Source organism: Pseudophryne corroboree, chromosome 6, assembly GCF_028390025.1.
Source record: "Pseudophryne corroboree isolate aPseCor3 chromosome 6, aPseCor3.hap2, whole genome shotgun sequence".
Taxonomy (NCBI): domain Eukaryota; kingdom Metazoa; phylum Chordata; class Amphibia; order Anura; family Myobatrachidae; genus Pseudophryne; species Pseudophryne corroboree.
The window spans coordinates 565,497,566-565,569,654 of NC_086449.1; positions in this window are offsets into that span (position 1 = coordinate 565,497,566).

Below are 72,089 nucleotides of genomic sequence, written 5' to 3' on the forward strand. Positions count from 1 at the left end.
GGTCGACAATGTTTAGGTCGACCACTATAGGTCGACAGTCACTAGGTCAACATGGATGGAAGGTCGACAGGGTTTCTAGGTCGACATGTGCTAGGTCGACAGGTGTAAAGGTCGACATGAGGAAAACATTTTTTTGTGTCGTTTTCTTCGTAGAGTGACCGGGATCCCAAATTAGTGCACCGCGTCCCCTCGCATAGCTCGCCATGCTTCGGGCATGGTGCCTTCGCTCCGCTACCGCTTCGTTCGGCACACTTTACCGTTCCAATCGTAGTCCACGTGGATCGTTAAGTATGAAAAAATCCCCCCCCCAAAATTTTTTTTTGAAAAACTCATGTTGACCTTTAGACCTGTCGACCTAGCACATGTCGACCTAGGAACCCTGTCGACCTTCCATCCATGTCGACCTAGTGACTGTCGACCTAAAGTGGTCGACCTAAACATTGTCGACCTAGACACTGTCGATCTTCAGACCGGATCCCGGAACTTCCACCGGTGCACCCGCTGCATAGCACAGAGGACCACAGCAAATAAGGGACTTGAAGCCGGCACCATTACAATGAGTCATCATTATAAGCTGCCGTTGCCGCATCACGCTTCCTGTCCATCCCGGTCCTAGTATAAATTGAGCCTGCTGCTGTGGAAAGATGAGGTCCGCAGTCCGGCCAGAGGAGGAGGGGTGTCAATCCCCTCTCTTCCCCACTCCTCCCTTTTCCTCCTGACCAGAGGCTTGCTGACACAGGGGAGGAAGGAGCCCTAAGAGTGAAGCGCGTGCTGAGGTCTTTGGAGGTAATGAGCGACAGAGCCGAGAAGAGGTGGAGCAGCCACCTGCTGTAGACAGCCCTGAGCCTGTCAGGCATCTGGCGCAGTGGCTTCCCTGTGAGTAGCAGAAGCCTAAAGAGCAGCTGAAGCTGCCTCCACCTACACCCCCCCCCCCCCCCTTACCCACTACCGAGAGCATCCGGCCACACATAGAGCATAGAATAGGGTCAGGCTGTGACAGTAACGTTTTCACTGCCCACCAATGACATCAACGGAGTGCGGAACTGTAGAGGACAACTGTCAGGAGCTGGTTGCTGAAGCCATCACAGGTGTGTAATTTACCTGTCACCTTCTCCCTATCTCCCATTGCCTATAACTGTCACCAACTACCATGTACTGTACCTGTCACCCTCTTCCTGTCACCCACTGTCTATACCTGTCACCCTCTCCCTGTCTCCCATTGTCTATACCTGTCACCCTCTTCCTGTCCCCCGTTGTCTATACTTGTAACCCTCTCCGTCTCCCATTGTCTATACCTGTCACCCTCTTCCTGTCCCCCGTTGTCTATACTTGTAACCCTCTCCCTGTCACCCGCACCCTCTCCCTGTTTCCTACTGCCTATGTCACTCTCTCCATGATCCACTGCCTCTCTCTGTCACCCACTTTCTCACATTGGGTACGGCTGACCGGCGGCTGGTATCCCGGCAGCCAACATACTGACGCCGGGATCCCGGCCACCTGAATGCCGGCAGGGAGGTGAGTGCAACAAAGCCCCTTGCAGGCTCGATGGCTCGCTGCGCTTGCGACAGGTTCTATTCCCACTCTATCGGTGTCGTGAACACCCACGAGTAGGAATAGCCCTCGGCCCCCTCTCTGCATTCTGGTGGTCTGGATCCTGGTGTCGGTATGCTGACTGCCAGGATGGTAACTACATCCCTCTTCCTCTCACCCTCTACCTGTCACCCACTGCTTGTCACCCACTGCCTATACCTGTCACCCCCTCCCCATCATCCTCTGCCTATCCCTGTCACCCGCTGCCAGTCCTTGTCACCCTCTCCCTATTTCCTACTGCCTATGTCACTCTTTCCATCATCCACTGCCATTCCTTGTCACCCTCTCCCTATATCTCTCACCCCCTCCCCATCATTTTCTTCCTGGTCCTGTCACAGTCTGCCTGTTCCCGTCACCTTATCCTCCTTTTCATCTCATCACTCACTCTCTCTCCTGTCACAGATTGCCATGTGGCATATTGTGAACTTGGGATAGGATGGAAGAGGGGGGCCCAAAGCTAATTTTTGCACCTGGGCCCACCATTCACAAGTTCCGCCACTGGTGTATATATGTGTGTGTGTATCTGTGTGTGTATGTATGTGTGTGGGGGCATAATGTGTATGTGACACTTCTGTGGGCATTATATGTAACCAGCACTACTACTGGGGACATTATATGGATAAGCGGCGCTACTACAGGGGGTATTATGTGTATAAGCAGCACCACTACCGGGGACATTGGGGCAGATGTATTAACCTGGAGAAGGCATAAGGAAGTGATAAACCAGTGATATGTGCAAGGTGATAAAGGCACCAGCCAATCAGATCCTAACTGTTAATTTACATATTGGAGCTGATTGGCTGGTGCCTTTATCACCTTGCACATATCACTGGTTTATCACTTCTTTATGCCTTCTCCAGGTTAATACATCTGCCCCATTATGTATATAAACAGCACTACTATGTGCGGGGTGAAGTGAATAAGATTGTGCAACTGTGTGGCATAATTTGAAATGGGTGTACTATTGTGTGGCCATGCCCCTTCCTTGTGGACCACACCCCTTTTTTGACATGTGCTGTCCCTTTGTAAAATATGGGAGGGCGCAAATTTATAGTTTGCAGGAGGGCACCAAACACTCTAGCAGCAGCCCTGCCTGTAGCAAATATACAGTACTACTAGAAAACGAATACATCAAGTCACTGATGTTCTTCGGTTGCTTGTCTATTTGGAAACTCTTGCTCATTGAAATACATAGCAGTTAGCAAGTACTGTATATAAAAGGTAATTTACATACAACATCTTCAATTCTGTAACATGATATAAATTAAAATATAAATATATTGCTACCTACATATTCTTCTTATTGGGCTCATTAACTGGTAGTTAATTATGAAAAATCTAAGTTGAGTCATTATTTATAACATAAAAAATGATATTCATTAATTAAAAGAACAATGTTTCCCTTTTCTCTGAGGTGAATATTGACACTGTGGACTGAATTAAGGATACATTTGTTCTCTGTAATTTATACTGAATGTTGTGACACTATTGTTACACAACAAGCTACAGTACAAATGTAACAATACACTATATAAGGGAAAAGTAACCAATGTTGCAGTATGTAAGGATACTGTAGCCAGTTCATTGTATCTGTAAAGGTATACTCTCCAATACATTGTAGTATGTAAGAGTACTGTACTGTAAATAAATAGTGCATTGTAGTATGTAAGGGACTAAAAAGAAGAGGTAAATATAATACTTTACCACTAGGAGTACAAATTTATTGTAAAAGCATATATATCAACCAGGATATGCATACATGGTCATAATTCACATTTATTCACAAATACTGTAAATTAAAATAGAGTCCAAATAAAATTAACCATATATAAGCATATATTAATTAATGGCCCTTTTTGAGTACTTCACTGCAATCAATCTTAAAAGTGTCCCAGAGCCATAATACAATATTTTTACAATGAATTTACACTCCTAGTGGTGAAGTATTATATATACCTCTTCTTTCTAGTTAGTTACATTGTTGGCAATCCAGTATTACCTTGTGGAGCAGCAAGTAATTATTAATATCTCTCAGGATTGGGTTTAAACAACATTGCACCTAGTACTTTTATTATTATTATTATTATTATTATTATTATTATCTGCATGTAAGGGTACCGTACTGTAAATAGTGCATTGTAGTATGTAAGGCTACTGTAACCAGTGCATTGTAGTATGTAAGGATAATGTACTGTAAATAGTGCTTGTAGTATGTAAGGGTACTGTGACCAGTGCCATTGTAGTATGTAAGGTTACTGTACTGTAAATAGTGCTTGTAGTATGTAAGGCTACTGTAACCAGTGCCATTGTAGTATGTAAGGTTACTGTACTGTAAATAGTGCTTGTAGTATGTAAGGCTACTGTAACCAGTGCCATTGTAGTATGTAAGGTTACTGTACTGTAAATAGTGCTTGTAGTATGTAAGGGTACTGTGACCAGTGCCATTGTAGTATGTAAGGTTACTGTACTGTAAATAGTGCTTGTAGTATGTAAGGCTACTGTAACCAGTGCCATTGTAGTATGTAAGGTTACTGTACTGTAAATAGTGCACTGTAGTGTAGTATGTAAGGGTGCTGTAACTAGTGCATTGTAATATGTAAGGGTACTATAACCAGTGCAATGTAGTATATAAGGTTACTGTACAGTATATAGTGCATTGTAGTATGTAAGGGTACTGTAACTAGTGCATTATAGGATGTATGTATACAGTACTGTGAATAGTGCATTGTAGTATACAAGGTTACTGCATACTTACCGACTTTGTGGCTGCTCTCTCCGGGAGAGAGCAGCTGTGTCGGCTCGACAGGGGGCGGGGCAGGGCAATGATGGGCGGAGGCAGTACGGGGGCATGGTTGGTGAGGCGCGCCATTTAAGTCACCCCCCCCGCTCTGTAATGCCGATATTACAGGCATTATACTGCAGGGGGCGTGGTTATGATGACGCAATTCAACAACTGCCCGGACCGCCCACTTTACTCACTAAGTGGGCGGCCAGGCAGGCAGGGCCGGCGCTACCATTAGGCAGTTTTAGGCAGCTGCCTATGAGCGCCGGCCACTAGAGGTCGGCATGCCCCTCCTGAATTAGTTTAACCTAAAAATTATGTTGCACAGGGCTGGCTAGCGGCGGCCCCAGTGCGGGTCTAACCAGCCGCAGCCATCACTATCAGTCACCCTCGGCCAGGGTGAACTGTGGCTGCCGCGCCCCCTCTGCTGACGGACCCGGCAACAAGCAGGAGCAGCAGCGCGATGCTGCTGTGTCCTAAATCCAGGCAGGCAGCAGCATCGTCCTCTCCCTCCGACCCCTGCAGCCATAGGCAGGGAGGTTCGATCGCTGCCCCCAGCCTTCCATGCTCCCACAGCTGTCGCCATTTGCCACAAGCTGCTGGCCACCCTCCTGCTTCTGGGCTGGCTCCCTTGTATTTGCTTGACCACGGCCGGCTCCACCTCCTGGAACCGCACATATATGACAGTCCCAGCCACAGTCAGAAAAAATATATGTGAAATCATGTATTGTCATCTTACTCTAAGGGTTAATAGGTATAATTTATCTAGAGGAGGGAGGTCTGTACAACGGATGTTAGGGGTGGGGATGATTAACTGAAAACATATAACGGGGTCCACAAACTTATCTTATGCTATAAATTGCTATAAATTGACATGTAATGGGAATACCAGATTCTGAACTTGAGAATATACAGTATATATATATATATATATATATATATATATTGGTCATTCCGAGTTGTTCGCTTGCTAGCAGTTTTTAGCAGCCGTGCAAACGCTATGCCGCTGCCCTCTGGGAGTGTATATTAGCTTAGCAGAAGTGCGAACGAAAGGATCGCAGAGCGGCTACAAAGTTTTTTTGTGCAGTTTTAGAGTAGCTCCAGACCTACTCAGCGCTTGCGATGATTTCAGACTGTTCAGTTCCTGTTTTGACATCACAAACACGCCCTGCGTTCACCCAGCCATGCCTGCGTTTTTCCTGGCATGCCTGCATTTTTTCGAAAACTCCCTGAAAACGGTCAGTTGACACTTAGAAACACCCACTTCATGTCAATTACTCTGCGGCCATCAGTGCGACTGAAAAGCTTCGCTAGACCCTGTGTGAAACTACATCGTTTGTTGTAAAAGTACGTTCCGCGTGCGCATTGCGCCACATACGCATGCACAGAAGTGCCTTTTTTTGCCTCATCGCTGCACAGCGAACGAATGCAGCTAGCGAACAACTCGGAACTGCACAAAAAAACTTTGTAGCCGCTCTGCGACCCTTTCATTCGCACTTCTGCTAAGCTAAAATACACTCCCAGTGGGAGGCGGCATAGCGTTTGCACGGCTGCTAAAAACTGCTAGCAAGCGAACAACTCAGAATGATCACCATTGTGTTATAAGGGGCACTATCACTGTGTGGCATAATGTGTATGAGGAGTACTACTGTGTGGCAGGATGTGAATGGACTCTACTGTGTGGTTTAACGGAAATGGGCTCTACTGTGGTGTAACGTGAATAGGAGGCACTACTGTGTGACACAACATCAGTAAGAGGCACTACTGTAAAAGTAACGTGAATAAGGAGGAGGGGGGGTTGGGTTCAGTATTGGCTAGGGTGCCGAGAAACCTTGCACCGGCCCTGCGGGCAGGGGGGACCGCAAAAAATGGGAGACTTGCCTTCTCTTCCGGGTGGGCGGGAGGATCACCCAATTTTTCGGGAGCCTCCCGGTCATTCTGGGAGAGTAGGCAAGCATGGGTTAATGTGCTATAACTATTGCATTATAGTATGCAAGAGTAATGTGCTGTAAATAGTGTACTGAAGTATGAAAGGGTACAATAATCAGTGCACGGTAGTGTCTAAGGTACTGTAACTAGTGCATTAATGGATGTATGGGTACAGTACTATAAATAGTGCACTGTAGTATGAAAGAGTACAATAATTTGAGTGTTATACTGTAGTATGTAAGAGTGTAAACACTCTGTAAGGATGATACAACGTTTAAAGGTACAATGACCAGTGCATTGTAGTATGTATGGCTACTGTAACCAGGGCTATGTAATAGGTAAGATTACTGTAAACAGTGCATTGTAGTATGTATGGCTACTGTAACCAGGTCTATGTAATAGGTAAGGTTACTGTAAACAGTGCAGTGTAGTATGTAAGGAATAAGGATTGTAGTACTGTATGTAAGTATTCTGTACTGTAACCACTGCAATTTAATATGAAAGGGTACTGCAACCAGTTCACTGTAGCGTTTAAATGGTACAGTGACCAGTGCATTTTAGTATGTAAGGCTACTGTAACCAGTGCATTGTAGTATGTAAGGGTTCTGTAACCAGTACATGGTAGTATATAAAGGTACTGTACTGTAACAGAATTGAAAGTTTCAAACAGAAACATAAGTGACTAGTACTCGCATAAAAGTTACCAACAAAGAAATTTGGATGCCAATTACATGGTCACAGTGGAGATTATGGCCAGGTATTTCATCACTGGGAAGCAATGTAGCTCTGACAAAAGTGTTTTCCATTCAACATTTCCTACAAAAAAAATGTAGGGATACATTTGTAAAATGGGTCAACACCCAGCATGTCTGTGTCAGTGGCAAGGTGCTCATGTTGCTTTGTCCTAATAAAAGCATAACATGACAGGAGGATGGCAAAACAATAAATGCACACGATAGTAAAATGAAAAATAAAAAAGGTATACCATACACACTGTCATAGAACTACAGGAGGGTATCTGAGAAAAAGAATAAGAAAATAAGAAATCAGTGTAGTTCATCACATGTGATAATACCATATTTGCCAACTTTCCAGTAGGGCGCAGCCATATTGGCTATGCAGAAGGCCTGTGGGGGCATTGCAGGGGTATGATGGCCCCACCCCTGCTACACAATGATATAATTACTGACAATGTGAAGTGGGGGGCACGGCTATGTTAGTGCACGTTGTGTCATCAGCCGCTCAAACCTCTGACTTCACTCTGGAAGTGGACAGGTGGCGGATGGCTTCCGGGAGACTTTCCCACTCTGGAGCCTCCTGGGCATTCTGGGTGAGCAGACCGGTATCATTATATGCTCCATTTCTCCATTTGGAATAGATATTTTAATCCCTTGAGAGGGTGAGTAGATGTCACCAGAAGGGGTACAGCATATATTATTACTATAGCAACATTTTATAGAGGTCCCCTGCACCTCCATTATGCTTCCCAGTTCTGCTTCTTCACTAACATCGGCAATCAGCGCAATATTAAGGGCACATAGACCTGGTGCTCATGAAAATTAGGAAGGTCCTACTTTGAGAAATGGTGGGGGACAGTTTTACAATATTTACCTACATCAGGAGAATTCAACATGTAGCTCTCCAGCTGCTGTGGAACTAAACAACCCAGCATGTCCTGCCACAGTTTTGCTATTACGGCATGGTAAAACTGTCCCATGACATGCAGGGATGTGTAGTTCCATAGCAGGTAGAATAACACATGTTGAATACCCCTGACCTACTGTACAGAAACACCATTATTAATTTGACCCAACAGCAAAAATAATTCAATTTCAATTATAGACATTAACCCCCTAATACCTTCCACAGTGTCATAAAAAACCTATTTAATCACCCCCATTAAGGCAGTAACCCCTTACCCCCTTATTCTTGGTATTACTACCATAATCTATACCCCCCACCCTAACGTTCATGTTAAAGATCTCATCTGTTGCAGCCATGCAGCATTCTTCCTGAATGAAGCAGTTGTCAGTCAGACCGTTCCTGCAGAGGCTGCTGCTGTCAGTGAGGAGGAGGAGGGTCATGCAGACAGGCTTGGACTGGCCCACAGGGGTACAGGGGAAACCACCAGTGGGCCCCACTGCCTGGGGGCCCACCTCCTACTCTAAGGATCAGGTTCCAGACTGTGCACTTGAATTATACTTTATACATATGTTACCTTATACAGGACTATGGTTAATTGTCTACAGTGCATTGCTGTTATTAATCTGGTACATTATCATGCATGCAGCAGCTGAATTTACTGTATATATTTATGAAGGGGCACAAAAGTTGCACTCTCTAATGGTTAGTCAAACCAATGAGGTGGCAGGCCACACCCCCTCTGCAGCCTGGCCACACCCCTAACATGGGCCCCTACCACTGCATTTCCCCGCTGGGCCCTACACACCCAAGTCCGACACTGCATTCAGAGACAGGCAGGGGAGACCTGGACAGTGCAGCCTTTTACTGTAGAGCACGGCCCCTGGGAGAAAAAAATTGCATGCATGTTGCCCTCCCTCCTTTCTCACTCTCTGTGGTTGCAGCTGCTGAGGCAAGTCTCACTACACTGCTTGTACATGTTCCATCCATCCTCTGGGGCAGGGAGATGGGCTGGACTTCAGCCAGGCCCCCACTTAGTGGCATCTTTCAGGCAGAAGAGAGAAGGTGGAGCCAAACAAATTGAATGTCAGGAACAACTCCTCCTCATGTGACAGGTATACCCACCTACTCCTGTAATCTCCAGATAAGCAGTTTTTTTTTAGGTTTTTGACAATTAGCTTTATTTAGTAATGTACCTGGCTCATATAAAATCTATTCACCAGGACTAAAATCTTGGTCTCTGTGGCAACATGAAGGCTGGGATATGCGGAGGCCTGTGTTAATGCTTTATTCGAGTTAATTAAGATTAAGACTGTTATTTAAAATGGGACTAGGGAAGGTAATTAGGGAGCTAATTTACATGAATGGCAATGATTATTAAGAAGCAAATTATACTAATTATACTGAATGTTTTTTTATTCCCGATGATGCACGTGTAGTTAATGGTTTTTGAGGATGGGCAATAAAAATGTTCTTTATATTTTATGGTGGACACTGATGCTCTCTGTATTATGTGGTTGTCACTGATACTCTACACTGTATATTATATGGTGGTCACTAATGCTCTCTCTATTGTATATTGGTCACAACTACTCTGGATAATATGTTGGTCATTGATGCTCTCTGTATTGTATGGCAGTCATTGATGCTCTCTGTAGTATATGGAGATCACTGTGATGCTCTGTGCATTATATGGCAGTCACTATGATGTTCTCTGCATCATATCATAATTACTATGATGTCCCTGCATTATATGGTGGTCACTGTCATGTTTTCTGCATTATATTATGGTTACTATGATGTTTTTCTGCATCATATGGTGGTCACTGAAACGTTCTCTGCAATATATAGTGGTCACTGTGATGTTCTTTGCTTTATATGGCAGTCACTGCAGGCGTGGATTTAGGGGTCTGGCCGCCTCTAGGCACAACATTATCCCCCCACCAAATAAAATAAATAAAAAATAAAATGTAGATAGTGAGTGAGTGACTGTGGTGGCATGGGTGACAGGTATATAGTGGGTGAATGTGGAGGCTGGGGAGACAGTGGGTGACAGGGAAATAGTGGCTGACTGTGGAGGCAGAGGTGACATCCTGGTCATCTGTCCCTGACACTTCTCCGGTTCCTGAACCCAGATTCTCTGTTTCCCGCAGCCGCTTCCCCCGCTGTGCATCGGTGCTTCTATCTTGTACCCGCCAAGAGGCGGAACTGGGAGGCACTGCTGATTGGTGTGTGGGCGGGACGTCGAATACTGACGAGTCACCCGCAGCTGCTGCTTACTGCCCCTGCCTCCTGCTTGTTAGCGTCTCCCACTGCGGGAGACACTAACAGACAGGAGGCAGGGGCAGTCAGCAGCAGCCGCGGGTGCCTCATCAGTATTCGATGTCCCATCCACACACCAATCAGCAGTGCCTCCCCGCATCATGCGGCAAAGAGGGGGGTACGGACGACGACCTGGTGTGCCGCCCCCCAGGAGGTGCCTCCCATTGGCACGCGCCTCACGTGCCTAATGGGAAATCCGGCACTGAGTCACTGTGATGCTCCACTGTGGGGAAGCTAGTGTAGTACAGCAGAAATACAGTACGTACCTCTGAATCTTCACACAGTGGAGGCTGAATACTTAATTTACAAGTGAAGACACTGACAAAGAATAAATGCAGCAAGTGCCATCAGCTTAATGTAATGAGTTTTGCCCTCACCCTGTAAAAATTGCATCCAGAATCTAGAATGAGAGGAGTGATACTATACCATAACATTTTTCAAGGAGAAAACTTTGGAACTATCTTGAGAAAAATATGGATAGATTGCAACTATGAATATGTAAATATAATTGAAAACTGTGCTTTTAAAATAAAATTAAAACTGAAAATACATGTACATTAAAAATGTATATACCTGTAACAAAAGTTCATACGTAAAAACAGTTGTTCATTTAGCTGAAAAAGTTACATGGCCAGTTTGCGTAAAGAGGATTAAACTCCTACTTAGAAATGTAGAATAGTAAAAAGATTCTCATGATCACCAGCGATATATCTCCCTTCAGGTCAAGCAAGACAAATGGCCGGAAGACTGTGTTCAGTTACTATTAGCAGTAATGTATAATTTTTCAGAATTTGAGGTGTTTTTATTTTAAATCTGTGCTATTTCATAATCTGGAAAAACAGGGATGTAACATAGTAACATAGTAACATAGTAACTAAGGTTGAAAAAAGACAATTGTCCATCGAGTTCAACCTATTTGTGGTCTCCTATGCAGTCTTATTATAGGACTAGTTATTTTTATGTCAGGACTAGTTATATTAACTATAATGCGTGCCTACGCACCATAACCCTGAATATCTTTATCCAATAGGAATTTATCTAACCCATTCTTAAAGGTGTTGACTGAGTCCGCAGTTACTACTCTCTCAGGCAGGGAATTCCAAACACGTATTGTCCTTACTGTGAAAAAACCTTTTCGCCTCAATGTGTGTAAACTCCTCTCCTCTAACCTAAGCGAGTGACCACGTGTCCTCTGTGCTGATCTTATAGAAAACAGGTCCCTCCCAAGCTCTGCGTATTGACCCCTTATATATTTGTAGATGTTGATCATGTCCCCTCTTAGTCTCCTCTTTTCCAATGTAAACATGCCTAGCCTTGCAAGCATTTCCTCGTATTCCAGCGTATCCGTGCCCTTGATTAGTTTGGTCGCCAGCCTCTGAACCTTTTCTAGCTCCAGGATATCCTTTTTGTAATATGGTGCCCAAAATTGCAGTATTCAAGATGAGGCCTCACTAGTGATTTATATAATGGGAGTATAATACTCTCGTCCCTTGCATCAATTCCCCGTTTTATGCATGCTAATATCTTATTAGCCTTCTTTGCTGCACTCCTACTTTGGGTACTGCTGCTTAATTTGCTATCTATGTGAACCCCTATGTCTTTTTCCAGTACAGAATCCCCTAATATTACCCCATTTAGTATGTAGGTGTTATTTTTGGTCTTGCCCCCACAGTGCATTACCTTACACTTGTCTGTGTTGAATCTCATTCTCCATTTTGCTGCCCATGCTTCCAGTTTAGTTAAGTCATTCTGAAGAGACTCAGCATCCCCCTCCTTATTTATAACCTTGACTAGGGGTTTACAACTGATGCTGCTGCTCTTAGCGCTAGGGCCACCAAGACATCAGGTGGGGCTGGATACTGGGGGTGCATGTGGCACGGGATGTACATGGGATGAAAGTGCACACAACAAGGGACATAGTGGCATCATTGTGGGAGGTTAAACCTCCCATGCACTCTTTACCCCTACAGAATCCTGAGTATTTTATACCCAAATCCCCTTCCCAGCACTCCTCCCTGTCAGTACATCTTTGCAACTTTCTGGATGCCTGGAGATGCAGGAGTGGCATCCCACAACTTAGAAAGGCACAGGTCAGAGGGAGTGCCACATGCACTGGGACAGGAAGCACCAGCCTACTATGGCTCTGTCAACAAATGTAAAGTTCTGAAACCCATATTTATAATTTGCAACAATAAAAATAGGGTAACTACAGATTGAATGCTATTTGCAAAATATTGTAAATGTAGACTGACCAGCATACAGCTTTGCCGCACATAAATTGAAGGTTTATCTTTGTGAAATAAACCAAAAGTGCCCAGAGATTGGTATGAATAAAGCATTGCAGATGTTGTACATATGTATTCATCATGTTATTGGTCAGATAAAATATGAGGTCATTGTTATCTTTTGGGTGCATTCAAATGTAAAATTGTTATATGGGAAGGTTCACTGTGTCTCTTTTACAGCCTTGCACGCAGTGTTTTTTCCCAAACCAATCATTTAATAAGGGGCCCTATAAACTTGCCGAGGTGCCCGACGGCCGATGGGTGACCCGGCGGCGGGGGGGCGGGCTGATGGGGGAGTAAAGTTTCTTCACTACCCCCGTCACCTGGCCCCATAGCCCTGCATGCTAATATGAACGAGACTGTCTACATTGGCTTGCAATTTTAAATGAGCCGGCACCAGCGATGAACGAGCGCGGGGTCGCACATCGTTCATCGTTGGTGCCTACACACTGAACGATATGACCGATATCTTGTTCATTATAGAACGAGTTCGTTCATATCTTTCAGTGGTATCGGCCAGTGTGCAGGGCCTATAACATAGTAATCCAGTCGAATGTATCATTACTGGATACCTTGGTAATGTGTTTGGGAGACAAGTACAGTTTGTGTGTGGTTACTTTTAGGTTGGTATAACAGACCCCAGTGATAATAGGATGTGGTAGAAGTTGAGCATATCAGCCTAATAGGCCCTACACACTGGGCAATATGAGTGAAAGATATGAACAATCTCGTTCATTAATGAATGAGATACTGTTCATATCTTTCAGTGTGGAGGCACCAGCGATAAACGATGCGCGGCACCGCGCCCGTTTATCGCTGGTGATCGCGTCCATATTTGCATGCACTGCTATGGAGCCGGGTGACAGGGGGAGTGAAGAAACTTCACTTCCCCCGTCACTGCCCCCCTGCCGCCGGGTCGCCCGTCAGCCATATCCGCCGTTGGGCAGCTCGGCGGTGCATCGCGCAGTGTGTAGGGCCCATTAGAATTGAATTGCTGGATCTCATCCAATCTGGCGAGTTGTAGGCTCTGACCCTATTGCTTGGCGCTTGGACTGAGTGTCACAATCATTCTGTGTACAGATGGCATAAGCTACAGACATTATTGGTTAATTTGTAGTAATAAAATTACTCATTGTTCTGTAGTACGGTGAAAAGAAACTATCAATTTAGGGATTGTTGACATGAACAGATTTGTAAAGCAATTGCCTACTATGGGTTGGAACAGGTAACATGCTGATAGCCCCCTGAGAAATATAGCACTCATATGGATCAATAATGCTTTTAGCAACTGCTGCTGCCTAGCCACATAAAGCCATGTCTTATACGTCTGGAAAAATTCTGCATGTACTGTATTGAGCACTCGAAAAAGTATCCAGTGCAGGAAAGGGAAGCGTGCTCTCACAAGGACAATGAAGAAACCACTGCTGTTACAGGAGCTGTAGGAAAACTCTTTCACTGCCAAAGTAGAATGGTCACAAACTAGCTATTCCCAAGCCTGTTGCTCCATTACTTGGCCAAATCTCTTAAACTCTCAGGACCAGTCTCTATAAAAACATGATTTTACGTACCATTTAACTCACACGTTTTCTTCTGTCTGGCCTCTACTTTGAGGTGTAGGAGGTGCAGGATTTGCGGACTATGTTCACGGCCAGTGAGGCCGCTTAGATTTATAGATGAGACCTAGCTATGGCAGAAGTTACTAAGCATTTATTTGCTCCTGTTGTCATCAATGGCACCTAGCACACATCAGAAACTATACATTATTATATTAAAAGGTGCCAAAAAGTGTCCTTTGTGCCATAAAAAGGAGTAAGTATAAAAGGCATCGCAAAATAACAGGGTAACTTTTCTTAACTACATACACATAAATTAACCAATAATATAATTGCGCACGCTCCATCCGGCAACAGCACAGGTATACTGGGAGGCAGGGTCATTGTAAGAGAGGAGGGGACCCGTGTGCAGCCTCCGTTGCGGGCCCCCTCCTCTCCGGCAGATAGTACAACTGGCATATTGCCAGAATATACTGCACATGCTCAGGTCACATGTTCCCGGGGACATTTCCAGTGAACATTTACAAATCACTTGGAAATGGTCATGGCGGCCATTTTCCAAGTGATTTGTGCCTGCACTGCAGATGCCACCGCCGTGGGACTCCAGAAGGGTAAGTATACTATATAGGGCAGTATGTAAAAATCATTACTGTTACAATAGTAATTTCACCACTCGATGATCCTGTACCCAACGTATGTGCAAGCAAATAGTACCAGAGTTGCTGAATGGGAAAAAGGGGTGGAACAATGGTGACATGGATAGTGCTAGGAATGGACAAGAATTATCCTCTTAAAATTGTATATATTAAGGAGAAGGGTTGAACAGCTGGAGGGTGAATTGTGAAGGATACAGTACATCGTTAAGGAGAGGAATGTTATATTTTGAGATGGGGTAGTAAGTTTCACTAAAAAGGAGTATTAAGGGTGTTTTAAGGGCACATTTAAATCTACAGAGACTGGCAGAAAGTCTGGTTAAGCGAGGCAGTCATTTTCAGAGGAGGGGGTCACAGCAGACAAAACCATGAAGGCGAGTGTGAGAGGGAATGACCACGTTGGAGGTATGGCAGTGGTCAGATGAAGAGCATAGAGGGCAGAATATAGTAGGGATAGAGATGAGTTTGCAGAATTTGAATTGAGGAGTAGTTAATGGCTAACAGATCTGATGTTCTAGGGGGCACAGGAGAAAGGGAGGGAGTAACAAAGGGAGAAGGAGATGAGGATGGCACTGCCCACTGCCAGATTAGTGAGTCACAGTTCAGTGTTACTCCCTGCTGTTTCGTAGTTACTGACCAAGCTCACCCTGTTTGGAACTCCCTTCCTTGGGTTTCCCTCTGTGTTGCCTACCACACTGACTGTTTCCTGACCACGGCTTGCTTTGGCAACATTACTTCTCTGTCAAGCTGTTTACGGCCTTGCAACTTCCTCTGACACTGCTACTTGTCTTTGATACATAATAGCTAGTGTGTGTTTTGCAAGCAAAACAAATGGTTAAATAGATGGCCACAACAAGTGTATACTTGCCACAAGCTTAATGCATAAGCTGCCAATGCAAAGATGTGCATGGCTTATATTACACTTACTTTTACTTAGAAATGCACTTGTTTGCGCCCGCTTCTTTTGCATCAGTCCCAATAGGTAAAGATGATAAAAGTATCCATTTGTTTTACTTATTGTGTAATAAAGCTCTAACTGTTGATCAGTGGCTCTCGCTGAAAGATTTATGGCAGGAAAAGCCGGAAAGATAAGGTGTTTGTTTATTTTGAGTTATACATTTCTAGCAAGATAAATGAACCTAGTTGCATGTATTAAACTATGTGGTTAATAAGTATCATCAATTAAATATGTTAAATAGAAAATATAATGCAGACTACAAATAAAAGCCATGTATTGTTTGTATGCATATAAACAGTTAACAAAATAGAAAATGCAATATTTTTCTGTTGAAATTGATCAGTTGTAGCTGTGGCATTCTCTGTCTCATATCTGCAACCACAGAATGCACACTAAAGTCTGCTCCATCTGTTTTCAGTTTAATCATTGTCTTGTTCTGTAATTATCACTGGCTCATTAAATATATTTCTCTTTTAAAATCCGTAATATTATAAATCGATACTCACCTATATTTGTTTCTACAAACCACAATATTAATTATTTTATGATCTATGACCAGCTAATAAGCTGGTGGCCTGCTAGCCAGATGTGGCCCTCTAAGGTCTTTTCAGTGGCGGAAAATCTCTAACCAATTCTGTGAACTGTATCATTCTTTTAATAGCATGAGGATCGTGACGTGAGCATATTCCCATAGTGTATACGTGGCCTTCTATATATAAATACATGGATGCACTCACCTACAGTTGCAGTTTCTGATTCAGTTCTACATTCAAGTCCTTGCAAGATTAGATACAACTGAGATTTACATCTTGGGTTGCGAGTGCAGCCAGCAGGGCTTTTGCTGGCACAACTATATCCCATGTGACAGCGTCATCCCACTATGAACTCCCCATCTGTTACAGAGTAAATCCCGTCCTCCTGCTCCCCCCCCCCCCCCCCCCCCAGCAGTGATGTCACGGTTCGTGACTGTCGACATCATACAAACACCTAAGGAACAAATACGGTTGAAGTTGTCAAAAGGATGAATGAGAAAGGGAGAATTAGATAGGCCAGACGGTTCTTATCTGTCGTCAAATTCTATTTCTATGTATCATTGCCAGAAATTGCTCTCCAGAATGCCATGCCAACAGCACTTTGGGGTGCTTGTGCTGAAAAATAAAATTGTGAGATGGGGAACATAGTCCTCTCATTAAGCACTAATATACTGATCAATACATGATCAGAAATAAGCTGCAGTAGAGGGACTGAGGATCATCCCCTCCCCCATGCTCCACTGCGCTCTGCATTATTGGTGTGTGTGTGTGTGTGGGGGGGGGGGGGTAATGGCACAGGGGGATAATATTTTGGCACTTTGTGGTAGGGGGATAGGCGAGGGGAAAAAAGTTTTATTGACACACATATATAGTGACACATGGGTGGAGGTACTAAAACTGTGCAGGCCTACGAACACCTAAGGATGGGAGGATGTGTCAACCGGATTGCTCCCCCACAGAAAGTTTTGGTATTGCCGCCTTTGCTGCAGGGGATTTCTATAGACACTGGGGGGGTAAGAAGTCATTTTACAGCGGGGGCCTATGGACATAGGTGTGTGTGTGGAGGGGGGGGGGGGGTGCTAGACACCTCCTACTGCAGGCATATATTTAATTAGTAGTAGTTTTCTGAGTGTGTTTTGAAAAATATATTTAGCTACTTGAGTGGTTAAGATCATTCCAGAGAAGTAGTTAGATTATTAATAGATACTGTCTATTAAACAAACCTCTTTTCCCAAAAGTATCAAAACACAAATCTATACAAGAAAGATCCATCTGAAGTCACCCTAATGTTAATAGATTTTTTAAATCATTTTTTTGTTCCATTTTCTATGTATTTTGCAACATGTAGTCCAACTAAATGGACTTCATTCTCTGTAGGGTTCTCAAATGAATGTTCTCTGTCAATATGAAAGTGTTGTGAAGAGGTGAGAGACTTCCAGCAGGAGCAGTTAACTATTTCCTGACAGACCACTGATGCAGAAAAACTTAATCGTGAGCTCATCCAAGTATATCTTCCACATATGTATTTTCAACTTTTGCCGATAGTGTTTCTCCAAGAGGTTGCAATAAAGTGGTTTAATTTCTGCCTCTATTTTGCATTCCTAAAATACAACCGTGCCTTCCAGTTTCTAGATATTGCTTTGGGTATCCCTGAATGTTGTAGAGTTTATCTCAGACCAGCACAGCACTGAAAGGGTAAATATGGCCTTTGACAGCTCTGTTTTTCCCCTCGCCCTAGTGCATTGTGTATGTTTGTGCAACACAGGCCAAGCGAAGTCATTATAATTGCTTACAAGAACAATGTAAAGGAGGAGGATCCAGTGCAATGCAATTGTTCATATAGGCATGCTGTTCACTTTGATTTACATGATGGCTGGCATTTCCATCCCAAGTTTATGCATGTTGTCACATTAAGTTTGTATACTGTTAATATGGATTCATTTGTGCAGCCATTAGCTGATGACTATTGTATTCTCCTTCTTTTGTCTTTATCCAAATTACACATTTAAACAATATAGTAGCAAAATGAGTTAAAATTCATTTACTGAATTCCTCAGAAGTCCTAAAAAGACTATAGCCATGAAATTTGAGATTTAAAGAATTCTTTTCACTTTTTTGCAACACTCTTTTTGCCAACACCCTTCCCCAGTCTTTCATTTGCATGACAATTCTGAATGACTTTGTTCTCACAGTATAAAAGCCTATGCACAAATGTGTATTTTCTCACTTTCTTCATTACGAAAAGCCACACAACTTTGCTGCTTTAATTTGTGCAAATCTATATATATAAAATGGATGGATGTATGTGTGTATGTATGTTCCAGCATAAATCTGGAATGCCTGGAGCAGTTTACATCATACTTGGTACACATATGACTTACAATCTGTAAAAAAATTCTGTGGGGTTAAGACACCCCTAGCACCCCTAGGGGTGGGGGTTGGAAGAGGGTGACATGTGAAAATCCATCGTTTTCTGGGTCGCAGAGATGAATAGTAACACTCCCGATGCCGTTTCAGTCCAAGTTCTGCCCCCATCGTCTAGAATTTTTCTCACCCAGAGCAAGGCAGTTAGTAGTGCGCAAGGCCAGTTCTAGACCTTGTGGCGTTCACGGCGAAAGTTTACTTTTGCCCCCCCCCCGACAGGCAAAACAGGGATAGTGCACACCGTAGGCGCGTGGCAAAAAATAGGGAAGGGGCGTGGCCACAGTTATGCCCCTTGTAGTTCTGCCCCCAGTAGCTGTGCCCTCAGTAGTTTTGCCCCCTGTAGCTGTGTCCTCAGTAGTTGTGTCCCCTGTAGCTTTGCCCCCAGTAGTTTTGCCCCCTGTAGCTGTGTCCTCAGTAGTTGTGTCCCCTGTAGCTTTGCCCCCAGTAGTTTTGCCCCCTGTAGCAGTGCCCTCAGTAGCTGTGCCCCCTGTAGATGTGCTCCTAGTAGCGCTGCTTACAAAACAAAACCAAAAATACTCACCAGCCCCGCTCCTGCTTCCCGACCGCTGCTGCTGTCCTCTGTCTCAGGCCGCTGCTCCTCGGATCTATAGGAGAGATGTCATGATGTCTCTCCCATAGCGCCGCACAGACACTAGAGATCAATTATGACCTCCAGCATCTGCGGCCGCTCCCACAATGCCATGCGGTGTGCGGCATTGTGGGGGGCACAGCAGCATGTGGAGTATGTGGGAGGGTCAGGCTGCATGTGGGAGGGTTGGGAGGCGGCAGCGCCCTCAGGACTGCGGCGCCCCAGGCAAAAAAGCCTGCTTGCCCGTGGCAAGGGCTGCTCTTGTTGGTGCACCCCCCATTTTAAAATTGTTATTAGTAGGTCATAAGTCCTAACTTTGGGTCACAGTATCACTCCTTTCCTGGCCACTTCACCCTCCTGCTGATGACCCTATCACACCCGCCAGGCCTCCTGAAACCTCTACAGGTGAACCTCTCACGCTGTCCTTACCCCTCTGCTGGTTATTTTTTCTCTCTCCCTCCCCCTCAACCCTCCTCACTCCTCTGCCACTCTGCACTGCTGGTTGCTGGGGACAGCACTCTCACTGACAGCGGACAGCGCTGGGGGCTGGAGGATGAGATGCCTTTTCTGTCTCCCTGGTCACCCAAGGTCTTCAGCAAAGAGAGTGGGGCGCCGGGACCTGGAGTGAAGCGGAGTCTCACGTCCTCAATAACAGGAAGAGTCTGAATCTGACCTGCGTTAGCAGCCATTCAGACACCTGGCCTGTGTGACAGGGAATGCCAGAGACAAACAACATACTGGAGACACCAGAGGCGAGTACTTCTCCCTGTCACTGAGCCGGTTATGGGTAGTGGCAGGACCCTGCAGCAGATAGTAGCTTGTGGCCGAGAGGAGGGAGGGGAGGCAGAAGGAGGGGGGTGTTAGGGGTGACCTCTATGCTCTGATGTAATATTATCAAGGAGTTAACCTAATGGCAGTGGTACTTCAGTGCTTGAATTGCCAGGGTTGCTGCATTTGTGCCTAGGTTACAAGGAGGCCCTGACATGTGATTTCAATCCCATTTGCCAGAGTAAAAAATAAAAAAGAATATTAATAAACATAGAATAGTAATACAGTATCTATCTATCTATCTATCTATCTATCTATCTATCTATCTATCTATCTATCTATCTATCTATCTGCTACAGGTGCTCCTCGGGTAACGCAAGAACCATGGATTAATATTTACTTACATTAAGACATCTCAAATTTACAGCTCTATAGATTTACTACATTTTTAACAGTCATCTTTATTTACTGAGGGAGCCGCGCCCATCTGAGGCGGCTCCATCGATCCATCTGCCTAGTCACGCTGGGAGTGCACAGAGATGCTCCCATTCAGAGCGTCTCTAGGCGCACGGACGGAAAAACTATCCATTCAAGTGAAAGGGGCGTGTCTCCTCTGAGGGCGCTCGCGCCCAGGTGGACGAGGACGCTCTTGGCACTAGGCGTGCCCTAGTTTCAGACAGAGTCACGACTAGTATGGCTCCATCTGTACAACCGTGAAAATCAGAAACTCCCATGTAAAGAACAGGTAGAACAGCTAGTTCTTTATAAACAACTGCTAGTCAGTTGTGTGCAAATTTATTTATCAGGGGTGTAAAGTGAAGATTGTTGCAGGAACACCCGGTTAGCTAGTTGTTTTCAATGGGGGCTATTCAATTGTTGGAGAGATTGTTTTAACTGATGGATGTCTATCGGAGCTATTTAAATGTTGCTCCGATCAGACACCCATTAGCCTCAGCAGCGACATTTCAGCTCACACCTCCGGAGGCTGCGAGCTGAAATGTGTGAAAAGTCGACTGTTTGGACGACCAAGCAGGACTTTTCCTCATTGTGTCCATTAGTTTAGACGGGTTTTGCTGCTTTACATGGCTAAACCCTAACTGGGCATGTCCAGCGCAATAATTAAAGGGCGCCTAGTACAATTGAATAGCAACAATGGGTGCCCTTTAATTATCGCTAATGCACAAACATTTGAATAGCCCTCAATGAGTTTCTACTACAGTCCCCAAAATCCTCTACCTGATAAAATACTGTTTTGCTACACAACTGGTCGAGACCTCTTCCTGCTTGCAGATTACTCATGTGGGGGCAGAGCTGGCCCTAGACATAGGCAAATGCCTATGGCATTAGGAATGCCTAGGGGCACATGCAGCTTCTACTTAAAATTATATGCAGCATGCCTATAATCTGTGTGTGACTGCGGCTGTATCTGCATACAAAATGCTATGTTACAGTGTATTCCTTGAAATCACTGTAATGTATCATTTTGTATGCAGATACAGCTGCAGTCTCAGACAGAATATAGGCATGCTGCATATCATTTTAATCAGCAAAAGCTGCTTGTGCATCCTAGTCAAATAACAACACTAATAATTAAAGCAAAAAATGGCTCCCGACATTAGCAGAGCTGGCCGGGAGCTGCCAGTTGACTCACGCCAGGCATCTCCAGGTGCATGAAATACTGAGGCAAGATGTACAAGAACACATGTATCCAAGCAGAGGCAGAGGTCACAGTGTTAGCGTCTGTGTGAGTGATGTGTGCGGGTGGGTTGTGCAATAGTGTACAGCATATGGAAAGGGGTATAGGTGTGTCGTGTATAAATGCATTAATAATGTGCGGCATATCTGTAAGGGGCACTGTGTGTGTCATTATGTGTATAAGGGCATTAATAATGTGCGGCATATGTGTAAAGGACATTATGTGTATGAGGGCATTGTAAATTTCCAATTATTTCTAATAAATATTTAAAATGCCAGCGTTAATATATGCTGTGGACGCAAGGCACATCTTATTACCATATATGATAAAAGTGCGCTGTATGTCGCGAACACTACATCCCTTAAGAGAAAGCAAGCACTCGCACACATTGTATTATTGAGGTCCAACGCTCAGAGATGTATATATTTGATATTAAAAGGGTATGCATACAATATAACACATGTACAGTATATATATATGGCTACAGTGTTACAATTACACATGAAGCAGTTGTAGTTACATAAGGATCAATTACAGCCAGCATACTTCACCCTATCCCTCAATGCACAGTCTGCTCCATCTTTGAATCTGCACCAACAGCAACAAAAAACAAAACAGAACTTCTTGGGTGAGGGGAAATACCTATATACTGTGTATTGGGGGAAGTACATGTCTGGGACTGAGTCTTCTGTCATTGGCCCAGGAGAGGGAGATCTCTCATTCATGATGTGTTATTGGTCAGTTAATTGCAAGCAACGTCCAGCCTTGAAGATGCCATCATAGGGATTAGCCATGCTGTCTTCCAGGAAGTTTTTTGTTCACTTAAGAATTGTGGCTTCGTATTCCTACATTTATTCATAACTAATCGTTGCAATGTGCTACAAACTACCCATTGCTATCAAATTAACACACTCATTCCCCTGATCATTTTGACACCAAGCATGACATGTTTATCTTGTTCTGTTCCAATAATACATATATATCTGATGTTATAACTCTCTTATATAAATACATTATGATGTCTGGTGCTTGACATGTTTAATTTATGTGTTGTATGAAATATGTGTTGAATATATCTTTGTGGCTTGTCTGTCCGAATGCGTATGCTACCGTATATCGCTGTGCACGCTGCGTGTATGCGCACGCACAGTGAGCCATCTGTTTGGAGTTTGTATTTGGTGTGTATGTAATATTTTTGACTTCGACATCATTAATAAAGGTTGGCAAATGTGTAAGGGGCATTATGTTTATAAGGACATTAATAATGTGTGTCATATGTGTAAGGGGCATTACTAATGTGTGGCATTATGTGTATAAGGTACTCTACTGTGGCGTAACGTATAGAAAGGGCACTACTGTGTGGTTGTCAGGTTCTGTTTAGTTTGTGTTCCCGGAAGGGGCGCTAGTGGGTCAGTGGAGGTAGGATGGAAGAAGTGAGGAGGCTGGATTGGATTCCTGCGCATGAGCGCGACGTTGTTTATTACACAATAAGTTTAAACAATATGGCAGCAGGAATACTTGAAAATAACAGTAACAAATGCAATTGTGAATGTGAAGCATGGAAGCTGAGAGTTTATGGCAAAGTCTGTATAGTAAGTTCAATCGATCAGGGGATCGATGTGTCGGTATGGGAACCGAGGGTTGTTAGGCCATGGAGCCAGCAGAGATGATGATGGGAATAACAAGCCTGGTAGCAATTGCAGGAGACAAGTGTTAAAGTTCTCAATGCAGTTTGAAATAACACTGGCAGCTTGCAGGCTGATGAACAGGTGTAGATGATGAGATGCACCTGGAGGAGAGTCTCTACTGCAAAGGGCTGGAGCACACTGTAGCTGGTAAAGGTGTGAAGCTTGATTACAAGTGCAAGGATTGCTGGTGCTTGTGGTTCCACGGTAGTACAGGATCAAACTGGAAGGCAAAGCAGGTAAACGGAGGAACTGGAGAACGGAGCCAGAGACACAGGTCATAGGAGTGACACGAAGTCCAGGACAAGGACTGACTCACCCTGCTGCTCCTGATATACCCCCCGGTCTGTAGGTATTGGTGGAAAGTGAATGAGGAGGTGCGGCCAAGCTCCGGATTGGCTGATGCGGTAGTCTGATGGAAACTGTCATGGCGGCGCCCATGCCGCGGCCCGGCGGGAACGCGGCGTGCATGCACGCCCGCTGGTAACAGGAATGTCCCTAGGCCCAAGATGACGTCTGGCGACAAGGTGACCACTGGCAGCGAGACGTAGGGACCCCGGACGGAGACCGCACCGACGGACAGATGCAGCTGTGGTAAGTCGATTCCTGACAGTACCCCCTCCTTTACGAGTGGGCACCGAACACCCACGTGGCTTGGTAGGATGAGTTCTGTGGAAAACATGGACCAACCTTGGAGCATGAACATCTGTAGCATTTACCCAACTCCTCTCCTCAGGACCATAACCGGACCAGTCAATGATGTATTGTAGACGACCGTACCGGCAACGGGAATCCAGAATCTTCTCTATTTCGAACTCAATGCCCCGTTGGGTTCGTACTTTGGGGTTAACTGGAAGAGCTCTTTGGAAACGATTCAGGATCAAGGGTCTAAGGAGAGAGACATGAAAGGCATTAGGTATTCGCAAGTAAGGAGGCAATCTGAGCTTGTACGCTACAGGACTGATGACTTTGTCAATGGAAAAAGGACCAATGAAGCGTGGTGCAAACTTCATCGATGGCACTCTGAGACGAAGGTTCCGGGTGGAAAGCCAAACCCTATCATTGGGTTTTAGGCTGGGAACTGCACGTCTTTTGCGGTCGGCAAAGAACTTGTATCGACTTGAGGCCTTTTTAAGGGAAACATGAATTTTCTTCCAAGTAGATGAAAACTGACTTAGAACAGAAGTGGCTGCAGGAACATCGATGTTTGGTAGATCTTGGAAATCTGGGACACGAGGATGTTGCCCATACACAGCAAAGAACGGGGTGGTCTCCGTGGCAGTATGATAGCGAAAGTTATGAGCAAATTCAGCCCACGGGAGCAGGTCTACCCAGTCATCTTGGGAAGAGGAAACATAAAGTCTCAAGAAGGTCTCTAGTTCTTGATTCACCCTTTCCGTCTGTCCATTCGTCTGAGGGTGGTAGGCTGACGAAAATGTAAGCTTAACTTGTAGGGCAGAACAGACGGCTCTCCAAAACCTTGCTACAAACTGAAGTCCACGGTCAGATATGATTTCAGTAGCCAGACCATGTAAGCGAAAAATCTCCCGTAGGAAGATTTGAGCAAGTTTTGGAGCGGAAGGAAGACCTTGGAGTGGAACAAAATGGGCCATTTTGGTAAACCTGTCGACAACTACCCAGATGGTGTTGAATCCTTGAGAGGAGGGTAGATCGGAGATGAAGTCCATGGACAGGGGAGACCAGGGACGGCTGGGTACGGATAATGGTTGTAACTGACCTGCCGGAGACTGTCTGGGAGTCTTATGCTGGGCACACTTAGGGCAGGATGCCACGAAGTCCTTGATGTCGACCTTCATTTTCGGCCACCAGTAAGTTTCAGACAGGAACTTGAAAGTCTTTAGGACACCAGGATGCCCTGTGAACTTAGACTGATGAGCCCAAGACAGCAACTTAGAACTAAGCTCAGGGGAAACAAAAATCTTGCCAGGAGGCGGAACAGGAGTAACTTGAGACGAGGCAAATACAACTGGATTCAATACAGGATGCGGAACTGGATCGGAAATCTCCTCTTCGGATTCCATAGAACGAGACAGAGCATCAGCTTTGGTATTCTGAGAACCTGGACGGAAATGAGGCTTAAAGTTGAAACGAGAGAAGAACATTGCCCACCGGGCCTGGCGAGGATTGAGACACTGGGCTGCCTTTAGGTAGAGCAGGTTCTTGTGATCCTTGTAGATGTTAAAGGGGAACTTTGCTCCTTCCAGAAGATACCTCCACTCCTCAAGAGCCAGCTTGATCGCCAGTAATTCTTGGTCACCGATGGAGTAATTAGCTTCCGCAGGAAGGAATTTGCGAGAGAAGAACCCACAAGGGTGAATCTTCCCATCAACCCCTACTTGGGAGAGAACAGCTCCGACTCCCACTATAGATGCATCTACCTCCAACTCGAATGGCTTGTTAACATCTGGTTGTGACAGAACTGGGGGGGACATAAAAGTCTGCTTGATTTTCTGAAACGCAGCCAAGGCATCTTCTGACCAGTTGGAATGATCTGCCCCTTTTCGAGTTAAACTGGTAATAGGAGCAATGAGAGTTGAGAATCCTCTGATGAACTTCCTATAATAATTAGCGAACCCCAGGAATCTCTGAATGGACTTGAGAGTACTCGGAATAGACCAATTAGCAATAGCTTCCAATTTTGTCGGGTCCATCTGTAGATCCGATCCAGAAATTATATACCCTAGGAAGGGTATGGAGGAAACTTCGAAGGTACATTTAGACAACTTGCCGTAGAGATGGTTCTCACGAAGACGTCGGAGGACCTCACGAACTTGTAGGCGATGCGAGGAGAGATCTTGAGAGAAGATGAGGATATCATCCAGATAGACTACAAGATATTTATACAGAACATCACGGAAAATTTTGTTCACAAAGTGCTGGAACACTGCTGGGGCATTACTCAAACCGAATGGCATTACTAGGTACTCGTAATGACCATCCCGAGTATTAAAGGCCGTTTTCCATTCATCACCACTTCGAATCCTGATGAGATTGTAGGCACCGCGGAGATCTAACTTAGTGAAAATGCGGGCTCCCTTTACTCTGTCAAATAATTCAGTGATGAGCGGTAGTGGATAGCTGTTTTTGACGGTAATATCGTTGAACCCCCGGTAATCGATGCACGGACGTAATCCTCCATCTTTTTTTTTAACAAAGAAAAAACCCGCTCCGGCAGGCGAAGATGAAGGGCGGATAAATCCTTTCTGTAGATTCTCCCTGATGTACTCACTCATTGCCTCGGTTTCAGGTACAGATAACGGATAAGTACGCCCTCTAAGTGGCTTTTTGCCGGGGATGAGATTGATGGGACAATCCCACTCTCTATGGGGCGGCAGAACATCGGTGGCCTTTTCGCTGAAGACGTCAGAGAAATCTTGGTAGGCCACAGGAAGACTTGACTGAACTTTAACCTCTGAAGACCTCACAGGACGAACTTGGGCTAGGCAGGACTGATGGCAGTGTGAGCCCCAAGAAGTCAGTTGTAACGTGGACCAGTCAATCTGCGGATTATGTAGCTGGAGCTAGGGCATACCCAAAACGATCTCCTGGGTTGCCTGAGGGATGACTAGGAACTCAATTAATTCAGAATGCAGGAATCCGACTCCCAGCACAACTGGCTTGGTTTGATGAGAGATGTAACCCTTGGAAATTCGGCTACCATCCACTGCAGTGATATAGGCTGGATATGAGAGTTCGCAGATAGGCAGACGGAACTTATCAACTGCAGCTTGAGTAATGAAGTTTCCAGCAGCTCCACAGTCCACTAACGCGGTTAAAGACTGGAGTCCAGCCCTAATCTCTAAAGTCACAGGAAGGATAAGGTCTTGGTTTGAAGGAGCTTGTCTAGAAGATCCCAACTTGACTCCTCCTTTACAAGTCAGGATATGGCGTTTCCCGAACGCGCTGTACAAGAATTAATTTGGTGACCTGTAGCCGCACAATAAAGACACAGTCTCTCTCGAAGTCTTCTTGACCGCTCTTCAGGGGTTAAGCGGGACCTATTAATTTGCATAGGCTCGTCAGAAGGTGGAGACTGACATTGTGTCGGAGGTACCATTCTCGGCTTGCGAGGCTCACTACGAGCACGCTCACTGTTGCGTTCACGAATGCGAGAGTCCAACTTGATACACAAAGAAATTAATTCTGATAATTGCTCAGGAATGTCACGGGTAGCTAGTTCATCTTTAATCCGATCAGAGAGTCCATGCCAGAAGGCTGCTACCAGCCCTTGGTTATTCCATTGAATCTCTGCGGCTAACGTCTGGAACTGGATGACGTATTGACCCATGCTACGGGTACCTTGACGGAGTTGGATAAGATCTGCAGAAGCTGATGTTGCGCGACCTGGTTCATCAAAGATGCATCTGAAGGTTGACACAAATTCGGTATAGTTATTCATAAGAGGGTCAGCACGTTCCCACAGAGGAGACACCCAACTCAAAGCTGATCCAGAGAGCAGAGATATAATGTAAGCAACCTTGGATCTTGGCATGGGGAAGTTGTGTGGCAACAACTCAAACTGGATCTCACATTGATTAAGAAACCCGCGACATAACTTGGGACTGCCATCATATTTGCTGGGCACGGGCAGGTGCAAGCGTGACACTGGAGTTGATGCAGCCGGTGAAGGAGAACCCACTGCGCTTGCAGGAGCAGGGGTGACTGGAACTGAAGAATCGAGAGCACTGGGCAGAGACTGTTGTAGTGTATCAAGACGGGAGGACATTCCTTGCAGGAACTGAAACATGTGCTGCTGCGCAGCCTCTTGACCATCCAAACGGGAGACTAGATTTTGTAAGGCCCCTGACCCCACATTCTGACCACCATCCGAGTCCATCGGTCCTGGACTTACTGTCAGGTTCTGTTTAGTTTGTGTTCCCGGAAGGGGCGCTAGTGGGTCAGTGGAGGTAGGATGGAAGAAGTGAGGAGGCTGGATTGGATTCCTGCGCATGAGCGCGACGTTGTTTATTAAACAATAAGTTTAAACAATATGGCAGCAGGAATACTTGAAAATAACAGTAACAAATGCAATTGTGAATGTGCAGCGTGGAAGCTGAGAGGTTATGGCAAAGTCTGTATAGTAAGTTCAATCGATCAGGGGATCGATGTGTCGGTATGGGAACCGAGGGTTGTTAGGCCGTGGAGTCAGCAGAGATGATGATGGGAATAACAAGCCTGGTAGCAATTGCAGGAGACAAGTGTTAAAGTTCTCAATGCAGTTTGAAATAACACTGGCCTGGCAGCTTGCAGGCTGATGAACAGGTGTAGATGATGAGATGCACCCGGAGGAGAGTCTCTACTGCAAAGGGCTGGAGCACACTGTAGCTGGTAAAGGTGTGAAGCTTGATCACAAGTGCAAGCATTGCTGGTGCTTGTGGTTCCACGGTAGTACAGGATCAAACTGGAAGGCAAAGCAGGTAAACGGAGGAACTGGAGAACGGAGCCAGAGACACAGGTCATAGGAGTGACACGAAGTCCAGGATAAGGACTGACTCACCCTGCTGCTCCTGATATACCCCCCGGTCTGTAGGTATTGGTGGAAAGTGAATGAGGAGGTGCGGCCAAGCTCCGGATTGGCTGATGCGGTAGTCTGATGGAAACTGTCATGGCGGCGCCCATGCCGCGGCCCGGCGGGAACGCGGCGTGCATGCACGCCCGCTGGCAACATGAATGTACCTAGGCCCAAGATGACGTCCGGCGACAAGGTGACCACTGGCAGCGAGACGTAGGGACCCCGGACGGAGACCGCACAGACGGACAGATGCAGCTGTGGTAAGTCGATTCCTGACAGTGGTCTAATGTGAATAAAGAGCAATATGGTATAGTGGGGGTATAGTGGTCTGTTCACACCTTGAGGCAACCTTTTGTTGTGGGTGGAGTTTACAGAGGGTGGGTGCTGCTATCAATTAATCCTGTATCCATGTCTGCATGGTTATTTAACTAGTATAGATCAAGGCTGCAAGCCTCTTAGGCTGCAAGCATCTTTGTTGCAAAGTATGTTAGTGCAAAGTGTGATATAATTTTTGGAGATATACGGAGATAAACAGGAGAGAAACAGAAGGACAGCAGACTATCTCCCCCACCTCCACAAAAGAACTGCAAACAACAGACTACAGTGAGTTACCTATACCACTACCAGTAATGCCTGCAGCCTGCACAGCCTGGACACTGAACTACCTGTCTGATTAAGTAGCAGCCCTACTGCTCTCAAACATTGCTCACACTCTCATTTACACAATCTACAACCACTGTGTATCCATCTCAGCCTTTCCGTTCCTTCCATTATTTCTTAAAATTCTGTTTGCACTGTCTTTTGCTTACATTACACCCCACATTCGCCTTGTTCATTCTATATTACATCCACACCATTCTATTCCTCTGAACACTACTGTACCAAATTATGGCTCCTCGATCCTGTCACATACCAATCCTCACTGCCAGGTCTCACCCCCCAAATTCCAAATCACCCACAAACACTCAGAACCCAGCCAACCTTATCCCTATCTCCCCTGTCCCCTCCCTTCCTTTCTCCTATGCACTCTGGAATGCTAGATCAATCTGCAACAAGCTGCCAACTATCCACGACCTCTTCATCTCCCACTCTTTTAACCTTCTCGCCATCACTGAAACCTGGCTCTCCTCCTCTGACACCACCTCCCCTGCTGCCCTCTCCTACGGAGGCCTCTCCTTCACCCACACGGTCAGACCTGATGGTCGCCAGGGTGGAGGCGTGGGCATCCTTCTCTCCCCTAACTGCACCTTTCGTGTCATCCCACCTGAGCCCTCCCTCACCTTCTCCACCTTCGAGGTCCACACTATCCGCCTCTTCTACCCCATTCACCTCCTTGTGGCAGTGATCTACCGCCCCCCTGGCCACTGTTCACCTTTCCTTGACAACTTTAGACCTAAACAGAAAAATTGAGGACTACCTCAACTGCGCACAGTTTACAAAGTCCACTTAATTGTCTCTAGACATTAAGAAGTGCCTGAAACGGTGGTCTTCTTTCAAACGTCCTTCTCTTAGTTGAATGGGTGGAAATCTTCTCTCTGACTTGATCCAATGTCCCTCAAAAAGAAGAAAGAAAGGAGAGCGATATCGTGTAGTAGGTCCTAGGTTCAATGATGGCAGGTTGTTCTTAGGATTTCCTATTTTGACGAGATGTTTCGTACCGTACTCACGTCTAAAAGGAAGGTTTTCCACACATAAAGGTTTCTTTATGGGTCCAAAGCTTCTCCTAACGGAGTAAAAGGTGGTTCGGACTTCTTTCAGTTTCTCCCCAAGTGGTATCCCAGAGCGAGAGATAATAGGGAAAGAACAGCCGAATTAATAGACCACAATGAAGTCTATTACACCAGTTTAAATCATAGCCGGAGGAATAAACCAGCTTACCATACTCACACTAAACAAGTATTACAAAAGCTCATAAAGGTATCTTTAACCGTAATTCATGGTCAAACAAGTCACTTGGTGTTAAAATATCAAATGGGTCAGCATACCCCACTTACAGTCTTCTAGGTGTTGTCTATCCCGTAACGGTTTCTTTCTTCACCTCCTTCCCAGAAGGTGGAACTCCACCCTTGGATACTCCCAATCTCGGTATAATAAAATATGTATCAGGGATGGAGGTAGTATTAAAAAAGAATTTATTGAACAGAAAAATTTCTAAAATGAACACAACAATAGTGCCAAATCCTAATAGACCGTCCAGAAGATGTTAACACAATCAGAAAGATGAGATAGATCCGGATTACCTCACCTCAATAATGGTGAACTGGAAGGTCAGTAGGTGATGTATAGCCCTCACACCTTTGCTGCCTGGCTTCCCCACTTTCTCTCCTCCGACCTCCCCTCTGTCATCCTCGGTGACTTTAACATCCCTATTGACATCACTAATGCTGCTTCCACTAATCTTCTCGCCCTTTCCACCTCCTTTGGACTTTCTCAATGGACCTCCACCCCTACTCACAATCTCGGTCACTCCCTCGACCTTGTCTTCACCCACCGATGTGATCTCTCTGATTTCTCAAACTCTTCCTTTCCTCTCTCTGCCCACCCTCTGCTTTCTTTCACCCTCTCATCCTCCTTCCTCCTCTCCACACCCAGACCCACCACCACCAGTCGCAATCTTGGGTCTCTTTAACCTGTCCCTCTCTACCGGCATCTTCCCCTCGCCATTCAAACATGCTCTGGTCTCACCTATTCTCAAAAAACCCAACCTCAAACCCTCATCACCCACTAACTACCGCCCCATCTCTCTTCTCCCTTTCGCCTCCAAACTACTTGAACGACTGGTCTACAGCCGTCTCACAAGCTACCTCTCTGACAACTCCATCCTCGATCCACTACAATCTGGCTTTCGCCCACTCCACTCAACTGAGACTGCCCTCCTTCGCACACTCCAAAACGCTGGCCTCTCTAGCACTGTCCTTGACTGGTTTTCTTCTTACCTCACTAACCGCTCCTTCTCTGTGTCTGCCTCCAGCACCACCTCACACCCTTCCATCCTTCCTGTTGGTGTCCCTCAGGGTTCTGTCCTTGGACCCCTTCTGTTCTCCCTGTACACCTCTTCCCTGGGTGCGCTCATTAACTCATTTGGCCTTCAATACCATCTCTATGCTGATGACACACAACTCTACCTCTCCTCTCCTGATCTGTCCCCCTCTGTCCTCTCTCAGGTTTCCAGCTGCCTCTCCGCAATCTCCTCCTGGATGTCTGAACGATCTCTAAAGCTCAACATGGACAAAACTGAACTCATCATCTTCCCCCCATCCAGAGCAACACCCCCGACCAATATCTCCATCATTGTTGACAACACCACCATCTCCCCCGTTCCCCAACTCCGCTGCTTGGGCGTCACTCTTAACTCCTCCCTCTCCTTTGCACCCCACATCCAAGCTCTGGCACAATCCTGTCATTTCCAGCTACGCAACATTGCTCGTATCAGGCCATATCTCTCCCAGAGTGCAACTAAACTCATCATCCACTCACTGGTCATTTCACGACTTGACTACTGCAATGTTCTCCTTACTGGCCTCGCTTGCTCTCATCTTGCTCCCCTCCAATCTGTCCTGAACTCCGCAGCTAGGCTTATCTTCCTCTCCCGCCGCACCACATCTGCCACTCCCCTTCGACAAAATCTACACTGGCTTCCATTCCCCTACAGAATCCTCTTCAAACTCCTCACCCTCACATACAAGGCCATCTCTAATTCCACTGCTCCCTACATCTCCAACCTCCTTTTCCTTCATATTCCCTCCCACCCCCTACGGTCGACTAATGACCGTCGCCTCTCCACCGCCCTGGTCACTGCTTCCCATGCACGAGTTCAGGATTTTGCCCGCGCTGCACCCCTTCAGTGGAACGCACTCCCCCGCTCCATTAGACTCTCCCCTACCTTGCAAAGCTTCAAACGGGCACTAAAAACCCACCTATTCATCAAAGCATACCCTCCTGATGCATAACCCAGTGCTGAAGCCGCGCCTCCACCCCCCTGCCTCATGCCGTGAACATCTCAGCTTTGCTTGCATACTGCCATTAGGCTACCTCCCACTTGCCTGCACCTCTTGTCCTCTGTCTGTCGCCCCTCCCCACTAGATTGTTAGCTCTTCAGAGCAGGCCCTCTTTCCTCTTGTTATCTAAGCTCTTGTCTCGACACATTTCACTAGCAGCTCTCCCCTACTCAACGACCATCTTTATCCTGCTAGTAAAGGCTCATCTCCATCTATGGCCACCAGCCTCTAGTAGTACGATGATCACTCCATCAATACTTACATCTTAGCTGTATTATGTCTTGAGAACGTGTGGTGCTCTGTTACCTGTACTCTATTTCTGTTATTTATTTACTCTAATGCTATGTTTTGTCACCTGTACTGTCCTTTGTACGGCGCTGCGAAACACATGTGGCGCCTTATAAATAAAATGTAATAATAATAATAATAATAATATGGTGTGTGTAATGTGAATAAGGGGCACTACTGTGAGGAGTAACATTTATAAAGTACAGTGGTACTACAGTGTGATGTAATGTGAATAAGGGACACTATCGCATGATATAATGTGAATAAAGTTGCTAGAGGCATAACAAGGGCAGGATGAGCGGGGTGCGTTCCCTGGGTGCAATGACAGGCCTAGCAGAGAGGGCGCCACAGGCAACATTATAAGTAGTACTGTAATGAGTCAGAATGACTCATTGTAGAATGCCGCGGCCGGCCCGGCAGTCACACATTGACTGCGCTGCGGGCAGTTATCGAGGAGGAGCAGTCAAGCCAGAGGAGTTCCTCCCACTACCCTCCCCCCCAACCATCACTGGCAGCATGGAGATGCACCCACCGGCTGAGTGTGTGGGATAATGGGGGCGTGCTTCTCCCAGGCTAGCTCCCGCGACTCAGCACGTGCCATGAACCTGTTTCTCCTCCACGGTATAGTGGGGCTCCGTGGAGAATGTGCTGACAGTAATTCGGCTGCTGCTGAAGGAGGGGATGTTGTGGGGCCGAGGGAGCAGGGCGTCCGGTCAGGTGTATTGTAATGCCAGGCCCTGCAGCATTGTGTGCTGGATGCTGCTGGTAGGAGACTCCCTTGTAGCCAATGCAGCATAATTTCTTTCCAGTGCCAGGCTGCTGCCCCTTTGTAATCTAGTAGGTCCATGATAGACAGAAAATGGGGGGTGTTATGATGACACTGGTGTGATGTCTGGGGTACACTTTGGCACTCTCCCTCTCCCGTGCCCCCCCCCCTCCCCTGTGTTGTCCCTCCTTCCTCTCTCTCATTCTTGCTGCCCTTCAATGGTGTAACTAGGACGTCCCCGCCCACCACCATTGTGCCGCACCGCCCACCTCACACCCATCTCTGGCCTGCTTTTTGCTGCCAGTAACAAGACGTTTGAGCAGCAGCCTGACACTGAGCAGCTGTTAATATCACAGTCCGGCCAGAGGGGGGAGGAGCAGCCGCGATCCCCTCTCCTCTCCCTCTGACCCTGGTTCCTGTCGAGGCTGTTCTTGCTGCTGGGAATCTGACATCAGATCCCCAGTGTTATAGCAAAGGAGGAGCCGCACTGCAGTTCTGGCCCCAGGATCAGTTAATCAAATAGCAATATAATTGTCATTCACTGCTGGCCTCCGTCACCCTCTACTTCTCGCTGTCACCATCTCCCTGTCATCTAGTGCTACTGCTGTCAACCTTTCCCTGGCATCACACCCTTTCCATATCACCTAGTGCTACTGCTGTCACCCTCTCCGTGGCACCACCCACCACTGTCACCCTCTCCATCACCCACCAATGTCAATTTCTCCCTGATGTCACCCACTTCTGTCACCCTCTCCCTGTCACCCACTGCTGTCACCCTCTCCGTCATCCACTGTTGTCACCCTCTCCCTGGCATCACCCTTCACTGTTACCCACCGATGTCAACCTCTCCCTGACATCACCCACTGCTGTCACCCACTGCTGTCACCCTCTCTCTTTCATTCACTGCTGTCACCCTCTCCCTGTTGCCAACCTCTGTTGTCACCCTCTCCCTGGCATCACCCACTGTTGTCACCCTCTCCCTGGTGTCACCCACTGCTGTCACTCTCTCTCTGGTGTCACCCTCATCCTGGCATCACCCACCACTGTCACCCTCCCCCTGGCATCACCCATCACTGTCACCCTCCCCCTGGCATCACCCATTGCTGTCATCCTCTCCCTGGCGTCATCCACTGCTATTACTCTCTCCCTGGTGTCACCCACTTCTGTTGCGCTATCCCTATCGTCACCCACTGCTGTCACCCTCCCCCTGTTGTCACCCTCTCCCTGTCACCCACTGCCTCTCCCATCACACTCTGCCATGTGGCATGTGTGGAGGTGGGCTGATGCTATTATGAGGCTCTGTCATTTTGAAACTATGCCCCTCCCTGGTTCGCCATGTCCCCTTTTCATGACCGCGTGCAGGGATACTTGTTTTTGTTTTTTTACGTGTGTGTTGGGGAGAGGGGTAACCATTTGTCATCTTGCCCTGGGCTCCAAAAACCCTTGTTACGCCTCTGAAAGTTGCACTACTGTGTGGTGTAATTTAAATTGGGGGTACTATTGTGTGGCCATGCCCATTCCCTGCAAGAACACGTCCCTTTTGTGTACACCGTCCTTATTTCAAATAAAGGGGGTAGGAGCACCAAAATGAGGACTGCTGTGGCTGAAGAGAGAGGGGTGATGGTGCTTGGAAAGGGGTGCTGGCTCAGAGGGGGAAATAGCGGCGGTGCTAGGGTGCACCAGACAAAATCTTGCCTAGGGCATCATATTGGTTATGGACGGCTCTGTGTGCGGGCATATTTATCACAATCAACATTTTTAATTTTGGATGTGATAAATATTTCTTGAGTAAAATTCATATTTTCACTTAAATTTAGAGCCCGTCCTGGTGAAGAGCTAAAAGCAGTGTGATAGTATAGGGCTAACACATTGCTTCCAGGTTCTGGTCCTCAGCACATGCTGTGCGTGCGAGGCGGCTGGCACATGACTCATTGGGGGCTGACAGAGTTGGATCCGGAGGATGTTTTTGGGGAATATCCTGCAAATATTTATTGAAAAATAGGCCACATAATCTGGATTTCTAGTTTTCTTGCTATATTGTACTTTACCTGCTTAATTTTAAAATATACTGGATCTGATTCAGGTTTGTAAGTGAAGAAAAAAAAGCACACAACTGGGCAAAACCATTTTGCACTGCAGGTTGGGCAGATGTAACGTGCAGAGACATTTAGAATAGTTGTGTTATATTGTTTCTGTGCAAGGTAAATGCTGGCTGCTTTTGCATGTAGCCCACACATTAGACAGCATTTTGTTTACATCATAGTTGCCTACCTTAAGGGTCTCCTCTCTGGGAGAAGCCAGGAAAGAAGACACTGCTTGAACCGTTGGGGGCGGGGCCAAACTATCAGTCACTATGCCCTGTTCCCAAAATGCAGCGATTTGTGGGTCCACGAAGGGGCGTCGGAGCTAAAGATGAAAATTTGCATCATTAAGCCCCCCCCCCCCCACGCGGACCCAAAATATCAGTAACAATCTTCTCATCCTCCCTGCTTCACTAGGAAGTGGGTGGGATGTGGGAAATCTTGCCACTCTTCCGTGAGTGCGGGGGACTGCCCCCCCAAAATCGGGGGTCTCACGGAACTTGCGGGAGAGTAGGCAAGTATGGTTTACATTGCAATTTAGATGTCAGTTTGAAAACACCCCACACAAATTTAACTTTTTCTGCACATGTTACATCTGCCCCACCTGCAGTGCAGCATGGTTTGCCCAGTTGTGTGCTTTTTTGCTTTGCTTACAAACCTGAATCAGGCCCACTGTTTTTCACTTTAAGTTGTTTATTACTTTGAACCATACGTTACTGTTTTATACTACTCGTATTGCCCATACACATTTGTTTTATTTTGCTCAAAGGTACTCCTCCTGTTACATTTGTCCTATTTGTGAATTTGTGGACAGGAGGCTTACACAGTTGTAGCAACCACTGTATAATGCTACTGTACAACACTGATAAGCCAGCAGAAACATAGATTGTCATATTCTTGTATTTCTTTATGACTCACTGCCTACTTTTCCATTTCTATAAATTCAGTCTACTATGTAAGTGTTACACAACTGACACAAAACTTTTTTAGGGGCAAGCGGCAAGCCAGGCTGGGTAGCTACCCTGCCAATCTACAGCATAAAGGATGATAATAGATGACAGCAAAGCACATGGAGAATTCCCACTCCTCACAAATGATGTCTGTTGTGCCAGTTAACCTTCTCTGAGCCCGTGTCAGCTCATGCAGTGCCGTAGTGAAGATCTGAATACAGTCAGTGACCTGCAGAGTGCACAGCATCTCTGAATAACACACAGGATGAATCTCTGCTTGATTGGGGAATAGCAAGCAGAAAACTAGCGGGTAAACACCAATGAGCATTTCTGTGGAAGATTTTCAAGCACAGAAGAAAGAATACTAATAGTTACAAAAAATGATGTAGATAATTTTGCAATAAGTAGTCTAGCTGAAGTCAGTGTTTGCAATTGACAGCATAAGATTTTGAAAATATGTGGTTGAATGATAGGATTTATAGGATTGTGACCACATTTTATAAAATTGTTCTCAGTTGGTTAATCCACTAGGGCCCTCATTCAGAGTTGTTCGCTCGAAAGCTGCTTTTAGCAGCATTGCACACGCTAAGCCGCCGCCCTCTGGGAGTGTATTTTAGCTTAGCAGAATTGCGAACGAAAGATTAGCAGAATTGCGAATAGAAATTACTTAGCAGTTTCTGAGTAGCTCCAGACTTACTCAGCCATTGCGATCAGTTCAGTCAGTTTCGTTCCTGGTTTGACGTCACAAACACACCCAGCATTCGCCCAGACACTCCCCCGTTTCTTCAGACACTCCTGCGTTTTTCCCAGAAACGCCAGCGTTTTTTCACACACGCCCAGAAAACGTCCAGTTTCCGCCCAGAAACACCCACTTCCTGTCAATCACACTACGATCACCAGAACGATGAAAAATCCTTGTTATGCCGTGAGTAAAATACCTAACTTTTGTGTATTCCGAGTTGTTCGCTCGCTAGCTGCTTTTAGCAGCATTGCACACGCTAAGCCGCCGCCCTCTGGGAGTGTATCTTAGCTTAGCAGAATTGCGAACGAAAGATTCGCAGAATTGCGAATAGAAATTACTTAGCAGTTTCTGAGTAGCTCCAGACTTACTCAGCCATTGCGATCAGTTCAGTCAGTTTCGTTCCTGGTTTGACGTCACAAACACACCCAGCATTCGCCCAGACACTCCCCCGTTTCTTCAGACACTCCTGCGTTTTTCCCAGAAACGCCAGCGTTTTTTCACACACGCCCAGAAAACGTCCAGTTTCCGCCCAGAAACACCCACTTCCTGTCAATCACACTACGATCACCAGAACGATGAAAAATCCTTGTTATGCCGTGAGTAAAATACCTAACTTTTGTGTATTCCGAGTTGTTCGCTCGCTAGCTGCTTTTAGCAGCATTGCACACGCTAAGCCGCCGCCCTCTGGGAGTGTATCTTAGCTTAGCAGAATTGCGAACGAAAGATTCGCAGAATTGCGAATAGAAATTACTTAGCAGTTTCTGAGTAGCTCCAGACTTACTCAGCCATTGCGATCAGTTCAGTCAGTTTCGTTCCTGGTTTGACGTCACAAACACACCCAGCATTCGCCCAGACACTCCCCCGTTTCTTCAGACACTCCTGCGTTTTTCCCAGAAACGCCAGCGTTTTTTCACACACGCCCAGAAAACGTCCAGTTTCCGCCCAGAAACACCCACTTCCTGTCAATCACACTACGATCACCAGAACGATGAAAAATCCTTGTTATGCCGTGAGTAAAATACCTAACTTTTGTGTATTCCGAGTTGTTCGCTCGCTAGCTGCTTTTAGCAGCATTGCACACGCTAAGCCGCCGCCCTCTGGGAGTGTATCTTAGCTTAGCAGAATTGCGAACGAAAGATTCGCAGAATTGCGAATAGAAATTACTTAGCAGTTTCTGAGTAGCTCCAGACTTACTCAGCCATTGCGATCAGTTCAGTCAGTTTCGTTCCTGGTTTGACGTCACAAACACACCCAGCATTCGCCCAGACACTCCCCCGTTTCTTCAGACACTCCTGCGTTTTTCCCAGAAACGCCAGCGTTTTTTCACACACGCCCAGAAAACGTCCAGTTTCCGCCCAGAAACACCCACTTCCTGTCAATCACACTACGATCACCAGAACGATGAAAAATCCTTGTTATGCCGTGAGTAAAATACCTAACTTTTGTGTATTCCGAGTTGTTCGCTCGCTAGCTGCTTTTAGCAGCATTGCACACGCTAAGCCGCCGCCCTCTGGGAGTGTATCTTAGCTTAGCAGAATTGCGAACGAAAGATTCGCAGAATTGCGAATAGAAATTACTTAGCAGTTTCTGAGTAGCTCCAGACTTACTCAGCCATTGCGATCAGTTCAGTCAGTTTCGTTCCTGGTTTGACGTCACAAACACACCCAGCATTCGCCCAGACACTCCCCCGTTTCTTCAGACACTCCTGCGTTTTTCCCAGAAACGCCAGCGTTTTTTCACACACGCCCAGAAAACGTCCAGTTTCCGCCCAGAAACACCCACTTCCTGTCAATCACACTACGATCACCAGAACGATGAAAAATCCTTGTTATGCCGTGAGTAAAATACCTAACTTTTGTGTATTCCGAGTTGTTCGCTCGCTAGCTGCTTTTAGCAGCATTGCACACGCTAAGCCGCCGCCCTCTGGGAGTGTATCTTAGCTTAGCAGAATTGCGAACGAAAGATTCGCAGAATTGCGAATAGAAATTACTTAGCAGTTTCTGAGTAGCTCCAGACTTACTCAGCCATTGCGATCAGTTCAGTCAGTTTCGTTCCTGGTTTGACGTCACAAACACACCCAGCATTCGCCCAGACACTCCCCCATTTCTTCAGACACTCCTGCGTTTTTCCCAGAAACGCCAGCGTTTTTTCACACACGCCCAGAAAACGTCCAGTTTCCGCCCAGAAACACCCACTTCCTGTCAATCACACTACGATCACCAGAACGATGAAAAATCCTTGTTATGCCGTGAGTAAAATACCTAACTTTTGTGTAAAATAACTAACCGCATGCGCTCTGCGAACCTTGCGCATGCACAGTAAGCGACTAATCGCAATATAGCGAAAATCGGCAACGAGCGAACAACTCGGAATGACCACCTATGTGTGCATCGTTAAAGTATGAGGTCTTATTCCTACTGGCTATATGATATGACCCAACTAGGACAACATAACTGGTACTATGAAATGTTTTTAAATATTTAAAAAAAACCAAACACAACCTCCTTTTAAGTGGATATTAAATTTCCTTCAACTAAAGAAAACTACACATATTGGGGTACATTTACTAAAATTCGTATTTGTACCGATTTGGAGTGAGATTCATCACGAATGACATCGAATGTGTAAATGTGCAACTTTTTGATTTGGTTACGCCTCATTTACTAAGCTGTCGTATTTTTTTTTCTTGTTTTCCGATGTCGATGTCATTCGTGGTTTTGTAAGGTAGAATGCGGCCGATTTAGTGGTTTTGCGGCCGTGTTATGAGGTTTTCTTACGACTGCGTCACATTTCGGTTACGGCAGTGTTTGTCCGTTCACGGACGCGTTTTTTTCCTAAGTTTCGTTTTTGTCACTCGTCCGTGATTGGTTTGATTCGTGATGGAGGAGTGTCTGTGCACATTACTATAAAAACGCCCCAAACCGTCCGAACCTCGTGGGTTTAGCTAGTGGAGAGGTGAGAGGAAGGTGTGTTAGGAGTTGGTGAGTAGTTTGGAGTTTTTGGTGGTTTTGAGGAGGTTCTTTGTGATTGTTGAGTGCTGTACTGTGTGTGTAAGTAGTCTTGTCATACTTGTTGTGTAGTTATTTAAAAGTCTGTCTAGTTTTTTGTCATTGTTTTTTATTTCACGTCTATTGTCATTGTTTGTGAGTGAGTGAGTGAGTGAGTGAGTGTGTGTGTTTGGTGTGTGGTGTGTAGTGGTAGTGGAGGAGTGTGTTTACTGTTTTTTTTTCTCAGTGTTATTTGTTGTTTGTCCTGATTATGTCCCAGTCAGAGGTGAGTGTGGTGGAGGAGGTGAGTGAGAGGGAGGAGGTGAGTGAGGTGGAGGAGGTGAGTGAGGTGGAGGAGGTGAGAGAGAGGGAGGAGGTGAGTGAGGTGGAGGAGGTGAGTGAGAGGGAGGAGGTTAGTGAGGTGGAGGAGGATAGTGAGGATGAGGGGCAGGTTGTTGCTGCGGCCTCCAGTGAGAGTGATGGTGTTGTGGCTCCGCAGCCACGCACCACTACAAAGACTGGCCGCAATGTCAAATTTAGCTATGCTGAAAATATGGCTTTAGTGCGGGAGCTGATGAGGCATCATCGGCAGTTGTTTGGCCATGATGCTGCAAAGGTGTCGTCACGCAGGAAGAGTGTTCTGTGGGGGAAGGTCATTGCGGCTGTGAATAGTGAGGGTGTGGTGAGGCGGACCGAGGACACGTGTCGTAAGCGTTTCTACGACATAAAGCGCCGTGTCAAGGCGAAGATGGCCATGGAGGCTAAATCGGCCCGCCAAACCGGGGGTGGACACCCCTTCCGTGCATCTTACCGTGATTGGGAGGAGCCTGTGTGTGCACTCATTCCGCCAGAAGTGGTTGGTGCCACTAATGTCTGGGATTCGGATCGGCCAAGGCAGGATGGTGAGTTATTTGTGTTATTTTTTTAACAATTTAAGCATGTGTGCTTTGTCCTTAGTTGTCTGAAATGTCTTCTAGCTAATTGTGGTTGTCAGTTTGTTCATTCTTCTAATGTGTTGGTGATGTAGTGCAGGACTGGCCAACCTGTGGCTCTCCAGCTGTTGTAAAACTACAAGTCCCATCATGCCTTGCCACAGTTTTGCTATTAGGGAATGTTAAAACTGTGGCAGGGCATGCTGGGATGTGTAGTTTCACTACATCTGGAGAGCCACAGGTTGGCCAGGCCTGATGTACTGTTATTCTCAATTATGTTTTTTTGTTATTAATTTTATTTTTATTTTTTCTGGTTGCCTTGGAGTTTTTCTGGTGTTTTATGTCAAAAGTAAATGTTTGTAGGTGTGTTTTCAAGAAGTTTTTATTTTTTTTACAAAGGTTTTTTGTAAATACATTTCATAGCATTTATGTTTATTGTGTGTTGTTCTGGGTTGCCCTTTGTGTGCTTGATGTGTTTATGAATGCATATTTGGTTGTGATGTTTCCAATTTTTTGCAGATATTTTTGTCTAGTGTTTTATTATTATTATTATTATTATTATTATTATTATCATCAAAAATTGGGACCTTAGGGGGTAATTCCAAGTTGATCGCAGCAGGAGTTTTGATAGCAACTGGCAAAACCATGTGCACTGCAGGGGAGGCAGATATAACATGTGCAGAGAGAGTTATATTTGGGTGTGGTGTGTTCAATCTGCAATCTAATTTGCAGTGTAAAAATAAAGCAGCCAGTATTTACCCTGCACAGAAAAAATATAACCCATCCAAATCTAACTCTCTCTGCACATGTTATATCTGCCTCCCCTGCAGTGCACATGGGGGGTAATTCCAAGTTGATTGCAGCAGGAATTTTGTTAGCACTTGGGCAAAACCATGTGCAGTGCAGGGGAGGCAGATGTAACATGTGCAGAGAGAGTTAGATTTGGGTGGGGTGTGTTCAATCTGAAATCTAATTTGCAGTGTAAAAATAAAGCAGCCAGTATTTACCCTGCACAGAAATAAAATAACCAACCCAAATCTAACTCTCTCTGCACATGTTATATCTGCCTCCCCTGCAGTGCACATGGGGGGTCATTCCGAGTTGATCGCTCGCAAGGCGAATTTAGCAGAGTTGCTCACGCTAAGCCTACGCCTACTGGGAGTGTATCTTAGCTTCTTAAAATTGCGACCGATGTATTCGCAATATTGCGATTTCAAACTACTTAGCAGTTTCAGAGTAGCTTCAGACTTACTCGGCATCTGCGATCAGTTCAGTGCTTGTCGTTCCTGGTTTGACGTCATAAACACACCCAGCGTTCGCCCAGACACTCCCCCGTTTCTCCGGCCACTCCTGCGTTTTTTCCGGAAACGGTAGCGTTTTTATCCACACGCCCCGAAAACGCAGTGTTTCCGCCCAGTAACACCCATTTCCTGTCAATCACACTATGTTCGCCAGAGCGAAGAAAAAGCCGTGAGTAAAAATACTATCTTCATTGTAAAATTACTTGGCGCAGTCGCAGTGCGAATATTGCGCATGCGTACTAAGCGGAATTTCACTGCGATGCGATGAAAATTACCGAGCGAACGACTCGGAATGAGGGCCATGGTTTTGCCCAATTGCTAAAAAATTTCCTGCTGCGATCAACTTGGAATTACCCCCATGGTTTTGCCCAGTTGCTATCAAAAATCCTGCTGCGATCAACTTGGAATTACCCCCTTAGCGTGCAATATTGTGGTTGTGTCAAGCTACGACGTTTTGGTTTTAAGTAGTATAATTGTTTGCATTATGCGCCTTTGTGTATGTTTTTTTTTTGCGTAATTTTTGCTAATTTAAATAACACACACCCAATGAAGTCAGGCAGAAAAGCATAAGCATCGTTTAGTTTAATTCTCATCAGGTACCACATATGTTTACATCACAATAAGGAATTTGCATAAACATATCACCAAAATAGTATGTTCATAAGGACATTCTTCATATTTCTACAGTACGCCAGAGAAGCAGCCAGGCCACAGCCAACACTGCCAAGAGATGCAGATGGTCGCAATGCCGGTAAGATTTAACTGTATACACATATTCTGCAAACACATAGAAACACAAAATGTTAATGATTATCTTATCACATAGGTTCTTCTTCGGCAAATCCACCTACACTAAGGCTCCCATCACAGGGCTCAGTTACTGTGGCAACGAGGCCACCCAAGAGACGCCGTCTTGAGGCTCCAGCTCCAGCACCAGCATCACCACCCCAACGGCGCATCTCCGCAGTGTCGGCCGTGCCACCACTAGCTCTTTTGGCGAGCCCCCAAAGTGAGGATCCACAATCTCCTCAGTTGACTGGTGAGTAAACATAACAATTACGTGTAAATAAGTAAACAAACAGTGGTGTAGATTTATTAACCTTGAGAAGGCATAAGGAAGTGAAAAAACACTGATATGTGCAATGTGATAAAGGCAGCAGTACAAAATAAACACAACTGTTAATGTACATATTGGATCTGTTTGCCTTGTGCCTTTATCACCTTGCACATATCACTGGTTTTTCACTTCCTTATGCCCTCTCCAGGTTTATACATCTGCCCCACTGTTAGTACATAGAAAATAAAAATACACTAATGACCAGTCATCCTTGCAATAATCAACAACAACAAGCAGATAGTGTTAAGGTATTTTTAGATGGATAATTGTCAGATGTGATGTTGGCCATATCAACACATTTTTGTCACATAATTTTGGGAGTAAAAAAACAACATAAATGTTAAGTCTCATCCAATTGTTTTGCATGGCCAACAACACCACTTCTAAACATAGGGCACCTTAATACTTTTTCAACCATTGTTAATGTGTACATTTTAGGCCACTATATTTGTTTACATTTTTGACAGACCACTGACTGCCTTGAACAATGTATGAGTGTATTGGTCAACACATTTATTGTATTGTGTGTGTTGTTCCAAGGAAGCTTCATACCCAATATGTAAATGTAGTACTTTGTATTTGTTAGAGTTCTTCGTGTTTAAACAGTAATTATGGCTCAGAATCCTACTATTCCCAAAAAATTTAAACAACTGAGTAGTGAACGTTAGAAGCCACATATTTTTAAAAAAAGGTGAGCAACATAGTTAAGTTTATGCCACAATCTATTTAGCAATTACAACATTAATATTAAGAACTAATGCACGTTGACGTAAAGCTATAGTAAGACCAATGCTACATATTTACTAAATAGTGGCTGTCTTCAACCCCATACAGACTCAGCCATCATCACCGAGGATGACCAGCAGGAACGTGACCAGGAGACCTTCACACTCCACCTGCAGCCCATCGATCCGACTCAGCCAACCACGCCGCAGGACTTACCCCAACCACCCCAAACATCCCACAGCCCTCAATTGAGCACAACACAAGTTGACACACAAATGGGCCCTGAGTTTTGGAGCCGTTGGTCAGCACAACAGGCGCAACACTACGCGTGCCTCACCACCCACAGCCAATACCTGTCAAGTCTGCCCCATCATTTGCCTAGACTGAGTCGCAACTCAGGCAGACTTATAGTGCAGGTGGGCAGAATCGCTAACTCCATGGAGCAGATGAGGGCAGACAACAGCCAAATGCAAACAAACCTACAACGCATCTTGGATGATCAGCAGCGGCAGCAACAATCACTTATCCAGATCATACAACACAACCAAATGATCAACGACAACCTATCACGCATGATAGCTAACAACACTGCCGCTAATACTCAGCTCACAGCAAACTTGAACAATCTAAGTCAAAGCCTTAGTGTGTTGGCATCACACCATGCCACATCTAGTTCTGGGACAACGACACCAAGCCACACCCCAGTTCATTCCCCAGTCCGACGCTCAAGTCGAACCCGCACCAACGAGCCAGCACAATCCTCGGCACCCAGCACACACAAAAAATAATAATAATAATAATGATTGGTCAGAATATGTTGACCATTACAATGTTTTTACTTTTTGATTTGTCACAAAAATTTGTGTGTTAAAATTAATAAATTGTGAACACGCAATATGTGTATTGTTTAATTAGCTCCACAAACCACATGCACATTAGTGTCTTGGGCCAGATGTGGATTGTTAGAAATATATTGCCTGCCCCTAGGTGTCCTCAGCTCAACATGTGTCTAATCTATGTCACCCAGCACATTGTCCATGGCCGCAAGATCAGATAAAGCTACCCTGACTGCATACCACTGCGACTCCAGGGTAGGGAAGCAGAGAGAGGCATCTATGTAGCCATCCAAGACATCCAAAACCTGAGTGGCCATTCAAAAATTAAAGGTGAGTGTCATGACCTATAATCAATACAATACTGTTTTCTATTACATTACAGAAGCACCACTTAGACATAGACGTGTATGTATGTTTTAACTCACCTGCATTAAATATTTTTAAAAGGTGGCCTGTGAGATACTAATTACATTGCCAGTCACAGGCTGGAAGCTGCCAGTAGCCATAAAGTGCAACACAGCCAGGAGTTTGTGCAGGCCTGAGACAGAGCGAGAGCGTACTGTCTCAGGGTCTAGGTTCAGTTTGACAAGGTCATACAGAGGGAAAATATTATTTACATTTAGTGTGAGCATCTGTATAACATGGTCATCTGCAATTTTGTTATCGTTTAAATGCCCACTAAAAAAACAAGCCATGGCCAGCCTACGCGGAACATGTACAACCTGCTTACCCTGTTGATTTTCCTGGCCTGGGTTTATTGTAGCCTCATGGAGCAGTGTCAGGTATCCCCCAGCAAACAAGACAGCAGTACTACACACAGTAGCAGCCATTTCAGATTGAGAGTGGTGAAAAATGTGTTGGGGCCCCTTTTAAAGGTCCAAAAAGTCAGGTGTGACTAATGTAGAATTGACAACACATGTTAACACGCTTCTCAAAAGCAGGTCTACTTTTTTTTAGGTTTTTTGTACGATTAGTAATTTTTTGCGGCCGCAATTCCATTTTCACGGTAGAGATTTCAAATACGAATGCTTAGTAAATGACCGAGTTCTATACCTAAACAGCCGCGTTTGACCGATGGTGTATTCATTCGTATTTTTACTACACAGCCATAATAAAAATACGAATGCCCTCATCACTGCCGAGATTTGTGCTTAGTAAATTCCCGAGATGACACTTTGAAGAAAAAACACCAAATCGGTCAAAATCGGGAGCTTAGTAAATATACCCCATTGTGCCTGATTCAGAAATGGACAATTTTTCACTTGAGATGGGCAGTGTGGTTTTGTTGAAAAACAAACACACCCCAAACTTTGGGGATCCGAAGAGAACCAAGTACACGCTTGAATCACTATTGGGAATCCTAGTGGACTGAGTGGGGTCTTCCCTCAAGTTCAAAACTTGGATTTATAAACCGAATCTCGGGTTTTGGGTTGCATGTAAGTCTCACCCTTGTGATTTCAGGTGTCATACCACTCTGGAGAGTGTATGGTGATTTAAACAAAATTGACTGGAAATGACTGGAAATTAATGTAATTGATGTTAATAATACTATAGGAACAAAAACAAGTCCAAGTTACATGATTTTAGCTTTTTTTAAAATAAATTTTAAAAGAAACCGAGATCCAAAAGCAAACCCAAAACACTTGAGGGCGGTTTTGAAAAACCAAAACATGACGATGATCTAGAAACAAAACCAAAATATGGGTGTCTGTGCGCATCTCTATATTTAAACAACTGAGCTACCCACTTGTAGTGTCTTAAACCAGTGCATTTCCATCAATGTGCCTCTTTAGATGCACCATTGGTCACACCATCAAAATGAAAACCACATAGCAATAATACTAAACTGTGCCTGCTCACAAAGCTACCACCAGTCATTAATAGGGTAAACCAAGAATAATTAGCTAATAACTTTGTATGGTCAAGTGAATTTAACTTGTTTATGCATAATTAACTATACATGGATTAATTTTAGGAGCATTATAAGGAATATATACTAAATGCCAGCGGTCAGAATGCCGTGGTTGGTCATGTGACACTAAAGATTCCCACTTTAGTTTTGAGTAAGTGTTTTTAACCCCCCCCCCCTCCCACACACACACACACACACACACACACACACACACACACACACACACACACACACACACGCACACACTGTTCCTTACCCTAACGCTTGGGGGGTGGCAGCTAGGGCTAACCCTCCGTGGGTGTTGGCTGCAGGTAACCCTGGAGGGGTGGTGGCTATGACTGACCCCCCAGTGCCTAACCTTAACTCACCCTAGTGTCTAACCCCTTCCCCCCGTGCTCTTAACTCTGAATAACCTTAACTCTGAACTCCAATACTCACCTTTGAAATGTCGGCTGTCGGTGATCCGGGGCCAGTCTCCAGAGTGGTGTCGGGATTCTGGTGTCAGTCACATAAACACATCCCCATTATACAGGTTACAATAGAAAGAAATGACCAACAATGCAGTTTTGCATATATTTTCCAATTACTTTTCTCTAATTAATGCCAAACCAGAACGTTAACCTGAAATTAAAGGCTATTTCTACAGAGTATAAGCCTACCAAATATGCATACACAAATAAAGACAATGGCCCTCATTCCGAGTTGATCGCACCAAGCAACTCGCCTATGGGGATGTGTATTTTAGCATAGCAGGGCTGCGATCGCTAGTGCAGCCCTGCTATGCTAAAAAAGTTTCACTCAAAACAAGAGTAGCCCTAGACCTAATTACCCTGTGCGATGGATCCAGTGATGATGGGCCCGGCTTTGACATCACTCCTCCGCCCTCCGTTTGCCTGGACACGCCAGCGTTTTGCTTACCACTCCCCGAAAACGTCAGCAAACGGTAGGTTGACGCCCCGGAACGCCCTCTTGCTGTCCATCTTCTTTGCAGTCGCCATTGTGACCGCTTTCTTCTCTGTAAGCGTCGTTGCCCGGCGACCTCTGTCGCCGGGCAATGCGCATGACACGCATTCCAGACCCGTTCACATCGCAGCGAAGAACCGCTGCGTGTGAACGGGTCAGAATGACCCCCAATATACAGTGCATCCGGAAAGTATTCACAGCACTTCACTTTTTCCACATTTTGTTATGTTACAGCCTAATTCCGAAATGGAATAAATTCATTTTTCTCCTCTAAATTCTTCACACAATACCCCATAATGACAACGTGAAAACATTTTTTACCAATGTTTTTGCAATTTTCTTAGAAATAAAAAAACTAAGAAATCACATGTACATAAGTATTCACAGCCTTTACCATGAAGCTCAAAATTGAGCTCAGGTGCATCCTGTTTCCACTGAAGATGTTCCTACAGCTTAATTGGAGTCCAGCTGTGGTAAATTCAGTTGATTGGACATGATTTGAAAAGGCACACACCTGTCTATATAAGGTCCCACACTTGACAGTGCATCTCTGAGCACAAACCAAGCATGACGTCAAAGAAATTGTCTGCAGACCTCCGAGACAGGATTGTCTTGAGGCACAAATCTGGGGAAGGGTACAGAAATAAAATCTGCTGCTTTGAAGGTCCCAATGAGCACAATGGCCTCCATCATCCGTTAATGGAAGAAGCTCAGAACCACCAGGACTCTTCCTAGAGCTGGCCGGCCATCTAAACTGAGCGATCGGGGGAGAAGGGCCCTAATCAGGGAGGTGACCAAGAACCCGATGGTCACTCTGTCAGAGCTACAGCATTCCTCTGTGGAGAGAGGAGAACCTTCCAGAAGGACAACTGTCTCTGCAGCAATCCATCAATCAGGCCTGTATGGTAGAGTGGCCAGACGGAAGCCACTCCTTAGTATAAAAGGACATGGCAGCCCGCCTGGAGTTTGCCAAAATGCACCTGAAGGACTCTCAAATCCTTGAGAAACAAAATTCTCTGGTCTGAGGAGACAAAGATTGAACTCTTTGGCGTGAATGCCAGGCGTCATGTTTGGAGGAAACAAGGCACCGCTCATCACCAGACCAATATCATCCCTACAGTGAAGCATGGTGGTGGCAGCATCATGCTGTGGGGATGTTTTTCAGTGGCAGGAACTGGGAAACTAGTCAGGATAGAGGGAAAGATGAATGCAGTAATGTACTGAGACATCTTGGATGAAAACCTGCTCCAGAGTGCTCTTGACCTAGGACTGGGGCGACTGTTCATCTTTCAGCAGGACAACGACACAGCCAAGATATCAAAGGAGTGGCTTCAGGACAACTCTGTGAATGTCCGTAAGTGGCCCTGCCAGAGCCCAGACTTGAATACGATTGAACATCTCTGGAGAGAACTGAAAATGGCTGTGCACAGACGCTTCCCATCCAACCTAATGGAGCTGAGAGGTGCTGCAAAAAGGAATGGGTGAAACTACCCAAAGATAGATGTGCCAAGCTTGTGGCCTCACATTCAAAAAGACTTGAGGCTGTAATTGCTGCCAAAGGTGCATCAACAAAGTATTGAGCAAAGGCTGTGAATACTTATGTACATGGGATTTCTTAGTTTTTTTAATTTTTAATATTTGCAAAAATCTCAAAAAACTTTTTTCACATTGTCATTATGGGGTATTGTGTGTAGAATTTTGAGGGGAAAAATTAATTTATTCCATTTTGGAATAAGGCTGTAACATAACAAATTGTGGAAAAAGTGAAGCGCTGTGAATACTTTCCAGATGCACTGTATATAGGGCCCATAATGAAATGAATAGATGTAGCCACATCAGATAGGGAGCAGTTACAGAGCTCAGCTACAGTGTTGTCAGCACAGAACAAGGCTACAGGGCCGCTGAGAGGAGGGGAGGAGTGGGTACTAAGTACCCGGGCCTGGGACTGATGGAGGAGCCCAGCGGGGGCCCGAGACTGCTGCACTACCCCCTACCCTCACCCTCCTTCCCGGGCAGCAGCAGCATGAGCTGTCAGCACAGCACACGCTGCAGTGTGCTGGGCTGCAGAGAGGCTGCTGCTGCTGAGCTTCTGCCTGTTGCTGTGCTGGTAGGGAGAGGGCAGTCACACTGATCACGATCCTCCCTCAAATTGCCTGGCTCTACAAACTTCAAAGACTTTTTTCTCCCTAAGGCCCAGATTTATCAAGCCTTGGAGAGTGATAAATAGCACGGTGATAAATTACCAACCAATCAGCTCCTAACTGTCATTTTTCAAACATAGCCTGTATCATGACAGTTGGGAGCTGGTTGGTTGGTACGTTATCACCATGCAGTTTATCACTTTTCAAGGCTTGATAAATCTGGGCCTAAGGGAGCATGGCCACGCCTCCCATGATTAGGCCATGCTCCTAACATTTTACCAGGACACGGCAGACCTCTCGGCAGCACTGCAAGACTGTACAGTAGCCAGTGGCGCAGAGAGAGGGGAAAGGGGTACTAATTACCTTGGCCTAGGTCTGATGGTGGGGCCCACCACCCCCGTACCTGGCAATAGCAGCTCTTCTCCTCTGCCCAGCACACACTACTGTATGCTGGGCTGCAGTGCCCCATGAAAAGTATCTGGGCCCAGCCAGGCACTCTACTGCCCTGACAGTAGCTATGCTTCTATGAGCAGTAGCTGCAGCTTAAAGAAGCACCAGGGCCAGCTATGTAGTGTGAATGTTATAGGTAAAAGTAGGGTTGGTTCCTGTTGCCCAAATTCCCCCACCCCCCCTTCCCACAGCCTGGCCAGCGGCCACTTGATGCAGTATAAAGTGTTGCGTAGAGGATGCTGCACATGCCCAATCAACCAATTGGAAACCTCCCTCCAGAAATCCTGTGTTTGCCCCTGAGTGTGCAGCTTATGAATGCACAGCTCTATCACAAATAAATCTTTCTGCACTCTAAAGGGGGGAACTCACGGAGCGATATTCTAAGCAATCTGACTAGATTGCTTAGAATTTCAGCATTATCGCTCTGTGTGTACCCCCTACAGCGATAGCGGCTATCGCTGGTGCTAGATTGGCCTGCATGCAGGCCAATCTAGCGGGTCGCTCACTTCACCCGCTGAATGAAGTGAGCGGCCCCCCCGTCTCCCCCCACACGCTCAGCACACATCGCGCTGTGCTGAGCGGTGGGAGAGATGTGTGCTGAGCGGTTCACTCAGCACACATCTCTCCTGCATCGGCCATTCTATATGGGCCTTAACAACAAAACTTCTTTTGGCAATAGCTACACTTGAGTATGTCTGTCAGACTCCTGTGTGAGAGCCGGGGAAGCAGTTATTATTCTTAGTGCTTCTTTAAAATATCAACACCTTCTTCTTATCTCTTAAAGACATCAGGTGGTAAATACAAATGAAGTAGTGATTTATCAGCAATACATTGTGTATTATTCTCATCTGTAAAGCAATGCATGGGAATAACCTAATTGAGATATATATTTTGGATTTGTGCTTGGAAGATTAATGCATGAGGAGATAATGTACTGGCCTTCAGGAGAGTGGGAGTACACCATTTGTCAGATCACTAGGACCTGATTGAGTACAGAAGGTTAGGTGAATTCCCTGCTACCAACTCCTGGGTTCTGTAGCATGTGCGGGAGACAGTACAATTAATCAATTTCATGCTAATTACAGTTAAGCACTTAGTGGATCACATTGTGTTTGGTTATACAATATCCTCTGTGCCAAATGTATGCAAATTGTATACTTTCTCTTTTGTTTTTAAAGACCATGCAAAGAGGGATCAGGAATATATTATGAATTATTGAGCCTTCAACAAAACATGTTTTGTTTATTTATTAGACTAATGTCGGTATGTTCTTAGATCGAAGTGTCAATTTAAGGAATGTCTTAGATTGATAATCATGGACATAAAGGGGCTTATTCAGAGCTGTATGCAAGTCCATGTTGCAGATGGATCTTACAATTTTCGCACTGCGCATGTTCCGTAGCTGAGCATATGCAGCTTTAAGCAACTACCGGCAATATATAGTTGTACGTATCTCAGCATAGTTGCCGACATCCTGGCTGCTCTCTCTGTGAGAGAGTAGCCAACTCGGCTCAGCTGGTGGAGAGGTGCGAAGGTATGATGTATCAAAGGGGACAGGGTGGAGGCGTAACACTATGAAGGAGGGGAATGGGGGGCATGGTGGCCGGGTTCACACGTCATTGTAGCCATGCCCCCCTCTCTGCAATGCTGAGATTACCAGCATTATACAGCAGGGGGCGTGGCTATGATGACGTGATTCAGCGAGAATCACATTATCAACCGCCCAGACAGCCCACTTTACTCGCAACGTGGGCGGCAAGGCAGAGGGAGCCTGGGAAATCAGGAGACTTGCCTGTTCTTCTGGGGGGGCAGGGGGGGCCACCCAATTTTTCGGGACCCTTCTGGCCATTCCGGGAGAGTAGGCAAGAATGCATCTCAGTCACAACTCCACTTGCGGATGTGTCTGAGGGCATGTCGTGGGCATGCAGGGGGAATTGCGGCATATTCAGAATTGAACATATACAGAGATCCGTTTGATTTCAGACAGACCACCTGCACCAGATATAGGGCTGCTGTAAATGTGTGCTGCAAGTGATGACAGATACTTTCACAAGTAGATGGATAGGGGCAGTGCGGCTAAAGGCGGAACTAGTGAGTGTGATAATATACCACACCTTACAGAAGAGGGATCCTTTGGATCTCTCTCCCGAAAAACTTTGTGTAAGGTAGTCCATAGGCTACAATTGATAACATTATGCTTCCTGGAGCTTTGTAATGCTGTGTACGCATTAAACTATGTGTACCCAGCGCATGTATCGTCAACGACGGGACCTGGTGGCTGAGCACGGCATTGGCAAGTGCATACACACTTGCCAATACTGACAGTGACAGGTGATGGTTGGGGGGTAGCGGGGTCCATGCTCATTTGGAGGATGTTGCTGACAACGTGTGGGAGTGTGCATCATCAGTGACATTGTGCATACACACTACATGATATCGTGAATGATGTGTCGGAATTGGGCACATCAACCATGATATTGTCTAGTGTGTACCCGGCATAAGTTTCACAATTTAGCGGCCGCATAGAAACCTGTTGTCATGCCGCCGTCGTGGCCGCCGTACTTGCCTCTCCGGGGGTACTGGCTCTCCGGGCGGCCGTCCTCTCTGGCGGTCTCTGGCACCCGGCGCTCCGTCCGGCGCTCGTAGTGTGGACGTCGCGGGTGCGCCCAGCGTCCACTGGGGGACGGGGGACGTCATCGGCGCTTCCCCAATCAGGTGCTGGCGGGAAGTACAAATTCAGACGCCGGGCAGTGCTCCAGCGCCTGAGTATCATCGTTACTGCTGCTGTAGTTGTGATCTCCAGAGCTCCCGTATCCCTGTGGCGTCAGCGCTTCCTCCGTGCCTCCAAGCACTATCGTGCCTCCAAGCACCTCCGTGCCTCCAGCACCTCCGTGCCTCCAAGCACCTCCGTGCCTCCAGCACCTCCGTGCCTCTAAGCACCTCCGTGCCTCCAGCACCTCCGTGCCTCCAAGCACCTCCGTGCCTCTAGCACATCCGTGCCTCCAGCACCTCCGTGCCTCCAAGCACCTCCGTGCCTCCAAGCACCTCCGTGCCTCCAGCACCTCCGTGCCTCCAGCACCTCCATGCCTCCAAGCACCTCAGTGTCTCCAAGCGCTTCAGCGCCTTCAAACACCTCAATGCCTCTAGCACCTCAATGCCTCTAGCACCTCAGTGCCTCTAGCATCTCAGTGCCTCTAGCACCTCAGCATCGCTCTCAGTGAGCTTATGGTATTCTTCACCAAATAATCAGCACCTTTGCAAGTCTTGTCTTTCAGGAGACCTTCAAGCGTCCACCCGTGCCTTCTGCCTACCGTCCTAATCCTGCATGAGGAAAACCTACATTCGGCCATCTCTACTGCGACCCAGTGGCGGTTCCTCTTCCCGGTCACCGGATGAAACCCCGAGTCCACAACACTTCCAAACCAGGTCAGTGATAGTATACTCAGGCCACATGGACCCGGGGGATCGGAACACAGAGTCGAGCGCCATCCAAAGTTTGGCTTCCCGAGTTCAGACTCAGGACGCGACACAGGGCCAGGTGATGCAATATCTCCAGGAATTGTCCGGCCGATTGGATCAAATTCAAGCATCTTTAGCTTCCGTAATTCCGGTTTCAGTTCCCGTAACTGCTCCAGTTGCCGCTTCTAGTAACGTCCAACCTCCGGCCGGTACCAGGTCACGCCTTCAGCTTCCTACTCCTTCCCGCTATAATGGGAATCCAAAGAATTGCCGTGGTTTTCTAAACCAGTGCGAGGTGCACTTCAAGCTTCTCTCTCAGAATTTCCCTACGGATCGGTCTAAGGTAGCGTATATCATTTCCCTGCTTGAAAGGTCAGCGTTGGATTGGGTGTCTCCGTTATGGGAACGATCTGATCCCGTGGTTTCCAACTACACCAATTTCATTACGTCCTTTCGAAGAATCTTCGATGAGCCCGGCAGGATGACCACTGCTTCTTCTGACTTGCTCCATGTTCGTCAGGGCTCCCGCTCCGTGGGTCAGTACGTGGTTCATTTCCAGACCATTGCCTCTGAACTTCGCTGGAATAATGACGCCCTGAGGGCTGCCTTCTGGAACGTTCTCTCCGACCGGCTGAAAGATGAGTTGGTCACTATGGATCTGCCGGATCCATTAGAAGAGTTGATCTCCCTTTGCGTCAAGGTGGATCTTCGGATGCAGGAGCGTGGAGGAGAACGTAGTCGTTCAGATCGTTCCAGGTTCCGGCATCCTCCTCCTAGGCTGGCGGCTGTGCCCAGCTCGGACGAACCCATGCAAATTAACCGGTCCCGACTGTCTCCAGAGGAACGACAGCGTCGTCGTGAGGGTAAACTTTGCCTTTACTGTGGAGCCGCAGACCATTTCCTCAAGTTTTGTAAATCTCGTCCGGGAAACGGGCAGGCCTAGCTTGATCTGGAGGAGTCAAGTTGGGGGTCACGACTAAATCTTCTCCGATTTTGGATTGTTTGCTTCCTGTGTCTTTAATCACCAAGTCAGTCTCCAAGTCTTGTGAGGCCCTGTTGGATTCCGGAGCTGCGGGGAACTTTGTTTCTTCTTCCTGTGTCCAAAGCATGGATTTAAAGGTACGGCCTATCGAGCGGCCTATTTCATTGACGGCTATCAATGGTACTAGAATTTCCAAGGGCCTCATAACGTGGCGCACGGAGCCAGTTAAGCTGCAGGTCGGGGCTCTACATCAGGAATGTCTGGAATTCTTGGTGATTCCGGAAATGCATCATGATCTGGTCCTCGGATTGCCTTGGCTCAAAATTCATAATCCCCACTTTGACTGGAAGTCTACTCAAATTCTGTCTTGGAGTTCTTTTTGTCACGCTAACTGTCTCACTCCCGTTTGTCCGCTCCATGTCTCTTCTAAGTCGGATGAAGAGCATATTCCGGAGGCGTATCAGGGGTTCAAGGATGTGTTTTCGGAACAGGCGGCTGACCAGTTACCACCTCATAGGCCTTGGGACTGCCCTATTGACCTTATCCCAGGGAAGATGCCGCCCCGTGGCCGCACATATCCTTTGTCACTTCCCGAGACTCAAGCTATGTCGGACTATATTAAGTCCAATCTGCTCAAAGGATTCATTCGCCCCTCTTCCTCCCCTGCTGGAGCGGGCTTCTTTTTCGTGAAGAAGAAGGACGGGGGGTTGAGACCATGTATTGACTACCGCGGCTTAAACGATATCACCATCAAGAATAAATACCCCTTGCCACTAATCACAGAGTTATTTGATAAGGTTCGTGGCGCCCGCGTTTTCTCCAAGCTCGATTTGAGGGGAGCTTATAATCTAATACGCATCCGAGAAGGGGATGAATGGAAGACCGCCTTCAATACCCGGGATGGGCATTACGAATACCTGGTGATGCCGTTTGGCCTTAGTAACGCTCCTGCCGTCTTCCAGGGATTTGTCAACGAAATCTTCCGAGACATGTTATATCGAAGTGTTGTGGTATATTTAGACGACATACTAATTTTTTCCAAAGATCTTGTTGAACACAGGACTCAGGTCAAAGAGGTGCTCCACCGTTTACGAAAGAATCGTCTCTATGCTAAGTTCTCCAAGTGTACCTTCGAAGTGACATCGGTTCCGTTCCTCGGTTATATCATCTCGGGGACGGAGCTTCGCATGGATCCGGAGAAGCTCTCTGCCATTCGTGACTGGACTCAGCCTCCCTCTTTGAAAACAATACAAGATTCCTGGGCTTTGCGAATTACTATAGGAAATTCGTTAGGGGTTTCTCCACCATTGTTGCGCCCATTACTGCCTCGACGAGAAAGGGCTCTAACCCTAGTTTGTGGCCTCCCGAAGCCATTGAGGCTTTTTCCCACTTGAAATCAGCTTTCATGTCCGCTCCAGTACTCCAGCAACCAAATTTCGAAGAACCTTTCTTCCTAGAAGTTGACGCATCTTCGGTGGGAGTTGGGGCCATTCTCTCTCAGTACTCCTCAGATAAGAAATTACATCCGTGTGGCTTCCACTCTCGTAAATTCTCTCCGGCCGAACGAAATTACACTATTGGAGACCAGGAACTTTTGGCAATTAAATCTGCCTTGGAAGAGTGGAGATATCTCTTAGAAGGGGCCAAACATGTGATTACCATTTACACTGATCACAAAAATTTGTTGTATATCAAAACCGCACAATGCTTGAATCCTCGCCAAGCTAGATGGGCACTCTTCTTCACTCGATTTTCTTTTGTTATCAAGTACCGGGCCGGGACTTTCAATTCTAAAGCGGATGCGCTGTCCCATTCACAAACTTCCACAGACGAAGATGATTCTTTCGAGCGGAGTTTAATTCTAAATCCAATTTCTGTCTCCGCTGCCTCAACTACTCTAGCTCCTCCCCCTGGAAGAATGTCTGTACCAGCTAAATTCCGGCCGAGAATACTACAGTGGGCCCATATCTCCAAGTTTTCCAGTCATCCCGGCGCCCAGAAGATGTACAAGTTTCTGCAAAGATCTTACTGGTGGGACACCATGAGGAAGGATGTACAGGATTATGTTAATTCTTGTCCACAGTGTACACAACATAAATCTCCTCGCCTGCCTCCTGCTGGGTTGCTTCGTCCTCTGCCCATTCCTATGAGACCCTGGACTCACATTTCCATGGACTTCATCACTGACTTGCCCTGTTCCAAAGGTTGCAACACCGTCTGGGTGATTGTCGATCGTTTCTCGAAGATGGCGCACTTCGTTCCATTGACTGGTCTGCCGACAGCTTCTGAACTAGCTCTATTATTCATCCGAGAACATTTTCGATTGCATGGGTTGCCTCAGGAAATAGTCTCTGATCGAGGGGTACAGTTCACCGCAAGGTTTTGGAAAGCTCTCTGCTCGGCCTTACAGATTAAACTTAAGTTTTCGTCCGCTTATCATCCCCAAACGAATGGACAAATGGAACTAGTGATGAGCGGATTCGGTTTTACTCGGTTTTACTCGGTTTTACTCGGTTCTCAAAACGGCATCTTATTGGCTCACGGATGTCACGTGTTTTGGATAGCCAATAAGATGCCGTTTTGAGAACCGAGTAAAACCGAGTAAAACCGAGTAAAACCGAACCTCGCTCATCACTAAATGGAACGAGTCAATCAAGATCTAGAGACTTTCCTCCGCCTTTATCTCTCCCCTTCACAGGACAACTGGGTGGAGTTGTTACCTTGGGCGGAGTTTGCCCATAACCATTCATTTTATTCTTCCACTGGTGAGTCTCCGTTCTTCGTCAACTATGGGTTCCACCCACGAGTTCCGGAATTACCAAGTCTTCCGACAGAAGAGGTTCCAGCTGTAACGTCCACTCTACTACACTTCAGACAAATTTGGAGTAAGATTCATGCTAGTCTTAAAAAGGTTTCAGTCCGATACAAGTTCTTTGCAGATAAGAAACGGCGAGCCGCTCCTCAATGCAAGGTTGGTGATAGGGTATGGCTGTCCACACGTAATCTCCGGTTGAAGGTGCCCACTATGAAGTTTGCTCCAAGATTCATCGGTCCTTACCCTGTGCTACAAGTCCTGAATCCTGTGGTCTGTAAGTTGGGTTTACCTTCTCACCTACGTATACCAAATGCCTTCCATGTTTCTCTTCTTCGTCCTCTCGTCCTTAATCGTTTTCATTCAAAGTCCTCTAGCCCCACCTCAGTGGAAACTGAAACAGGAACAGACTTCGAGATCAAAACTATTCTGGACTCTCGTTACCTTCACAAGAATCTGCAATATCTGGTGGAATGGAAAGGGTATGGTCCTGAGGAGAGAAGTTGGATAAAAGCTTCTGAGGTCTCGGCTCCTCGACTAATCCGGATTTTCCATTCTAGACACCCTACGAAACCAGGAAAGTGTCCAGGGGCCACTCCTAGAGGAGAGGGTACTGTCATGCCGCCGTCGCGGCCGCCGTACTTGCCTCTCCGGGGGTACTGGCTCTCCGGGCGGCCGTCCTCTCTGGCGGTCTCCGGCACCCGGCGCTCCGTCCGGCGCTCGTAGTGTGGACGTCGCGGGTGCGCCCGGCGTCCACTGGGGGACGGGTGACGTCATCGGCGCTTCCCCAATCAGGTGCTGGCGGGAAGTACAAATTCAGACGCCGGGCAGAGCTCCAGCGCCTGAGTATCATTGTTACTGCTGCTGTAGTTGTGATCTCCAGAGCTCCCGTATCCCTGTGGCGTCAGCGCTTCCTCTGTGCCTCCAAGCACCTCCGTGCCTCCAAGCACCTCCGTGCCTCCAGCACCTCCGTGCCTCCAAGCACCTCCGTGCCTCCAAGCACCTCCGTGCCTCCAAGTGCCTCCAGCACCTCCGTGCCTCCAAGCACCTCAGTATCTCCAAGCGCTTCAGCGCCTTCAAGCACCTCAATGCTTCAAGCACCTCAGTGCCTCTAGCACCTCAGCATCGCTCTCAGTGAGCTTATGGTATTCTTCACCAAATCATCAGCACCTTTGCAAGTCTTGTCCTTCAGGAGACCTTCAAGCGTCCACCTGTGCCTTCTGCCTACCGTCCTAATCCTGCATGAGGAAAACCTACATTTGGCCATCTCTACTGCGACCCAGTGGCGGTTCCTCTTCCCGGTCACCGGAAGAAACCCCGAGTCCACAACACTTCCAAACCAGGTCAGTGGTACCTGTGGCTGCTTCTGCAAACAAAAAAGGAGGGACTGCAGCAGATATATCCGATAATTGCTGCGGATCCCCCTTCTTACTGCAAATCCAGGAAATACTTACTTTATGCAGGCATCCTCTGCAAATGGCTGTTTTGGGGGGGGATTTCCTGCAAAAATCCTATGATAAAATACCCCCCTAGTATCAAAGTGTATTCTAGCTGTATAGGAGATCATTGACATTATCTACTTTTGGACTTGCTATGATATACCATGCTGATACCACCTGCCTTTACCTGGGAAGCAGGATTCAGCTGGAAAGAAGGGAATGGTCTGGGGTCAGGTTATGTTCTGATTGGATCTTGCTACATGTCACACTGCAGCTGCTTGGGCACAGCTGAAAGGGGATCTGTCACATTGTTCTTTAAGTAATTAGTAATTGCTCTGTCTGATAAGTGTGCAGTTACTGTACCTGGAAGGCAGGAGACACTTAAGTCAGCGCGGACCCCTACCAAAACAGCGGGTCTTGTAAGTATCCCATAAACATCGTTATCCTCTGTAGAATAAGTACTGTATACCTGTCAGCAGCCATTTATCACATAGCATCTTGACAGGATTTTGCCCGTGGCTGTATAACAGTCAGCACACTCCAACCAATGTAAGCTTACTGATCTTAGAAAACTATACAATTAAATTGGGGGAAAAAACTGTTGCTTTAGTGCACCTCTGTCATTAGATAATCATTTAAAAGTAACAGCACTCTACAGGGTAAGCTTTGGTCTTTGAAGTTACTACTGAATAGAAGAACCTCCCTTCAGTAAACTGTATTCATGGACCTAATCATGGGGATTTAGTTTCTGGCTACTTAACAAAAGAAGACACTTCAAAAACATGTGGCAACTTTCTACTCGTCACTCCTTTCAATGATCTAACAATTCCTAAGGAAGTGTGCCCTTTACTATGAATGCAGACAGTCATTCTCGCTTTTCATTTGCCTGAAAATTACTGTCCATGCATAAAGCATGACTGTGTACTGCCTATCCGTCACCTGCAGATAGTATAGCGAAAATGAAAAAGTAGAATGGTGTAATTGAAATGTAGTACATATTCAAAATCACCAATAGGAAACCCACTGCAGTGTTGACGCTGAAGACAGATGCTACATATTAGTTTGATACACATAGCCGGATATAATAAAGTCAGAGTTGGCTGGAGGTGCAGGTTCCCAGCCGAACTCGGACATTTTTTTAAAGCGCCAATCATTTACAAGACAAAATCATGCCTTGTAAATGATTGCCTCTTTAAAAAAAAAAAGTTAGATTTCGGGCAGGAACCAGCAACTCCGAAAAACACAAATCATTGGTAATGAAACAATAAAGAACATCACTGGTTAATGGAGAGGCAAAGAGACCAGACAACATGAAGTATTCACCATTGGAGCAGGAGCTGGGTCCTTCGTCATGGCTTTAGTTTAAGTTTCACTAAGGACCATTAAAGATGGAATGAATTGAAGTTAGCGAATAGAACAATAGATCCTTTTTTTTTTAAATAAAGTCTGTGGAAGTGCAGGTTTTTTAGTAGACACACCTTGTAGTTTGAATACAGAATAACCGTGTCTTGCCAGCCTGGGCAATTTACCATCTCTGAGATTAAAACATAGTATTCCATAGTGTCTCATAAATGCAGATAGGATTGTGACAATTAGCCTATAATCTGCGAAATCTGGCCGATGACATCAGAATGCCAACACTATGGATAATCATCACAAAGGGTGAAAAAAGGGCTGAACCCAGTTGACTGGGGAACTGAGTGTTTGTATGCAAATTAAGTTGTGTATAGAACCTGTAGTCAGTTGGATTGCTGGAAGTTTCTGAAGCATCAAATGTACTGCTCCAGTATCTGGTTAGCTATGGTTGGAGAGTACAAATTGGGCGCTTCACTAGGTATAAGCAACCTACTCAAACTATGGAAATACACTTGTCCCCAACAAAGTAGGCAGTAGTGTGAAGTAATGTTGAGAGAGACTGGCGCTATCCATATATACACTGCAGGGTGTGTGTATGCTGAGGTAGATAACCACTGAAACAATTATATATGTAAATTAGGAAAACAAAATGTAATATTCTGAGATGAAATAAATAAAAACATTTGCTGAAAACAGGTGCAAATTCATATATAAGTTGATACACACATAAAAGTTAGCTCAAATATGTGGCATAGATGTATGTGTATAAAGATGTACACAGGAGGCTGCGGATCGTACTGGAGATATAGGAGCCGCAGGTGGTGAACTGCAGAGTACTTCCAGAATGTTGCTTGTCTTAACACATACAAACACTGACTGTGTCAAGTCAAGATGATACATCTGCCCAGACATATAGGGGAGATGCATTAAGCCTTGGAGAGTGATAAAGTGGAGAGAGATAAAGGGGTCTATTCATGAAGCAGTGAAAAGTGTGGAGATGTGAGCCAGTGGAGAAGTTGCCCATGGAGCAATTCAATTGTTGCTCCGTTCAGCCGCACACAGCCGCCGGCGCTGACATTACTGTTATGTTGTTCCGGCATTTCCCCCGGCTGGTAACTAGTAAAATACTTAAAGCAGTTGGATCAGAGTATGCCTGTGGATGCATACATACTATACTATATCCTACCCGGATAGAGTGCTACAAATATTCTAAAGAGATCCTGCTATGTTCACAAGTGAAAACTGGTATGGAAACAATGTAAAAAAACAAAAATAAAATAAATATTAAAAGTATTTATTGTACATTAAGCAACCGCTTGCTACAAAACAAGCCTAAGAATCCAATAACTCAGATCAACATTTATCATATTAATAGAAATTCTTACAATATTCCTAAGGAGGTGGATCATATGCTGGAAGATATTCTAATACTTTACTTTAAATGTTCAGAGGCACATACAAGCGTTAAAGATCACTGTGTCTGCACCTATATCAGAGTTTAGAATAGGGGAGAAACAATCCCATCTTCCTTTTGCTCCATGCTGGACAAACAATGTGCTTGGAAAGTTCTTTTTTCCTATGGATGGCTCAATATGACCCTGTGCACACACTTGCTGGCAATTGCAAAGCACAGGCAGAGACACTGAATTGAGATATCACATACCTCGTCTCCACTGCGGGAGATCACTGCATTCACTGTCCACCTGGAGGGGTTAACTTTCCTCTGCTGGAGAGTATGCGCTGTGGCAGAGCCACATTATCATCTCATGGGGCCCTAGGCAGGTTATAGATTCGGGGCCCCTCCACCTATGATTTACCATTACACAAGAAATGTTTGTACATTTAGAGCCCTCAGCATGCACAGGGAGAATACAGTTCCAAGGCCCAGAGGTACCGAATCACTAGAGTCAGTGCTACATGAAGAACTGCCACTGCTGTACTCAGGGCCGGTTCCAGGGCTTCTGGCACCCCGGGCGGCATTAGGGGGCGTGACTTCGTACAGGGGGCGTGGTCATTTACGCCCCCTGTACAGACTGAAATGATGTGCGGTGCGCGATGACGTCATCGTACACCGCACAGCAAAGGTCCTCTCCACGAAGGGAAACTAGACGCGTAGCGCCTAGTTCCCTTCGTGGAGAGGACCTTTGCTGTGCGGTGCGCGATGACATCATCGCGCACCGCACAGTAAAGGACCTCTCCACGAAGGGAAACTAGACGCGTAAGCGTCTAGTTTCCCTTCCCAGCGGCAGTGGGGGGCAGCGGCCAGCGGCAGCAGCGGGGGGCACAAAGCAGCAGCGGATCTTGCCCTGGTGCGGCGCCCTCCGGATGGCGCCCTGCGCCCTCCGGAAGGCGGCGCCCCGGGCAAAAGTCCTGCTTGCCCGTGGCAAGATCCGCTACTGGCTGTACTGTCAGTACAGCCAGGCCTGTGCCCTTTTACTGCCATTGACCCCAGTGCCGTAACTAGGCATTTTAGCGCTGTGCGCAAGAAACGGCATTGCCCCCCGCCATGCAAGATAGGGGCAGCGCACGCCGTAAGCGTGCGAAAAATATATAGGAGCGTGGCTTCATGGGGAAGGGGCGTGGCCACAATATAATACCACGCTTTGAAAAAGCTCCAGGAACGAGCGAAACGCATTAGCGAAGGGACACTTGGTGACAGTGCTACTGCCATTGTGGACAATACTGCACAGACACTGTGTAACGCCGGACACCAGCCTCTTACATCAGGGGCAATTGGGAACTGCAGCGGCAACTACATCTTGGAGGACGGAGACGTCCGGAGCCTCCTAGCCGCACCTGGCCATTTTAATACAGCACACGTTCAGTTGGACCCAGCGTACGAACTGAGACACAGGGTGAGCATGTTATATTTACAGACAGCTGGTCCGGGCATTCTGGAATCAATTGCAACTTGCACACTGGTCTTTTGAGACTAACACAGTATTGACCAAGTGGTGATCATTATGTTCATTATCCGTTCTCTCTGCACTTGTTAAGGGAATGCATTGAAGATTTTCTAGTTATACAATTTTAGAGAACAAGGATATCCATTTTTATACACCGTGGTCACTGCAGTGAGGTGTTATTTGAAATTTTTATGCAGATTTGAAAACGATCTGATTTACCTCCATTCACAATTATCTAAAAAGCCGGCATTAGAAACAGGAGATTATTATGCTTTGTCTATAATATATAGCATGAAGTTTTGTGTGTATATATGCATTTTTTATTGAGGAATTTTTATATGGTGATTGCATTCAGGAGCGGATTGGGAACAAAAAGCAGCCCTGGAAAGAATTTGTACTAGTGCAGTGCACATGGGCAGCACCAGAGGTGTAAGGTCTAGCCATGGGCCATGGCAGCAGCACCCTCCCCCCAAGACTTTCCAGATAGTGGGGATGTCCAGCATCAAGGGGAAGTTAAAAGGAAATAAAATTAAATATTATGAGCACATTATATGATACACCTTTAGAATTTAGGAAACTATATAATTCTTTAGAAATATATATTTTCTTGCTTATTACACCAACCGTATTCCAATCACTATTCACACAATCTTATATGTCAGCCAAGCAGGCAGACAGAGCATACACTAGATCATCTGCAATCACAGGCTAAGTGGCAAAGTCATTTTCATATATGCAAATTGTTTGGCATCTTATTCATTATGTCTATAAATAGGACCACATGTCCTCAAACAAAACAGGCCCCGCGGGTGCGTCGGCCCACCGGGAATCTTCCCTGTAGACCCTATGGCCAATCCGCCTCTGATTGCATTTATACTATGTATTGATTAATATGATCGTTCTATTAAAGAAAATATTGTGTGTACATGTGACTTCACTTTATTTTAAAGCCTGATAAAATCAAAATAGCGTTCTCTAGTATTTTCATGTTGGTTCTCTTATTAAAATAGGAGACCCATCTCTTTTTATGCATACACAGGCATAATTGACACTCAGCAGCTGATTATTTATCAATTTTTTCTAATAAGGGTTGACTTTTATAGTTGTTTATACTTATTAGCGCCATGAGACATTTTGGTAAAGTAACAAAATAATACCAATTCATACTACGGTACACAGTAGTCTCCATTATTCAAATTACGCTACACAGTAGCGCCACGACACCAGGTAGAGCCCCTTTTACACATTACGGCAGACAGTCCCCCTTTTTACACATTACAGCAGCCAGTCCCCCTTTTTACACATTACGGCAGACAGCGTCCCCTTTTTACACATTACGGCAGACAGCGCCTCCTTTTTACACATTACGGCAGACAGCGTGCCCTTTTTACACATTACGGCAGACAGCGTCCCCCTTTTTACTCATTACGGCAGACAGCATCCCTTTTTACACATTATGGCAGACAGCGTCCCCCTTTTTACTCATTATGGCAGACAGGATCCCTTTTTACACATTACGGCAGACAGCATCCCCCTTTTTACACATTACGGCAGACAGCGTACCCCTTTTTACACATTATGGCAGACAGTGTCCCCTTTTTACACATTACGGCAGACAGCGTCCCCCTTTTTACATATTACGACAGACAGCGTCCCCCTTATTACACATTACGGCAGACAGCGTCCCCCTTTTTACACATTGCGGCAGACAGCGCCCCCCTTTTTACATATTACGGCAGACAGCGTCCCCCTTTTTACACATTACGGCAGACAGCGTCCCCCTTTTTACATATTACGGCAGACGGTGTCTCCTTTTTACACATTATGGCAGACAGCGCCCCCCTTTTTACACATTACCGCAGACAGTATCCCCCTTTTTACACATTACGGCAGACAGCGTCCCCCTTTTTACATATTACGGCACACAGCGTTCCCCTTTTTACACATTACGGCAGCCAGTCCCCCTTTTTACACATTGTGGCAGACAGAATAGATAGATAGAGAGAGAGAGAGAGAGATAAATACTTATCATCTCTCCCCGCTGGCAATCAGGCTCCTCGGTGCTGGCAGATCCCGAGCAGGGGGGAAGGAGGAGGAGGGAGGGGGACTGGAGCCGCAGCAGCGCTATGCAATTGGTAGTAGCTCCGCTGCAGCAGTCCCCTCTCCTTCCGCATTGGCTGGCCGCCGCTGTGAATGCTGAGATGAGGGAAGCGCATCCCAGCATTCACAGCAGTGCCAGACAGCCAATGCGGATGGAGAGGGGACTGCTGCAGCGGCGCTACTACTAATTACATAGCGCTGCTGCGGCTCCAGTCCCCCTCCCTCCTCCTCCTCCCCTGCCTCTGGCGCTGTTGCTCTCCTTCAGCGAGGCGCACGGGTGCACACAGCATAGAACAGGCGGCTTGTAATGAGTCAATTTGACTCATTACAAGCCGCTGGCCGTTGCGCCCTCAGGGCAACTGCGCTGTGTGCCAGTCACAGTTGGCACACACGTAGTTACAGCGCTGATTGACCCTATTGGTGCCTATCAGTCAAGTGATCTGTTTACAAGAAGTAATTTATGGTGTTACCTAATCCAACCAATTAAACATTTCCTTGTACCTGTACCTTGTACCCCCTTCTGTCTGCCGGTGCTTCTTTATGTGCCCCTTTCTGCCTATCAGTGCCCCCTCATGCCTCACTATACCTCTACATGTGCCACATTTTGCCTCTCCGTGCCTCTATCTATGCCCACTTTTGCCTCTCTGTGCCTCTATCTGTACCCCATTCTGCCTTTCTTTCTGTGCCACCTTCTGCCTCTTGGTGCCTATTTCTGTAGCCTGTTCTGTGTCTCTGCCTTGGCCCTTTATTGCCTCTCTGTGCACCGTTCTGCCAATTTGTGCCTCTATCTGTATCTCCTTCTGCATCTCTACGTCCCCTTCTGCCTCTCCATACCTCTATCTGTACCCCATTCTGCATCTCTGTGCCCCCCTGTGTGTGCCCCCTTCTGCCTCTATGTCCCCTTCTGACAGTTTGAGTTCTCTCCTGGCCACCATGCCCCTCAACCACCCCTCTCTCTCCTGCCTGTTGAATGTATATTCCATCCCCACACTTTCTTTTGCTTACCTGCTCACATAGGCCAGCCGCAGCCTGTTCAGTGTCCCTCAGTGGTGGGTCGGCTGGGTCTTCCATGGCCAAAGTCTCCCATCGCCCCTGCCCCACCGCTCCGCTCAGAAGCATCTCCATGGCCCTTCCCACCCATTGACGCCATTGGTTCCTGCAGCTCCCGCTTCGCCTACACACTACCTCTTCTCCAATCATGTGCCTGCTGCCAGAATATGATCCACCTCTTAGGAATCTTTTAATAATAATTTTCTATTAATAGAATAAATATTGATCTGAGGTATTTTATTCTTATGCTTGTTTTATAGCAATCGGTTGCTTGATGTACAATAAATACTTTTAATATTTAAACTTATTTTTGTGCTTTTACATTGTTTCCATACCAGTTTTTATTTGTGAACATAGCGCAGGATCTCTTGAGAATATCCATCCATCCGTACATTAAACAACCGTCCCTTTGTGTCTGGAACAAACCATGTTGCCATGCAAGGGGAGCAAATACATTTATATTTTTTCTGTGCAGGGTAAATACTGGCTGCTTTTGCATGTAGCCCACAAATGTTAGCTTTATTTTGACACTGCAATTTAGATTTAGGTTTAAACACACCCCACCCAAATCTAAATCTCTCTGCATATGTTACATATGTCTTACCTGCAGTGCAGCATGATTTTGCCCAGCTGCTTCCTTTTTTGCTTTATTTACAAGCATGAATCAGGCCCATTATGACTATTTTACATAATGACATCACTTATCTGATTACCTCCTAAATGCCCCAAGAGTGCATAAGTGCAAGGATTGTTTATCATGTAGTTATTTTCTAGAGATTTTCATATTGAAGGTAACCACCAGATGGCGGTATTGATGCACATGATTATGATTAACGCTTTTTCAAATGATGTTTACTGCTAGTAGTAATGCCTGGTGTTTCATGAGCCAAAACAGGGGCTGATCGTTGTACATATAGGGGGTCATTCCGAGTTGATCGCGCGTAGCAACTTTTTGCTGCTCGTGCGATCAACTAGACGCCGCCTATGGGCGAGTGTATTTTAGCATGGCAGGGCTGCGATCGCTTGTGCAGCCCTGCGGGTGGTCTTCAGTTTGCCGACTGTCAGGATCCCGGCGCACAGTATACCGGCGCTGGAATCCCGACAGCTGGCATACCGACACTTTTTCTCCTTCTTGGGGGTCTATGACCCCCCCTGGAGGGAGAATAGATAGCGTGGCGCGCCACCGTGCCTGCAGCGTGGCAAGCGCAGCGAGCCCGCAAGGGGCTCATTTGCGCTCGCCCAGCTGACGGTACGCCGGCGGTCGAGATTCCGGCGCCGGTATGCTGGCCGCCGGGATCCCGGCCGCCGGCATACCCTACTACACCCCAGCCCTGCTATGCTAAAAACGTTTTGTGCAGAACAAGACCAGCCCTGCAGTTACTTACACTGTGCGATGGATCCAGCGATAAAGGTCCCAGAATTGACGTCAGACAACCGCCCTCCAAACGCCTGGACACGACTGCGTTCGGATCTCCACGCCCGGAAAATGGTTACTATCCGCCCCGGAATGCCTCCCCGCCCGTAGCGGATCTTGCCACGGGCAAGCAGGACTTTTGCCCGGGGCGCCGCCTTCCGGAGGGCGCTGGCGCCATCCGGAGGGCGCCGCACCGTGGCAAGATCCGCCACTGCTGCCCGCTGTGTCCCTCGTCCGCCTCCGCTGCCCAGCCCGCTGTGTCCCCGCCTCCTGTGAAGGGAACTAGACGCTACGCGTCTAGTTTCCCTTCGTGGAGAGTACCTTTGCTGAGCGGTGCGCGATGACGTCATCGCGCACCGCTCAGCATTCAAGCGGCGCTAGTAATGTACAGGGGGCGTAACTGACCATGCCCCTGTATTAGGCCACGCCCCGTTCCCTGCCCGGGGCGCAGAGCGGCCTTGAACCGGCCCTGCTCCCCGCTGTCAATCTTCTTGTGATCGTGCTTGCGATCACTTTCTTCTTTCTTCTGGTTGTTGCCCGGTGACGGCTGTTGCTGGGCAACGATGCGCGTGCGCATTGCAGGTGCCGTGCATGCGCATTTCTGACCTGTTCGCACCGCAGCGATGAACCGCCGCGTGCGAACTGGTCAGAATGACCCCCATGGTTCTGTATGTCTTCAAGTTGTTCCGTACCAATGCACTTGGATGTCCTGTCATCAATGACTAGTGTATGTAAATAGACAGCTACAGTGACAGCTACATTTCTGTGACTTACTTATGAGGCCATCTGCAAATTCAGACTCTTCTACATACTAACACGTTTCAGTTTTTAAGTTACATTTTCTCTTTCCTGCAAATGTCTTTCTTTTTAATCTGATTTTGAAAACTTTATGGATAATTTCCTATTTTCTCTGAATATTACCAAATTTCAGTATTGTGGCATGCGCTATTTTGTGAATTTAGCATTTTGTGTTATGTGTGTGGATTTAGACCTCATGCGGGCCTAAGCAAGATATCAGTTTGGGGCCCCCCTCCCTCAACTGCATGCAATTTCACACAGGTACTGGCCACATAGCAGCACACACACTGTGCCCATAGCCGCGCACACACAGCCCCCATAGCCAAACACACACACAGACACTTCCCTATATTGGCGCACACAAGCACTGCTCAAAAGCCACACACACACACACACACACACACACACACACACACACACACACACACACACACACACACACACACACACACACTACCCCATAGTTGCACGCACACACACACACTGCACCCAAGCCAGACACACACACTACCCCATAGTTGCACGCACACACACGCTGCTCCAAAGCCACACACACACACACACACACACACACACACACACACACACACACACACACACACTCTCTCTCTCTCTCTCTCTCTCTCTCTCTCTCTCTTACTGACACCCCTTACTGGCAGATACCACTTAATAACAAAGACACTACTTACTAACAGATACCACTTACTAACACAAACACACTTACTGATACAGACACACTTACCTACACAGACACCTGTTAGTGACACAAATACACTTACTGACAAACACCACCTAATGACACAGACACACTTTTCAATACAGACACCTCTTACTGACACAGACACCGTTTACTGACTCCCCTTACTGACAGATACCACTTACTGACACAGACACTACTTATTGTCACGTACATACTTCCTGACAGACACCCCTTACTGGCACAAACACTTCTTGCTCACAGATACCACTTACAGACACAGGCACCCATTACTGACACAGTGGGGAACAGTGGTGGGAACATAAATCAAATCAATAACTGACAGACGCAGCTGCGCAACTTACTGTCTGGAATCAGAGTCCGATGGCAGCGCACCTACTGTGATCAGTTGTCTTTTGCAGTGTTCGGCTCCTCTCACTCTGTGTGACGTAAACACGCAGTAAGGAAGTCACACAACACAGTGGAGAGCAGCATAATGGCGTGTGTTGGAGGCGAAACAGGTACCCGGCAGCTGTCACACTACAAACAATGCACTGACAGTCTGCCAGGGCCTCCATTAAACAACCCTGTCGGCGGGCTGGCCCGGAACCCCCTTGACCCACTGGGCCTTAATCAGACGCTTTGGCCGTATAGCGGTAAATCCGCTACTGGTGTATATAGAGGGAGAGAGAGAGAGAGAGAAGAGGGAGAGAGAGAGAGAGAGAGAGAGAGAGAGAGAGAGAGAGAGAGAGAGTGGAAGATGATGATGAAGAAGAAGTTGAACATAGTGACACTAACATAATTCAATTTATGTGAGATACTGGGACCAATTACCTTTAATTATGTATACATTTTAAGAATTTGTTCACACTAATTCAGTTATATTTGGTATTCATAGGCAAAGTGATGCTGAAACGTGCATTAAAAATAGTTTTAATTAGTCTCAATGGTGTGTTTCACACTAATCTGTTTTACACTGTTTTACAGTTCTAGCAATGAGTATATTTACTGCATTCATGTTGTAATAGGAGGTGCACAGAACTGAAACTACATGTACTGTAAAAATCGATTTGGTTTTAATAAATTTTTACATTAATATTATTTATACATACACTAAATATATATCATAAAGAAAGAGCACATGAAATACACATAAAAAACCCTGAAACAAACAGCTGTGTACAAATGTATACACAGTGTATTGGCATATAAGGGATCCCATTCAGAGTTGGACGTAAATGCAACTTTTTTGCTCTGGAGACCGACTGGCATTTGGCCACTGGAGGGGGAATGTACATGTGTCTGAAGTACAATAAGGGCATGTGTACGTGGAATACAACTAAGTTGACATCATACAAGGCAACAATGCGCTTCCTGGAGGGACATGACTCAAGGATGCTCAAACCTTGGTGGAAGGTGCAAGCTGATGATAATGATGGCCGCAGGCCAGGTCTGATTTGCTGACACAACTAATTATGCAAATGTAGTCTAATTGCTGTAGCTCAAATAGCAGAATTACAGTGCACTGAACAATCGCTTAAAAAAATAAAAATAAAGCATGATTGCTACATTGTTTTGGAAGTGGAAGGCTGCTGATATGTTTATTAGTGTGGAGTTTCATTTTTTTTCCATTGTATAGTTGCATCTTGTTCGATTTGCAATTGAAAGGCTCCAAGCAACTTGGATATTTATTATCTACACTTTCTGCCCATTTACTGTACCACCTATAAAATTCCTGACACATCTGCTCCCGTTATTTGTATGGGTAGGGAGGTGCATTTGCTACCTATGCGAAGTTGGTCAAATCTTACATTTGGGCCTAGCTCTGCTTAAATAACAAAGGGTCTTATTCAGGTTTGTTAGCAAACCAAAAAAGCACACTAATGGGTAAAACCATGTGCACTGCGGGGGGTGTAACATGTGCATAGAGAGTTAGATTTGGGTG